We start from the raw sequence: 72,089 nt of genomic DNA, 5'->3' as shown, positions 1-72,089 counted from the left end.
TTAAAGATTATGTTTTAGATAAGTTATATAAGGAGAACTTCTGCAAATTAGTTTATGGGAAACTTATTTCATTTTTTTTTCTTATTTTTCTTTTCTAGAAGTTTTTCTGGAGAAGTTTGAGACCCTAATTCATATCTTATTCATATCATGCCAAGGCTGATATTATCATTAAATATAATGTCCACCAGCTTGCAGAGAAGAAGCAAGTTAGTAGATGGGTGGACAAGTAAGCCAATCTGGAAGCAGGTTAGTTGACATATTTCTTGATTTTCTGGGAATAATTGTTATCAAATCCACTGTTAAGTGATTTGAAATTTACTTCTTCAAATAATATCTCCATAAAGTGAGGCTTTTCTCTTCAATATTCTGATAATTCATAATCGGATAGTTTTTGAAGCACTAAATAGAGTTAGTAATATTAGTAGGGTGCTTTGTTGAATGTGTCTGAGAAAAAGGTTGAGAAGAATGATGTTGATGGGAGGAGGATTTGGGTTTTTCTGGGTCCACTTCTTTTTATCATTTAAAGGAAATGATGAGGAAGAAGGATTAGAAAGAGAGTGGTTACCTGCATACCTCTTTTTTTATTCCAAGGTTGGGAAGTGCTTGGATGAAAGGACCTTGTATTCCCCCCTTCTTTGAGGTTGAAGCTCCACCTTTGTGGCTTGGTGGACTAGCTTTAGAATATCCATATCCAAGTCACGGATAGCGACCTTTATTTATTTGTAGTACTCTTCCACACTTCTTGACCCTTGGGAGAATCAACATGTTATCATGATTTTTGTTGGACCATTTCTCTGATGCATTTAATTGTAGAATAGGAAAGATCAAATAAAGGCTTCTTGGTCGCATTGGCACTGTTTAATGCAATTATTAGTAGAAACTTGATGAAAGTTTTAGGTTACAATTTTCTATTTGTATTTCAGGCTGACCCTCGATTTGTCTGGAACAAACATCTTTTGGAAGAGCTTATTGAGTATAAGGTTAGATCATTTGGCAGTTCTTCCTATTTATGAAGTAGAAATGTTTTTAGTATTAGTAAAGGGAACTATTTTGTTTATGAAGAAATAGGGTTTAAAGTTTCAATGAGCTTCCTTTTTTTCATTCTTAGCATGATCATTAGGTAGTCTCCCTAACAACTATCTTTATGATGGCAGCTTGACAGTTTCATCGTGCCCATAATGCAAGGGAATATCCTGAAGTTTAAATTGCCTCTGCTCCAATTCCCCTCCCTGCCCCATTTCTCTTTATGTGTTTGTGTGCATATGTTCTTCACATTCTGTCTTTACCAAAAATATGATAAAAATGAAGCATTTGTTTAGTTTAAGAAGCCAGCTATGTTCCCCCTTAACTGGGCTTAAGCTTCCAAAGAGCACAGCTAAAGCTGAAAAATTCAAATGCTATGGTAACATTATTTTCAAGGAGATGTACACGGCGTCTAGGTACAATGTCCAAAAAAGCTTCTTATAATGAAGTTATTATGTTTGTAAAAAAAGCTCATTATAATATGGCAATATGATGACGTAGGAACAAGAATGTGGAGAAGAGGAGCTAACTTTGAAGGTGACACTGCTAATTTTATTGAAACCGAACAGTTGCTTGAAACTGAAGAATTCAACTTCTCATTTTTGCAGGTATTACTATACATTAATCAGTATTTCCAGCAAATCCTTTCAATAATTTCTTTGCACTGCTGATTATGTTTTTTATTATCATGTTGTCCGTGTTTCTGAGAATTTGTACTATTGCCAAACATGCTGAAGGACTTTGAGTGCTGTATTTTCATGAATTTTCAAATTTTTGAATATAGATAATAAGTAATATAATGTGCAAAATATAGAGATTCACTATTATATTTGCGTTACAAACATAGCTTTGTGTATTTGGTGATTTTAAAATTTTCTATTACTTTCGGTAGGGATAATGGTTCCGTAGTACTTCTTCATCTAGGTATCGTTAGCCAATGTAATTTAACAGTGCTTTTGTATTCATACAAATAGAAGTATGTGTATGTATATATAGCAACTAGTTCTGAAGCTGATATAGTGGAAAGCAGAATGAATGCAATAATTGTCAAAATATCAAGGTAAAATAGAACATACTATATGGCACAATTTCTTTGTTTGGAAAAGCTTGTTTGTATTCTACAACCTCTCTTTGTTAAATTGGTGTCATAGCATATATTTACATTAATGTGAGAGATTATAAGAGATATGCAATAAAGAGAGGGATTATAGGAGATTTTCAATTTACAAAGAGTAATTGCCGGGGATTCCTTATAGCTATCTATAAAAGGTATAAAATAATCTATTAAAGACATAATCAATTACATTTATACACATTAACAATAATAAATATTAAAATACAAACTAAATAATTTATACTACACATATAAATAAATACTCAGAAAAAATGATGATACATAATAAGTCACAGTTTACACACAATCGCCATTAATCTTGGAGCAACAAAAACATAATTAAAATATGAATGGTGATGAAATTGGTAGAAAAAGAACATACCAAAATTGATAAAAATTAGCATAAAGGGAACTAGGAAATCTAACGGATGAAGAAAGACAGGAACACAGGAAAAAAATATGGTCTTGGAACTGAGGTTAAAACATAGGGAACATAGAAAATGTGAAATTAACAATTTTTCCCAAATATTTTGTTAAGAAGTGGACTTTGATAGCATGTTAAGTAGTGGATTTTATGTCTAACTCAACCTTACAAAACGAACTTGTAAGGTAAGGTTTGCACTCACATATATATTCTAAATTAGTTTTATTTTTAGTCGATGTGGGACTTTCAATATATTTCTAAACAATATTGGTTCAGGGGTACATATTAGTTTTTGAAGCCTATCATGGTAGTACTGCAATTGGACGTGAAAATTTTCTATTCTGGCTGCAATGGCTACTGAAAACCACTCCATCCTAGGGATGCTTCACTTTGTTCACACACACATACACACAAATATCAATATCCCCAATTTGTGATTTGTACTTCAACTGATTGTTTCACAGGTTCGAGGTTCAATTCCTATTCTTTGGGAGCAGATCGTTGATCTAAGCTATAAACCGCACCTTAGGGTTATTAGTCACGAGGAAACGGTATACTTTTACCTCTCAATTCTGCCAGCAATTTAACAGTTTTATCACGCGACTGAAATTAATACATGTTTCTTCTTGTTTTTCCCCTTCCACTCCTCTTCTAGCCCAAGATCGTGGAGCGTCATTTCCATGATCTCATGCAAAGATACGGAGAGATTGTAGCACTTGATCTTACTGATAAAGTATAGCTTCATTCTTCTCTCTTTCTATTTAAACCAACAAAATGATTTTTAAGATTTGTTGCAAATTTTCTTTTTCTTTCCATAATCCCTCTTTTGCCCCAAATTTTTAAGTTTGGCTGAGTTTGGTTAGTACGTCCTTATGGATATAATAATCATCAACCATTTTCTACATCCTATATTCCCTTTCTAATTGCTTGTTACTTTTTTGCGTATTATTTTGAGCAATTTTTTTCCCTGTAATAGCATGGTGAAGAAGGTCAACTAAGTGCTGCATATGCTGCTGAAATGCAAACGCAGCAAAACACGAGGTGATAATTTAATCATAATTTGTTTTTTCTGCATACACTTGTTTTATATCCATGAAATTATGAAGTTTTCTTTGGCTGTATTATAGCTTAAAAATGTTTGTTTTCTTGATTGTTCTGTGTCCTAGTTTCATTTTTCTTTTAACTTTCTATTTTTACTATAATGGATTATGGCAGATATGTTCCTTTTGATTTTCATCATTACTGTGGGAGTTCAAACTTTGATAATCTGAAAATCCTATATGATGAAATCTCAGAGGATTTTGAAAAACAAAGGTAACGGAAAAAATTAAGTTTTATAAACTAATTTAATAGCTAGTTGCCACAATCCAGGTATACTAGCAAATTTATAATTCAGGTTTTTAATTATTTCTATTTCAGCTGAGCAGATACTTCTTAATAGATAGACAAGGAAATGTACTAGAAGACCAAAGAGGACTTTTCAGAGCAAACTGCATTGATTCCCTTGATAGAACAAATGTTACTCAGGTTTGTTGATAGGGAATAATTGAATGCTAGGACTTGTTCTTTTCTTAATCCGTTTCTGATATGATTATCTTTGTGTTATTTGTAGTGTTATCTGGCCCAGAAATCATTAAATCTTCAGTTGCAGAGGATTGGAGTTCTGACTTACTCTGAGTGCATTTCAATGTTCGAAGAAGAATATGGAAAATTTAGAATATGTAAGGAATTTCCTGATAGGTTCTTGCCTTCTTTATAAATCATTGCGCTACTTATTTGACATCTATATACTTTATTTAGTGTGGGCAGAGCAAGGTGATGAGATAAGCCTTGAGTATGCTGGGACTCATGCCCTAAAAGGGGACTTAGTTAGGTATGGAACTTTTGGTTCTGAAAGTCCTGTGTTGCTATGTTTCCCCCTTCAGTGATACTGATACATTCTGGAAATAATGTGCAGATATGGGAAACAAACAATATCTGGAATGATTAAAGATGGAGTGAGCGCGCTTTCCCGATATTACTTGAATAACTTCCATGATGGAATTCGGCAGGCAATCTTCATTTGTGTGCATTATACTTTTACTCATTTAAACAGAGGCAATTCACTCTCAAAGGTCTTATATATGTTTCATATCTTTTGCAGGATGCGCTTGATCTCATAAGTGGTCACTATAATGTCAGCAGAAACGTTCCTTCTCCTTTCCAGTCAAATAACTTTGAACCTCTAACGGTATGTCAGGGCCTCATCTTTCTATTTTCTACCTACCCAACATCCTGGAAAGCAAACAAGACAACCTTGAACTGGTTGGAAAAAAATATAGTCGCACGTATTCATCAAATAAACCTATCATATCTAGGTTGGCTTAGGATGAGACCTTATCATCTAGGATGTCAATAATCTCACCTAGCACCAAATGGTAGAATGATGGAACAATGTAGAAGTTGTTTCCGTTTTTGGAGAACATGTTTTGGCTTAAGTGAATTGTTCCATTGATTGATCCTTGGCAGTTATGTGATGATTTGATGACAAAACAGATTGTTTCACCATATGTTCTTGTGTACTAATTCGTTATAGAAAGAATACACACTGCTAATTCGACAAGCCATTTTAGCACATGTAAATTTAAATAGTTTTTACGGACAGAAAATTACATCACACTTCATTAACATGTTTTATGGAAAACTGTATACATGCAGTATCTCCCTGTTGCATCAGCTTTGATAATTGGAGGTTTGACAGCAACAACCTTCACTTTACAGCAAGGTATATAATTGTGTTTCTTGCATCTCACAAAAAGGGATGTTTGTTTCTTTTTCTTCTTTCTTTCTCATTTTTCTAATTTTCATGTTTATTTTATAGCTGGCCGAAATACACACCACTATGTTTCTTCTGTACTCTGTGCTGGAATAACTGCTGGTGTTATGGCAATTGTCAAAGCTAATGGAAGACATCTATGCTCAAGACCACGTTTGTGTGGTCTCCTGTAATATAATTCACGAGCATTTGAACCGAGAGTAAAAATTTGTGTAGTCTCGTTCCAGAGATTGTACATATAATGTTTGTGTTGTTCAATATTTCGTTTTCAGACAGCAAATTGTTTTATGTGAAAACCAAAAAATAAAGTTTAGACATGTCTTAGGTTGGCAAAACCGAAAAAAGAGAGTATTGTTTTTCAAAGTTGAAAGATTTAAGGGGGTGTTATGAACATTAGTATTTACTTTCCACACAAGTAGCCCATATTAGTTATCAAATGGTATGGATGGATGTGAATTGGTTTGCCCACATTTTAAACCATTTGTGTGTATATTATGTTAAGACTAGGACGATTTATAGTTGTATAGAATTATTAAATCATATTTATGTGGATAAATTTTAATGATAACGAATATAAATGTGTCCTATTACATAATATATTATATTGTTTGGGTTTCCTGATGGTATTCTATGAAATTAAAGTTGTGCCACATCTTCTAATTCTTTATGTCTCCAGCAAGAGGGTGTTGTACATCTTGATCATTAATTGTTAAATGTAGTATGCATTAAAGTAGTAATGGCATTAAGTTTGCACATAATATTAATTATATTAAGTTCAAATTTGTCCAAATAAACTTTGTATGTGTAATCAACTTCAGAAGTATTATTTTTATCAATAAGGAACCTTATGATCTCAATAATGTTTAAAAATCTACGTCAGGAATTATTGTACAAAGAAGAAAAATGCAACCTCCGCACTGGACATTAAATCAGAGGCTATATCAACGAAAATTAATATAAAAGATGAATAATTATGTTATTAAGCATAAAGTGATTTTATCAGAGAAGGTTATATCAAGCAATAGTTAAATTCTTGATGATTTTATATGTAGGCCAAAACTTCCAAGTGTTCGTTATCCAAGCTTATAGAGATATATTATGTTCCATAGTTAAATCTCCAACCCTCAGTAAAGCATATAAAACACATCATCGACGAAGCTATAAGTTGTAGATAATTCCCCATACCCTTACACAGATGTTCAATCGGATCCTCTTAAAAAAGCGTGGTGAATTCAGAGAAGGGAGAAGATACAACCCAAAGGAATCCAAGGAGAAAAAGGAAAAAGTCATATGAAGAAGCTAGAATATTTCAAATCATAATCAAGATAAAGAAAAGAAGAGAAAGATCTTCAAGAAAAAGAGCTTTGGGTATATAAAGGAAGAAATCCATGTTGGTTTTATGGCAACCACAATGTCTTATCAACATTTTGAAGACTTTGATGATGAGGTAGAATTTAATGATATTCATTCCATTACTCAAGAATATATTCAAGAATATTATGAAGTTATTTCCAATACTTCTAGAATAACTAATGCTTTGAAATGCCTTGTAAAGATTTAAAAAATGTGTCTAAAGAGTTAGAGCTTTTGAAAACTAAACTTGAAATACTGGATGATTTTATCAAGGAAAACCTTGAGCTCTTAGACAAAAATGAAAAACTAAGAAAAGAACAAGAGTCTGAAACAGAAACTTCATACTCAAAGCACAGAAGGTATGATGTATGAAACATTTACCTTCACTTAAAAAAGTGTTTTTAGTAGAAAACGTAAAGCATAACCTACTTAGAATTAATTAATTGTATGACAATAGGTATGATGTTTTCAATAAAGACCAGTGTGTAGTTAAAAATTGTAATGAGACTAAATTATTTATTGTTAGCAATGTAAGTTTTATAAGATTGGCAAGAATGAGTTGTCAACTCAAAAAGTTGCATGCCTTATGACTATCAAGGAAAATCATTGAATTTTACATAGAAATTATGATCTTGGTAGTTTGAAGTTACTCTCAAAATAACAAAAGGACAACCTTGTAAGGGTTTTACTAGTAATGTCATTCAAAGACAATATTACTTGTAAAGTATGTGTAAAAGAATACTAAAAAGAATGAGTACGAAAGAGATTCCTTAAAAAATCAATCTACCTTGATATTAGAAATCAAGCAAAACAAATGTCAACAAAACATTAAATGATGAAAGCTAAATGTAGAATATATGAGAAGAGTTTGACCATTTCTAGAAAAATAACATATTGCTACTTGTAAGTCCACCAAAAGACAATTCAATAGTTCAAGCCAAATGACTATTCAAACAAGTTAGACGAATAGGTAAGGTATGAGAAACAAAGTTGTGTTAATGCATCCACACAATAAGAATAAAAAGTTTGATGAGTATGATGGGAGAACTAAGACTCTTCTTGGGTTTACAAATAAAACAAGTAGACAGTGCCATCTAGGCGCATTAAATGAATTATGTCAAGGAGCTTCTAAAAAATTTTAAGCAAAGTCTATTGCACCATCTATGGTCAAATGGGTTCACTCCTCTATTTAATAATTTATAGGCCAAACATAATGTTCAATGTTTATTTATGTGTTTGTTTTCAATTTAACTTAAGAGAAGTATATCTTATAGCAATTTAATGCATCTTTCATTATTTAATATATACTACTAATCTTGGTCTATACTTTAAAGAATAAGAAACCTTTAAATTCCAGGGATAATATGACGTAAAATACATTGGAGACAAAATAGGAAGAGAAAACACGAGTGGAGAATGATATTTTTGGTAGAAACTTGGTATATTGGAGGAGAAAAAAATAAGACTTAAATAGATTAATCAAGAAGATTTTTATTCAATTGATTGATTTGAAACAATATATTAGTCTCTATATAGAAAGAACTTAAACCTTAAAGTAATGATTACAAATAGATATCTAAAATCTTCTAACAACTTCTAGTAGCACACTTAACATCCTATTATCAACACTCCCTTCACACTAATGAATGAATATTTATCATTCCTAGCATTCATGAGATCATGAAATCATTTAATGGGAATGCCTTTGATAATAAAATCTTTTAACTAAAGCTCAAACATAAGTAGTAATAAGGTCACCGTCCAATTTCTCTTTAATAAAGTGCTTATCTATCTCCATGTATTTGGTTTTATTTGTCAAAATATCAAAAGAGAGCATATTATATGACACAATTTTTTTACTTGGAAAAACTTGTTTGTATTCTACCGTCCTCCTTTCTTAAATAGGTGGCATAGCATATATTTACATTAATGAGAGAGATTTCAAGAGATATACAGTAAAAGGAGGGGTTATAAGAGATTTCCTATCTAGAAGGAGTAATTCTTGTGTTTCCTAAAGCTATAAAATAATCTATTAAAGACATAATCAATTACAATTATACACATTAACATGCCTACCCCCTAAATTGATGCTGATAAGTCAACCAAAAACAAGGAACTAAGGGTGTTGTCTAGTCATAACTTTGATAAATACATCAGCAACTTGAAGACTAGTGGAGATGTAAGGGAGAGAGATGAAATTATTGTTCAAGGCTTCTTGGATATAATGACGATCCACTTCAATATGCTTGGTACGTTCATGAAACACCGGATTTGTAACAATCTGAATAACACTTGTATTATCAGGATGAAGAGGTGTGGATTTGGGTTGTAAAAAACCAAGATGCTTCAAAAGACTAGGAAACCACACAATTTCAACATAAGCATACGACATTGAACGATATTTAGCCTCAGTAAAAGATTTAGAAACACAATCTTGCTTCTTACATTTATAAGAAATTAAGGCATCACCAAGAAACATACACCAACCTATAGTATACTTATGAGTATCTAGACATCCTGCCTAATCAGCATCACTATATACCATAAGTTGTAATGATAAGTCCATAGAGAAAAAATATCTCACGTGTAGGTGATCTTATAAGATATTAGATAATGTGACGAACAACAACAAATGTTAATAGATAGTGGGATCTAGCAAAAGATCTTCTTCATTTTTCCTATACTTAACATTTACTTCCATACATTATCAACTAAAGTAGTTCAATCTAAACTTGTCAATTTGATCAAATTTAAATGTACATTTTTGGTTTAAAAAAATGCCATTGAATCGATTATGTACCTCCAATCCTAAAAAATATGAGTTTTCCAATATCTTTCACGTGAAATGTTGCGTGTAGCTCAGTTTTTAGCTTAGTAATTAACCAATGATTAGTTCCTGTAATGATGAAATCACCCACATAAACCAAAAGGAGAACTATATGAGTGAGACTTGTGAAAGAAAATAGAATAGTCATATTGACTATGGGTGAAGGAGAACTTAAGTAGTGCAGTATGAAACTTCTCAAACCAAGCTTGAGAAGCCTGTTTAAGCCCAAACAAAGAACGTTGTAGTTTAAAAACATCAATAAAACAAGGTAGCATACCAAAGGAAAGTTTCATGTAGATTTCCTCTTTGACATCACCATGAAGAAAAACATTTTTCACATCCATTTGATGTAGTGGCTAAGATTGATAAATAATAGCAAGAATTTTCTGAATTGTAGTCATCTTGGCAACGAGAGCAAATGTTTCTTCATAATCAATCTCATACTCTTGTTTATTACCAAGAGCTTCTAATCAAGATTTGTAGCAATCTAAAGAGTCATTAGAGCAAAACTTGATAGAGCAAACCCATTTACTTCCAATAGGTTTGACCGTGGAAGGACAACACACAATGTCCCAAGTGTGATTTTCTTGAAATTCTTGTAGTTTTTCTTCTTGCATTACCTTTTTCCAACATTGATTTCCCATAACCCATGTATAACTAGAAGGAATAGAAATGAAAGACAAAGTAGTTGATAAAGAGATAAGTGTAAAACACCATACCAATCAGGGGGTTTTGAACGACGAAGAGGTAGAACAAACGAGACAAGATCTAGTGTAGAAGAAAAAGCATGAATGATACCAGAAAGGTGATGACAAAGTCTTTCTTACACCAAACCAGGATTGCACCATTTCACAGTCTGTGAAGAATCTAAAAATTGTTGGATAAGAGATAAAGATGAAGATAAAGATGACTTGAGATTAAAATAGAGAAATATATTTTTCAAACCAAGCACATGGTGATTTCTTGAGGCCTTCTAAAGAGCGACGTAACTTGCATACCTTACCAGACTCCTCTGAGCAACAATCCTAGGAGGTTGCTTCATATAAACTTCTTTCACAAGATCACCATGGAGGAATACACTTTTGATATCTAATTGATGAAGTGGCCAATGACAAATTGTTGCCATTGCAAAGAAAATACGAATAATAGTCATCTTGGCCACGAGAGAGAAAGTATCACAATAATCAAAACCATAAACTTAAGTGTACCCTTTAACAAGTAATCAGGCTTTGAGCTGATAAACTTCACCATCAAGGTCGACTTTAATTGCATACACCTATCGGCAATCAATTGTTGTTTTTCCTAGTGGAAGGGGAACAAGCTCCCAAGTATTTCTATGATCAAGAGCATGCATTTCTACAATCATTGCTTGTCGCCATCTAGGATGATCAAGTGTTTCATTCACATTTTTGGGTATAATCACAAAGGACACTAAGGATAAACGAGAATAATACGCAGGTGACAATCTATGATAGCTAAGAAAATTATAAATGGGATGTGAATTTCGAGTGGAACAATTACCTTTTTTGAGAGCAATGGACTAGCTTAAATCATCGTCACCAGGAGTCATGGTATGAACATTGGTAGACATGCATAACTTCTTGGTTTCAAGAGAATAACACTAGTATCCTTTTTGAAACCATGAATAGACCGAGAAGACAAATTTGATAGCACAAGGAAAAAGCTTGTCCAGCCCGGGAGACATGTCATTAACAAAACAAACACAACTAAAAACCTGAGGAGAGGTGTGAAAGAGAGAATCATTTGGAAAGAGAATGGAAAAAGGGACTTTATGATTAAGATAGGAGGATGAAATCCTATTAATAAGATAACATTCAGTTAAGATGACATCACCCTAGTGATAGACAAGAATATGGACACAAGTACGAGCAGTTTCAACCAAGTGTCTATTGTGTCTTTCGACTATACCATTTTATTATGGTGTATGAGGACAAGTAAACAAATGTAGTATACCATGTGAACTCAAGACTACAGAAAAAGTGGATGAGAAGTACTCATTGGCATTGTTACTTCTTAAGATTTTGATTACTTGACCAAATTGATTCTTAAAGGGAAGGGGATGTTTGGGGGCAGACATGTTGTTTTGTTTGTACCTTAGTGACAGGACCAGAGTATTCCTGTGTGAAGGGAGAGGGCTCCCTTGGAAGTGTTTGACTTGTATTCTTTGTATTCATTATCTTCAAGAATAATAATACAAGGTTGTTTCAGTGTTTTCTTGTGTTTTTGGTGTTTCCTAGTGTGTGTTCTAGATTTCTAAAAATCTATCAGAAAACCCTAGCGCTTTCCTTTAAGGGTAGCTTTGGACTTCATTGAAATGAAGTTTTGAGGATCAAAACAAAGAGAGAAGGGACTAGCGGCAGTTGTGCAGGTGGTGTGGTTACGTCCCAATGAGCAGAAGGCGACATGTGAATAGTATGTGCCTTTAAGCAATGGACAAACACAATGTATGTGGCAGCATGTGACAGAGAACTAACCCTCGGCACAGGCAAGGTTGGTCGTTGCTTGGAGAGGTGATCTAATTTCGGTGGTCGCCAAACAAAACTACAATAGTGGATGGCGGCGAACAGCGACGGACAATAGTGGACTGGCGAAGAGCAGTGGATAATAGTGTTAGACATCTTCAACTGACAGTGGACAACTGTGGCAGATCCTAAGCACCCAAAATAGGTGTTTACTCCATCCTGAAGACACCTATAGAATACAAGATTAAATCCAAGAGAAGACCACGATTCAAAGACCAAGCTCTAACACCGAGTATAAATATCAAGGAAAAAGAGAGCATACTATATGACACAATTTCTTTGTTTGGAAAAACTTGCTTGTATTCTACAACTCTCCTTTCTTAAATAGGTGGCTTAACATATATTTACATTAATGTGAGAGATTCCAAGAGATATGCAATAAAGGGTGCGATTATATGATATTTCATATTTACAAGGAGTAACTATAGGGAATTCCTAATGGCTATCTAAAAGGTATAAAATAATCTATTAGAGAAATAATCAATTTCATTTATACACATTAACACTATCATGTTGAACTAGATTATGAGCAATACTAATAATTGACTTATTATCACAATGGTAATTAGTTAGTTTAATACAACAAGTATCAACATAATAATTCATTTTTAGTACAATAAGACAAACATAGTTGCACTCGTAATACAAAAACTTTAATTATGTTAATTTTGTTTAAACTCTCCACTAAAAGTTAATATAAAGAGTTTATGTGAGACTGATTAACACTATTCAATAGGTCTCTTGATGTATATGGATCTTGAATAATTGTGTATTCATGGACATAAGCATTAGGTGTCAAACCACCTTAAATTTATGTTTTTATATATGCTCTAATTTGCTTTTACTTGGATATATTATTTTTCTATTGCGTGATGTAACATCCCAAAAATATAGCTTGAAAAATATTTAAAGGAGTCAACATATAACAATATGATAGGGCAGTTAAAAGATTTACAAATCGAGTTCTAGATAACCTAAAATACTGAAATATTTAAAACTTTACATTAAAACATAAAGTCAAATGTCAAATACGATAATAAACCGAACGGTTCCAAAATTATAAGCCTAAATCGAACAGTTATACAAAATAATACTAATCCTCCTGATCGAACAGTCCTACGCTTCAACTTCAAGATTTTCTCCTTCCAGAGCTTCTTCTAACGAACCCGCGTCCCCTTCTGCTCACATCCACAGGATGATCATTGCAACAGGAAGTATGACCGAACGGACAACAAAGACAAGACAGGAGAGTAGGGTAAGCTTGAGTAATTTAATTAATCATATTAATATAAACTAATTCATACACAACTATAGCATACAATCATCATACATATACATCCAAGTAAAGACCGAACATATAGAGACAATAATCGACCACTTTTACTCTGACTATCTGGACTGTATGAATTATGTAGCTACGACGTTTTTGCACCCGGATGGTGTAGTAGTTGGGATGCCCTTAACAGCTACCACCCGAGGTTAGTCCGTTATACCTCGCCCAAGTTCACCTTATGGACTAGGACCTCCTGTCATTCTCACACATGAGTTACTCTTCTCTACTTGAGAATGAGTAATCACAGAATATCAGGATAAACGCCAACTAAGCATAACCACATTCATACTTTACCATTCAATGACCAACCACAAGATATTCCTCCTTGGAATACTCCTTCATATTCATATTACTCAATTCATGTTACACTTTAAATACCATCATACTTAGCCTTCAATATAGTCAAACCGCACAATAAAATAAGATCCCAATCTTTGACAAAACCGAAAGAGATATCATCATTCCTATGAATCACATCGAACGGAATAATACTTTTTAGTGACCAACATGACCGATCGTTATAACCAGGTTGAACACTATAAATCAAACCGAATACTTATTGAAAGACTGAACGTTTTCTCACTAATCAAAAGCTATGACTGAACGATCTTTACTAGATAGAACTCAAAGAATTTGTTGAATATTATAGAACACCTGTAATTAAACATGACCAAATACTAAAGGCTTTTAACCGAAACCTAAGAGCTAGGATCGAACACTACGAGCTTAGGCTGAACACTCTTAGTTTCAAATACAAGTACATAATTGAGTATTATGACGAGACCGAGCGTTTGGTTCAAGACCAAACCTTACTGAGACCGAACGCTTGATTCAAGACCAAGCACTACTAAACTTATACAAAATGAATAAATAGATTCTCCCGTACAACCACAAATACTTATTTACAACTGAGGATAAGTATAGTATCTAAGACTTAAGTCATATCGAGTATCTTAACTAAGCTTATTACTAAGAAGAAATAGGAAACTATACTTAAACCGAACGCACATTTTCTAGTATACTAATAGGAAACCAATCGGTCATTAACTGAAATTCTCTATAGAAGAAAATCCAGTCCAGACCGAATGCCCAATGAAAAACCGAACGGTCACGAATGACTCTCGGCAACAATTACAGAATTACGCAGAATGCTGCAGACTTAAGATCAAACCTTATTCCTACCCAGTTCACACCATTTATAAATCATCAACACATACATATTAACATGCAACAAACTCAATATTCAATATCAACTAAATAACCAAACCGAACATCATTCAAGCATGCAACCATTCAAAATCAGATAATCGTAATTAAATTACAAGTTTCCCTTACCTTTTTAAGGGCACAGCTACTTAATCAACAGCAGAATACGTCCACCAAACACCAACCTTTCTAAAATGCCTATAACCCACCAAATAATAAGGAAAGATCAATTAAAAGACCATAATATGATCATGACTTGTGAAAATGAAGCTGATGAACACATGCAACCATAACTTTGGCTTGGATGTGCCCGAAACGAGTTTTCTTAAAAAGAGAAGGAACTTACCAGCTCAAAATCACAAATTGATCGGTGCAAAGTGAAGTCCTTGACACCAGGTGTACTTAGGCGTTGCCTGATTTATGATCGGAAGAAGAAAAGATAAGAGTTTGTAGAGAGAAGAAGAAGAAATTTAGAGAGAAGCTAGAGAGAAGGAGGAGAAAATGAGATTTTCAGAAAGTTGGAGAAAAGATGGTACATACAGAAAGTGGAGCGTGATTTGAAATTTTTCTTTAAATACTACCGTCAAAACCGAACGGTCTACTCTGCTGCTCACACATGTCTTTCACTTTCTGAAATTTTGAATTCCCTATACCAACACCTGGCTTCCAATATCACTGCTGAATTTAAGGATTCTGACACGTGATTCATAACCTCTGATCTTGTTCTCATCTGTATATTCATGTTTGTAATAAAAAAATATATTAGTGAAATCTTATGATAAGTTTCTCAAAGAAGAATTCGTCACTTCGTAACAGTTGTAGGTTAATTAAATATTATTCTTGCCTACACGTTAGACAATCTATAACTTGCACAAAAAAACTTAGTTTGAGCCCTTCCTTTCAAAACCAACCTATTATTTCACACTAGTGTAAAATAATTATTTTAAATTTAATCTCAAATAACTATAATCATTTTCCTATAAATAACTTGAAGGGAAAAAGAGGAAAAGAACTGTTCATCCATCCTTGTATCCTTGTGTCGTGATCTGATCATTGCAAAGTGATAAAATAAAAAGTCATTTGGTTTATTCTCCGGCTAATATTCAACATGAATAGCCCACAGTCTGGAAGCAGATTATGCCCACAGAGAAGAGAAAAACACCAAAATAGAGAAATAAACCTAAAACCATCTTTTTGTAACTGTGGGTCTTGCCGAAGATTGTCAAATTAAACTACAAGAGATTAAGAAAAGTTTAAGAACAAATATAAATGTTATATGCGTAACATTATACTTTTAATATAATAACAATCTCTTAGAAAATATACAACAATAGTCTAACATTTGAATTTCATAATAAGTAACAAATCACAGTGCATTAGTGCTAAATAAAATTCAAATATAAAATGGTCAAATCATATATAATTTCATAAAAATATAGAGTCAATGAACAGCCAAGATTTCAAATTTGTTAACTCGTTTTCTTAACTTTCTTTAATTCCTTTCTAAATAAACCGTAAACTTGGAAGTGTTTACAAGTTAAGTTGAGAGTTTGATAAGTTTGGTCCTTCTTACATGTGTCTTTGCATTGCATGTAATGATCTGGTCTTTCTTTTATTTAACTGTTTTTAACAATCTCTCAAAATGCAGTTATTCTCAAATGTCCATACGAAGTTCGATCTTTACAGAAAATGGTTAGTCTTTTACTCTCACAATGTCAAGAATTAAGGTTTAAATTGCAATAGAAAATATATCTACATTTAGTGTTTAATTGCATCTGCAACATAATCGGGTTTGCTTTCATAGATAACTGGGGGAAATTGTTCCATTCGTGTGTCTTCCCCATATTGGAGCTTGAATTCAGCATATCTATGCACATTGGAAATAGGAAGGACAAGTTTATATAACATCAAATTCGACCAGGCATATTTTACCTAGGCCCAATGGTTAGAATTCTCGATGTTTGAAAGCAGTGGAATCAAATTATTAGAAATACAGGATAAGACTGTCTGCAACAGTTTCAGAATGGATTCAATCTGCACCCAATGAGGGGAAGGGGTGAGCAGCCTTAACTGGAACTAAACTACAAAAAAGATTATCTCTGAAAAAAAAAATTACCCATGTAAGAGTAAAAATGTCCAAGTGTTTTTTTTTTACTTGTTATGATGGAAACATGGCAATTATTTTTTAACCACCCTTGATCTTTTCATTATTTTCTCTAAAACTATGCAAGATCCGAAACTTGGTAAAAATTGGTTTCCAAATTAAACTTTCCAGAGTCTATTTGCAGTTTTGCAATCAAACATTCTGAAATTAAACTTTCATAGGTCTCTCATTGGCTTGAACTCAGTGTATATCTTATGCACTATCTAAAATATGTAACAAATATCTTTTCAGAAGTTTAATCTCAATATACAAAACAAATTTCAGAAAGACTAATACCGAAATACACAAATAGACTTTAAAATTTTAAATTTCGAAACAATGAAACCACTCACCTGAAACTCCAGAGCACCAAGTTGCCATGATTTACGCAATCTGTTGGATGAGATAGTGTTAATTTTTTACTGCTCCAGCAAAACAATGTATCCATGAGGAAATTGGACTTTTGTAATGGCTAAAACTAGTAATATCTGCACAGAGTAAGAGATAAGGAGGGAAACAACCGCCTATACCAATGCCTAGCCCTAAAGACAAATATAGACCAGACTTTCTGCAGAGAATCTCCTTTGATTAGACGGTCCTTGTAATAAAGGAGCGTAGTGTTAGTGTGGGCAATATGCAGAGTTTTTACCATTATTAAACTTAGTTTTAAGTAACAAACAACAGAGTCCATTTACTATTTTCGTGTGTTACCGCTACAGAAATAAAGTAGCTAGTCATGTGAAGTTATCTGAATGAAAGTTTGAATAAAAGTCATGTGATATTAATATGAAATTGTGATAAAAAACCGTATTTAACAAAAACAGTACAAGTGGTTCTACTGATGTGCATTAACATACATGTCAAAAGACACTGATTTGAATTAACAAAATGCAGAAGCAGAACTAATGTGCATGACAACTGTAGGAGTCATGATGCTGTGCAATTATACTTTAGGGCAGGTTAAATGATGTGCATTAACATATATGTAAGTGGATCAACAAAATGCAGAACTAACAATCATGACAACTTTTGGGGTCATAAAAATTCTCAATATGTAAAGTGGAGATGATTTCATAAAAATTCTTATTATTTCTCGAAGGTGTGAAAAGTACTATAATTAAATTACTGTATAACTTAATAAATAACAAATTAGTCTCTAAATTTTACTACTTTAAATTGGTCCTTAAACTTTACAAGTTAATGACAAAATGGACCGAAAAAACTTCATGACAGGAAATAATCTTTGCTTTTCTCATATAAATATGGATTATGGATTGAATTAGAATTTCCGTTCTGGATCTCAACTCAATTATCCAATTTACACATTCAAGGGAGAAAATGACCATTTACTCTTTACGATATTAGCCATTCCAACATGTACAAGAAAACAGTCAACTAGGTCCCTAAATGTGAGTTAATATAGAATTTGAATGAAAGAAAAAATTGATTTTGTAATTGAATGCATAAGAGGCAACTTTTTTTACCTGAATATTATAGCTTAATGTGAGAGAAATCACATCCACAATATATATCACCAAATTATAATATATATATATATATATACACACACACATAAAAATATAAGTTGATGTATATAGACTCGATCCTAATAAAATTGAATGGACCTATGTATCTGAATTGTATTCTATTTAGGATCAAACTGAGATTAAATTGTAAATTTGAGGGACCAATTCCAAGATTTACATATTTAAAGGTCAAATTGACCATTCATCTTGTTACCATCTAATGGTAAAATGGTTTGTCTGGTTACTAAAAGTGAATGACAGTTTCAAGTTACCCCTAAATGTTAAGAAATTTAAAAAAAAAAGTACGTAAAAGTAGCTTCTATTTTCACATTATTTTTGGTCCAAAACATGTATGATTAAATACAATTTAGTCCGTTATGATTAAATTGTATTTTAATAATAACATGCAGAAAAAAGGGTGAATTTGAAAGAAAACAACTATACTGGTAAACCTTTTGCTAATTTATTAAGAATTAGGTTTATATTGGAACCGTGGTTCACTTGCCTATTTTCATAAAGTGAAAATTCTGACTTAGGTAGTGTAAAATAATTTGTATTCACCTCACAGCATGCCAGATCAAAAATCTGTGACACTTCACTATCTTACTTGGCTTCATTGCTGCAATTCTCTGTCTTACTTGTCATGAAATCAATAGTGTAAACTATGACGGAACCTTAAGGTAGCATGGCCTTTGCTGTGTCACCATGTCAATTGATTAATCCCACACCAAGTATGAATCCAAAACTCAAATCCCAAATCCCAAATACCAACACACTCACCATAATTGAGCACCTTCACAGGAACAACCAACCCCACAACTCACCAAAATCCCCCACCATGTTTCACCACACCTCTTTAGCATTAACACCTGCCTCCAAAACCAAGCATGTGGCGACAAATATCACCGAAACCAGTCCCAATACTATTCTTTCTACTATCTGTTTCCTTAACTTAATATCCCTCACTCTGTTTAGCTTCAAATGACTCTGTTTTTGCCCTTAGTCTTCCCTTCTAAGTACCATCACAGCAATGCTTCCGCCCTAAGCAAGCCAATAACTTCCCATAACCAATTGCATAAACCCCCCCCCCCCCCCCCCCCCCCCCTATATATTCTCCATTATCATCCCTCTCTCTGTATCACTCACCCTTGAATAGATAGATGGCTGATGTAAATGCCGCTTCATTTGAGGCCTTTGTCCAAGGCTGGATGGTGCGCCAAAAAGCCTTCCTTGGTGAGCTTCACTCAGCTCATCAACAGTATCAGGAGGGGAGGAGAGCAGATGTAAGGCCCTTGATCGACAGGGTCATTTCGCACTATGGTCAATACTTCGAAGAGAAATCAAAGATCGCACACCACGATGTTTTTCTTATTTTCTCACCACCATGGTTCAGTTCATTAGAACAATCCTTTCTTTGGGTTGGGGGGTTCAAGCCTGGAGTGGCTTTTCAGGTTGTGAACACAGCTTTGGGGGACTTGACACAAGACCAAAAGGAGAAGTTGACTGAACTGAAACAAGAGACCAAAGTGAAGGAGAGAACTCTCAATGATGACTTGGCCAAGCTTCAAGAGAGCGTAGCAGATCCTCCGCTGGTGGGCCTGGCCAGAAGCCAGGGCAGATTGTGTTTCAGCGGTTCCTTCGTGACAGACCAAGGTTCGGTCCCAAACACTTTCAAAGAGAAATTGGAGAATCTGGTGGCAAATGCAGATGCTTTGAGGACAGACACAGCTCTGAATATTTTGAAGATACTGAGACCTGCTCAGATTGTCAAATTCATGGCTTCTGCGGCTGAGCTTCAGATCAAGGTTAGGTCTTGGGGTTTGGACAAGGATTCCCAGAATGGAGGCGAAGACTGAAATAAGAAATGAAAATTTGAAGGCTTTTATGTAAGGGGTTTCTTTTTCTATCTGTTTCTGGCAACTGGTGGGTTAAGGGATAGATGCACAGGCATTAGCATTGTAGCATGTATCATGATAGATGTGTGCCTGTAATTCTGTTCCTCTCTACCTGGAGTTTCTTTTATTAGCGTCGAATAATGATGAACAAAATAAGGCCATGCAATGCATGCTTTATGTAGATGCTAAAGCATCAGCTTATGAGCATCAGTTTATGTTCATCAATACCTCTGGCAGAGGTAAGCACTGTAGATTGGTTGCTGCTATATTTACCATATAGTAGAAACCTAAGGGTTGTTTGTTTTCCTTTTTGTTTTTCTCTGTGTATTAAGTCCTGTTTTTCAGAGATGAACTTGATTGAATAAAATGTGAAACCCCGAAAATTACTTTTTAACTATCCCACGCACTTTGACATTGCACCAAAGTAGGTTTCTCCCTAAGGAGCCCTTTTTGGTTCTTTCCCCAGCAAACGGGGTCTGTTCACACAGCAAGAGCGCGACAATGTCTAACGCTTAAGCCGCAGTTTCAAACATTAAGAAAATGGAGATGCTAAAGCGAAAGTTTCAAACATTCAGAATCTACTAGCTATCTAAAGTGAAGAACAGGTAATCCTGCAGCCCATTATTCATAGCGATCCCCCAAACAAAAGAAAAAGAGTGGATGAGGACTGGAATATTATTCTAAAATAACTATTTTTCATTACACTGTTTTGTTATCTACACAAACATTTTTGATAATCATTGAATGCTTGTGCATTATTAGTTGATTATAAATACATAAACCGATTAAATATAATAATCCATAAAGGAAAAGATTTTATACTTTCACAAAACCAATAACTTCCCTGCCTGTGACCAAGGTGTTTCTGTCATATGTGCCTTCGAACGTGTACATAAGTTCTAAGTCAGAGAATGCCTACAAAATTTGAGAAGAAAAGCAAAAAACATGTCTGATCGAGAACAGAATGACCCGAACTAGGCTTAATTAGTGTCTCAGTCCCAATAAAAAAATACCAATAGCATGTCTAGTAGTAATTGCATTTTGCAAGCTCGTGTTTATGTTTAATAATGGACTACCAGCTAGTAAAGCTTTCACTAACAAATCAACTAAAACAACGACTATAAGAGAGTTGTTTATGGTGTGATGAGGAACTTGAATACTGTGTAAAAATGTCATGATATGGAGATGCAGTTTTACATGAATGAAGTCTGACATCGTCGACAACGGCGGCCATAGCATGAGTATGATTTAGACCTTGGTATTTGTGTAGAACAAAATATAAATCAAGGAAACAGATCATCCTCATGTCTAATTGGCCTTCCATTTCCGTCTCCATCCAAAACTTATTGTACATTCATTGTTCAAGGTTATGTTAGGATAATTCTTTTCTCTTAAGTATTTAAAGAAGATAAAATGAATTGATTTTTTATAAATTAAATTAACTTATAAAGCTTAGCTTTCGAGTTAGTTAGATGTTAGAATTTTTACAAAAAATTAGTGTACAAGATAATTTTAGTTTATAAGAGAAGCTGATTCTTTAGCCTCAATAATTTTTTGGTGAGGAAATTAGAAATATATGTGCCAAAAACCCATTTTGAAACTACCGCATTTTAATCTAAATCCAGTAGGAGGTTCAAAAAATAATTTCAAACAAGAAATTAAGCATGAGAACCTTTGCCACTTGAAAATCAGCCAAAATTCCTTTGCCACCACAAGCAATTCTCTCCCCGAGGCAGCTATTTCTCTTTTCCTCAGGGTAATCCAAGACTGAAAGATGATTGACAATTTGTTATCAATTATCTGTAACCCAACTAAGAACGATAACAAAGTAGCTTAGAGAAATTTTTTGTTTACTTGGTGATATTTTCTTCTATTTTGTGAGCTGAGATGGTTCGGAATTACCTTCCCAAGCTAGCATGAACTGGAGTCATTTTACCACTATCATACTACTTGCACAGACGCCAACCAACAAGAATCATTGCTTGAATGCTTCCTAGCATGTGAACAGGTGTCTGCTGACTGATTCGGAAAGCTGTTAATGATACTCCAAACTGTTTCTTATCCAAGAGGCACCTAGCAAATATTTTGTTGCACACACAATGCACTTTAGAATTATTTATGGCACTTTTGTGGTGAAAGCTTTTCTTGAAGTATACTTGCATGCTATCTAAGAATACTTGTGACATATCATAGATTCCAATTGATAAACCATAAGGTTGCAAAGCAACCATGACTCGTGAAACAGCAAGTACCTGTTTTTGAGACAACTAAACAAATAAGCAATACGTAAATTAATAGACAAAATATAAGATTACAACCACGGAGTTACAAAAGGACACAGGACCCAAGATTGACTAATGCTCTACTACTTCTCAGATAATTGAAGTTTTGTAAACAACGAAAACATATACCATCATTTAGTTATGTATTAAATGATGAAATCATGTTCTTGAAACAACAGCAGAGACAATTATATCATGATAATTTTACCTTGTGTCCCGAAAAGAATTTACTCTTTATATTCTGTCATCATCAGGGACAAAGACTTTGCTCAAAACTAAGTCTCTATTTTGTACCATCCGAAGTCCAATTTTATTCTCCATTTTTGTCACTGTTAAACCTGCCGCATCCCTTTTGACAATATATCTGAAATAACCGGTACCAGAAAAAAGGTAACAAAACGAGTATGTGTAAAACTGGTGGACGCGAATAGCAAGAAAATATAAAGCATGAGGGAATATGTATTTGAAAAATAATCTAAAGCCCTAAATGTCTCATTGCAAAGCTTTCTTATATTCTTCTCTTTGGTATGGTGCTAGTGATGTTAATATTTGCATTGGTTCTTTTTATGTTTCTTTACGGGGTGCGAGGCTAAGACTTTAAGACAATCCATGAAATTTCATTGATGTTTGGATCTCCATAGCCTTTAGATGATGAGATACAATGATAATAGTTTATTTATAGGTGTTATAAATACCTTACTATAGGCCTTACCCTTGTCTACGTAATTCAATGTATCTAGAGCCTAGTTGAATCCTTGCTTCCCGAAGAACACACGATTACCGGTATAAAAAAAATTAGAAATTATTTCTTTTAGATTTACAGCATTATCTCGTTTAACTCTAACAAATCAACAAATCTCGCTAGGATAGGATTAGGATGATTTTGATGTCATCTTAAGAAACAAATTTTAAATTTAACTCAATCTTACAACACCAGTATGTAAGGTGAGATTTACATTAATTTATATAATACAAATATATCTTAATTGATGTAAAATTTTCAACATCATGCCTCCTTTTCCAATTATTCCACACTATTATCTGAAATTTAGCTTCTATAAACCAAAATCTAAAAAAAAAATAACACATTGTCAAAAATAGTCTTTTATTTTTCCTTTATACAAATAATAATTTGTTTCATTAAGTCATTTTTGTATGTGTTTTCATCATTCAAGCAAACAAAAAAAAAATTCTAAATCAAAGAGTTATGATGTCAATAATAGAACAATAACCAACGAAATAAAATTATCTTAACTTGAGGCAAATATTTGTAATATGGAAAACTTAAAACCACAAGTCATAAACAATACATATATCAACCAAAGCAAACCAAACACCAATGCTCACAAATAAAAAGGAAGATAAAATCCAAAAATAGACTTGTTAATGCAAACTACCTTTCTTCCTCTCCATACTTCCAATCAGCAATCCAACCCTTGAAAACGAACACAGTGACCCTTTTACAAATTTACTGCCCAAAAAATCAAGTCGATCAAATAATGAACGAATTAGTTGTATTTTCAAAATTTTCATTCTAGTGGGTATGCAAAAATCACAATAGCTTTTATTCTTCCCTCTTTCCCTAATTGTTGCAAGGATTTTAATAATGAGTCTCTCCCACACACAACCTTAGTTTGATCCCTATCCATTTAACACTTAAATAAGTAAGACAAATTAACTTAACACATTTGTGCTTATTCTTCAAACTGGAAAGGAGTCCAAAATGATATGAAATAAGCAGGATGAATAATGTGATTCAACAACAGATGTTGCTAGCAATTGAAAGTTGTTTTACTGAATTAGTTAGATTCCATTTAAATACAGTGAAAATTTATGTACGAGGTTAATTTCCCTTGTGTCTAAAATACATAGGATAATATATTTATAATGAAGAATTATACAAGTATATATAGAAACTAAACATAAATATGGTAAATAGAAGATATTGTTAAAAAAATATCAACAATATTTATCGATATCAAACAATATCAAAAGTCTACACGTAATTAGAGGAAAATCTTCCTAATTAAAAAAAATATGTATAGAATCTTCCTAATTAAAGAAAATATTTGTAGGATCTTGTAGTTTATTTTTCAATATATTGTTTTCTAATTTCCCTTTTTTTTAGACAATTAGGCTGTTACAAATAGAGGTAAAGAGAATGTAATAGACATGAATGAAAATAATAAAATTCATTCTCTTTTCAATCTGGTATCAGAACTCCCGATCTTGGGAGCTCTGTTTCCACTGCAATAGTAGCCACTATCGCCGTTATCCGGCCACTACGGCTCTCTCCATAGTCATTGGGATCGTTGGTAGGGCAAAAAGGTGCACCCAACTTTGGCAAACACAACAACGAAAATCGCTCCAGGAAAGACGCTGCCACGCGTCACCACCGTCGTCGACACGTGTAACCTATGCGCCTAGTTCCAACGGGACCCACCCACCATCGTCACAGAAAGAGTCATCGGGGCCTCCTGAGTCCGTTCCATGGGTGGATGACGTCCCATTTGGCCCATATTTGAATAAATATGAGTTTGAGTTTTTCTCCTTTTTCCTATTGTAGCCCACACGTTGTCATCGTCTCGAATAGGGTCACTGGAGACACCTGATTGTGTCCAAGAGATATCTGAGGTAAAAATTATTCCTTTGGATTCTAATGATCTTCCAAATGTGGTGGGTGTCTATCGGGTTGGATGGTCGGAATTTCGTACAATTGAGCCAATACATTTGAATGATTCTCAAAGGATGTTCAAGACTAGATCACATAAATCGAGGAGGGTCAGGACCAAACGACATTAATTTTCCAATTTAGGGCAATGAAGATTCAATAATTATGACGTGGATGTGGCATTCCATGATTCTTGAGATAAGTTGAAATTATATGTTTCATTCCTCTGCCAAAGAGATATAGGATGATTTATAGAGTACTTTATCATTAAAAAAGGATTTTTGCTACATGCTGTGAAATTGAAACTAGTATATTTAATAAGAAGCAGGACTCCCTTTCCGTGTCAAGATATCATGGAATCCTGAATGGACTTTGGATTGAATTAGGTCAATACCAAACAATAAAGATGAGTAAAACAAATTTTGTCGCACATGCTAAAGTTGTGGAAAGAGGGAGAATCTTTAAATTTTTCCATGACCTTAATCATGAGTACGACCCAATCTGGGTACAAATCTTCGGAAGAGAAAAATTATTATCCCTATCAGGAGTATTTTTTATGGTAAGAGGGAAAGAAACTTGAAGAGCCGTCATGCTTGATGGGGGATCTCCAATACAGGCTCTGCCATGACAACTGGAAAGGGACTCCACAAGGGAACAAATGTCGGGGAAAGTCGTTTGAAAAAAATATTCATGGAGACTATTGTTCATACTGTAGAAGATTTGGACATACCAAGGAAACATGCTTCAAACTCCATGGAAGAAATAATGTTCTTGAGTACATAGGAAACAACAAAGGATCTGCTAAAGATAAGTAAAACATACTACCTTAGAACAGGAAGCCACCAATCAATCTAGTACTTCACCACCACCAAATCTTGATATGAAAGCTTATAAGTATGAACTCGAGTGCTTGAAAGCAACGGATGAATCAATGAGTAAGCCCTCTGAATCATGCACTTTGTCCATGAAAGGTAAGATTTGTCTCAATATTGTTGGTGTTGTGTCTCAAGGTATTTGGAATCTTTTCGTTTATCTTTTGACTCATGGTGTAAGAAACAGAGAACTTATTACAGTTGCAAATGGTCAGGGTATATATGTGGCTCTGGGAATATAATTTTGGACTCATTTATTGTATTAAAGTTTGTTTTACATGTTCCACAATTAGCCAATCTTCTTATCTCTATGCAAAAACTCAGGATTTAAATTGTTTAATAACATTTTTCTCAACTTATTGTGTTTTTCAAGACCTTGTCACGCGGAAGACAATTTTAACTACCAAGGAGCAGGGTAAGTTGTATCTATCGGAGTCTAATGACCAAAGCAAAACAAAAATCATGAGTCAACAAGTTACATCTGAGACGTGGATAAATTATCAATATGGTTACATCATAAAACGCTTGGGCATCCTTCATCCAATCTTCTTATTTCCTTAATTGTTTACCAAAGAGTCTGTTGAGTTTTTTAATTGTGATATTTGCAGTTGTCAAAACACCATTGTGCATCTTATTGTATTAGTAATAAAAAGTGTACTTCTCCATTTGATTTTTGATTTAATTCACTCTGACATTTTGAGACCTGTCGTAGAATTTATTTCTGGAGCCAAATGATTTGTTACCTTTATTATCGATTATACCCGTGTCACGTAGACATACCTTATAAAAATTAAATCAGAAGTTTTCCAAATCTTCGTTACTTTTTCAGTCTTGTCCAAAATCAAGTTGAAAAAGTATCAAAAGAATCAGATCTAATAATGGTACTGAATATGTGATTCATGAATTTCTCAATTTTTTGTCTCATAATGGTATTGTTCATGAACTAACATGTGTAATCACCCCTCAACAAAATGGGAATGCAGAAAGAAAGAATCATCTTCTTGAAGTAATTAGAGCTCTTCTTTTTCAAATGTTTGTTCCAAAAAATTATTGGGGAGATGTTAGGGGTTGGAAAGTTTGAGAGAAGGAAGAAAAGAGAGTAGAAGAATTCCTAACTGCTAAAGGCGGGAAGTATAGGTATAAAAGGAATAACGCATTATACTGTGATTAGTTAGAGAATTATATAGATTCCTAACAGACTGGTCCGATCTGTCGAATCCTTGTGGAGAGAGATCGGAGAAAATGCGGATGTTGGGGAATCGCAATTGTGACCACGAAGGTGGATCGGATGGGAGTCAAGCATCCGTGAACGGCAACCGGAGGACGAGGCGAGAGGGTGAGAATGGAGGACGCGAGACGGATCTGTAGGGAGGTTTGACACACACACATACACATAGATCTCCACACTGGTAAGATATTGTCTGCTTTGGGCCAAGCCCTCACGGATTTGCTTTTGGTACCACTCCAAAAGGCCTCTTACCAATGGAGGTATCTTATGTGTATATAAACTCATGTCCATTTCTTATTTTATCCGATGTGGGATTTTTTTGTACCCAACATCCTCCCCTCAAACAAAGGACTATGGTTCTCCTACCTCCACCTCCCCTATAGTGGAAGTCTTTTCTTATCTCGAGTACACCATGGTCAACACTTCTCTTTCACAATCCATGGTCAAACACTAAGCATCTCTTGCTCTCCATCTCTCATTATCTATCTGGCTATCTACCACCGGCCACCTGCCAAGGCTTCACCTTATCATGGAGGGTCGTACTCGTCTGAGCCCAGTTACCAGACCTGAACCATGGGCTCCGATACCATTTGTTGGGTCTATCGAGGAGGAGGTTCCCTGTGGGTTACACAAACACCAATAACATTTGTGCCAACTATATAAGGGATGGACACCACTCTTTACCCACAACCTTAAGGCAATGGGTTAATGGGTCTTTCATCTTTATATATTGCTCTACTTTTTCATTTCTATCTAATGTGAGACTTAGACTCACACTTGGATACCCAACATCTCCCCCTCAAGGGTGAGTCCCTTCCACATAGGTACACTCCCCCTCTAGCGGAAGCATTCCCAACCAACCACAATTACGAGTAGCCCTTTCCAACCGCCGCATCTTAACGGAACTGGCTTACCTGGATACCCTTTGCTAGGAAGACTTTTGGTATAGGGATCATTATACTCGTCTGAGCCGGTCACCAAGACAAACCATCGGCTTTGATACCATTTGTAGGGAGGTTTGACACACACACATACACATAGATCTCCACACTCGTAAGATATTGTCCGATTTGGGCCAATCCCTCACGGATTTGCTTTTGATACCAGTCCAAAAGGCCTCTTACCAATGGAAGTATCTTATGTGTATATAAGCTCATGTCCATCTCTTATTTTATCCAATGTGGGACTTTGTTTGTACCCAACAGGATCGAACGAAGGGACAATTCAATTGGATCAATCGGGTGGAACTTCCCGTATTTGAAGGAGTGGATCTGCTAAACTGGATCAATCGGGTGGAACGTTTCTTCAAATTACAGGGAGTGACGGAGGAAGAGAAGGTCAGAATCGCATATGTCAACATGGAAGGGAGTGCTGGCTATTGGTATCAATTATGGCGGGAAAAGGCGACAAACCGCACTTAGGAAGAGCTAAAATGTGCGATGATCAGAAGAGTTGGGGAAAGGAACTGGGGCTCGATATTTGAAAGCGTAGTGACAATCCATCAGACTGGAACGGTTGAGGAGTACATCCGAAACTTCGAAATTTTGGTAGGGCAAACGAGCGGAGTGACGGACGAACAGTTTCTAGGCGATTTCCTCAAGGGTTTACAGGATGATGTGAGGAGCCGAGTGCGACCGCATGATCCGCAAGAATTATTGATGGCGATGCGAATCGCGAGAGATGTGGAGGTCCTACCGGGAGGGACGAAGACTTGCAGGAGGCGCGAATCAACCACAGGTATGGGGGGACGAATGTCGGGGAGGATAACCCGAGTGGAACCGATGCGCAATCAGGAGGGGCGGACAGCCAGCACGGAGAGCTTAGGTTCTAGGGGAAGAGAAGGCAACTCAGGGAATGTTGCGGAGAGGGGTACGAGTGCTACGAGGAACAACACCATGGGAAGAGGGGTGCGAAACCTTCCCTATCACGAGTATCTCAAGAGACGGGAAGAAGGACGCTATTTCAGGTGTGGGGGGCAGTTTGGCCCTGGTCACCGTTGTCCGGAACGCAGCTTGAGGGTAATGATTTTGGGTGAGAATGAGGAGGAAGACCCTAGAGAAACCGAGGTAGAGGTGGAGCACGAGCGGCTAGAGTTATCTTTCTTGTCTGTAGGAGGTTTGACCCAACCGAGAACCATGAAACTTCAAGGGAGTGTGGGAGACAGGGTGGTGTTGATCATGGTTGACAGTGACGCTAGCCACAACTTTATATCCAAAGCGTTGGTTGAAGAGCTTCAACTGGAGGTGGGTAAAGGCCAAACTCGTCAGGTCTGTTTGGGGGATGAACAGAGGAAACAGACCCAAAGCTGTTGTAGAGGGGTAGTATTACAGATGGGAGCAATTGAAGTTACAGAGCAATATTATGTCTTCGATTTAAGAGGTGTAGACTTGATCCTAGGGGTGGAATGGTTGGCTAAGTTGGGGGAAGTAGTGACTAACTAGGGCAACTTAACCATGACATTCCAACAAGGAGGACAGGAATTGATGATCAAAGGGGACCCGATTTTGGCTCGAGAAATAATAGCACTAGAAGCGTTGCTCAAATGGAAGTACCTGGGGAAGGGAAGACACTGATGGAGGAACAGGGGAGTGAGCTGGAGAAGGTGCTGGAAAAATATTAGCAGGTGTTTCAGGAGCCCCAAGGTTTACCTCTAGGGCGTGAGAGGGAGTCGGAGCACATGATAGTTCTGAAAGAAGGGGCAGGCCCAAATAACAAGCGCCCCTATAGATATCCCCATTTGTTGAAGGGAGAAATAGAAAAGCAAGTGGGGAAGGTGGCCTTCAGATTACTGCTTCCGGATACCGCTAGAATTCATCCTATATTCCACGTGTCACAGCTGAAGCTGGTAATTGGAGCGAAGATTGTAGAGAGGGAGCTACCAATTGATCTGCATATGGAGGGACCAACTTGTTGGCCAATACGTATTTTGAATAGAAGACAACAACGGCTAGAAGAGGAGATAAGAGAGCAAGTGCTGATAGAATGGAATGAAGGAGGGGTGGATGAAGCGACATGGGAAGACAAAATTACTATCCAAGAGCAGTTTCCAGAATTCAACCTTGGGGACAAGGTTGATCTTCAGGATGGGGGTAATATTAGGGGTTGGAAAGTTTATGAGAGAAGGAAGAAAAGAGAGTAGAAGAACTCCTAACTGCTAAAGGCGGGAAGTATAGGTATAAAAGGAATAACGCATTATACTGTGATTAGTTAGAGAATTATATACTTTGTATAGACCAGTTTGTGAACCTGGTGAGGGGGGTTAGGCCCTCGACTTACATGTTATTTTCATTGCTCGCTACTGTGAATAATATACCCATTGTTTGATTCAATTGTTCTTGGGTGAGTGCGTATCAGTGAGTGAGGGAGACCGTTAGGATTCTATTCTCAGATTCCTAACCGGAGAAGTTCTATTAACTGCTACATGTCTCATAAATAGGTTACCCACTTGTATCTTAAAAGGCATTAGTCCTATAAAGTCTCTATTTTCTTTTGTTCCTTCTTCCTCCTAATATCAAGTCTTCCTAGTTGAGTCTTTGGATGTATTGTTTTCGTTCACTCTCATTATCCTAACCATAGTAAATTAGATCCCAGAGCTCTTAAACTTTTATTGGGTATCCTTCTAATAAAAAAGGGTACAAATGTTATCATCCTTAGAGTCATCGCGTCTTTATCATCATGGATGTCACCTTTAATGAAACACAATCCTTTTATGTCTTTATTGGGTATCCTTTTAATAAAAAATGATAAAAATGTTATCATCCTTAGATTCATCGCGTCTCTATCATCATAGATGTCACCTTTCATGAAACACAATCCTTTTATGTCAGTCCACCACTTTAGGGGGAGAAAGCACTTGAAGTGGATGAAATCTCCTTCTTGTCATTACCATGTTTGTCTTTGCAGGATGTCCAAGATCTGAGCAATGAAGCTGCCATAGTCCACAATGAGGAAGAAGACAATTTTTTTGGCAAAAATTATGAATGAAGAAAACAACCCACTTCGACTCTCCAGCAAGAAAACTTGTCTAATTTGGAGGTGAGCATCCCTGAAAATAACAACGAGGAGGTAACTATTACTGAGGATTTACCCATTGCACTGAGAAAGGAAAGAAGATCATGTGCTAAATAGCATGTTTCTCAATATGTTTGCACTAGCAATAGCATAGAAGCTTTATTGTTGCCATTGATGACACAAAAATTCCTTCCTCAATCCAGGAGGCCATGAAACTTGAACATTGGAATCAAGCCATGAAAGAACAGAAGAATGCATTAGAAAGAAATTCAACTTGGGAGATTGTTGAAAAACCAAGAGAAGAGAAGGCAGTAAGGTGTAGATGGATATCCATAGTGAAATATTAAGCATATGGGACAACAGAAAGATATAAAGCTAGATTGGTGGAAAAGGCTATACCCAAACTTATGGGATTGACTATGAGAAGATGTTTGCCCCAATGGCAAAGATGAATAAGTTTAAGTTGTTCTCGCTTTGTGTTAGGATATAGGGTAAAGGATATAATGGGTAAAGGGTTTAGGATAGAAGGTGGAGAAATTGTATAAATAAGACCCAGTTATATTGCCATGGGCATCATTGAGTATTATTTTGTAAATCTGGACTTTCGCCAGAAGAGGGGGATTAGGCCTCCGTTAGGGCTAAGAGGGGGATTAGGCCTCCATTAGCGCTATCAGTGTACATCGTTCTCAATTTCAATACAGAAACTCATTCTTTCATTGTTCTTTCTATCTTCTGAGTGTGTTCTTGTTAAGTTCCAAACCTAGGTACCTAACAAATTGGTCCGACCTGCCGGATCTGTTTCAGAGGGAAAAGGAGCGAGCGAGGGGGAACGATAGCGAAGAAGAATGGAAGGATGAATGGCAGCGATGGAGTCTTCAATGGAGGAATGGAAGGCGGAGGTGCGAGCGATGACTCTCGCGTTCCAACGAGCTTCAGGACGTCGCACCAGGAACCAGCCTAGGAGCTCCGAAGGAAGTCGTGATTCCGTCAATGCTGGACACGAACGACGACCATCGAAAAACTCAGAGGAGGAATCAGAAGAGGACGGAGGAGAAGTTCGACGCAGTTGGAGGAAGCGCATTGAACTACCTACATTTGAAGGTGTGAATCCCACTGGCTGGATCGCACAAGCAGAGGAATTCTTCGATCTCCAAAGCATGACGGAGAAGGAGAAGATGAAGCTCGTCTCTAGATGCATGGAGGGAGGTTTGGCGAGATATTGGTTTCGTTTCTGGTGGAAGAAAAACATGCATCCGACTTGGAAGAGATTCACCGGTGCTCTGACGAGGAGGTTTGGCGGTCTAAATCGGGGCACCGTTTGTGAGGAGCTGGCAGTGGAGCGACAGGAGAGATCTGTCAACGCCGGCAGAAGGCAGGAAGACGAAGAAGGAGGAAGGGAAGGCGAACCTACCGAGGGGCAAAACAGCTGGTGGAAACGGGTGGAGCTACCCGTCTTCGAGGGTATCGATCCGCTGAACTGGATCAATTTCGCAGAGAAATTTTTAGAGTTACAAGGGGTATCGGAGGAGGAAAAGGTGTGCCTAGCCGACATTAGGATGGAGTGGAGCGCTGGCTACTGGTTCAGAGCCTGGAAGAGAAAGCCAAGAATCGTTCATGGGATGGTTTGAAGGAAGCTCTAGTGATAAGGTTTGGAACCATTGTTGAGCGTTTGGCGGTATTAAAACAGACGGGGACGGTGGAAGAGTATGTACAATACTTCAAGACATTTGCGCATCGAACGAAGAGGGTGCCGGACGAGCAACTGTTGGGATATTTTCTGGCGGGATTGCAAGAGGACAAGCGGAACCGAACGGTCTTATAGTTATAGTCAAAGACCGAACTGTCTCACAGTCAAAACGGTCTCCCAGTCATTGGCTGAGCAGTCCGAGGCCATGAGCGATAGCCCAGGCCGATCGAGAGTTGCCATAGAAGACCAGTCGTCTGGGGGATGAACGAGCAGTGAGGTGACACGGTCTGAGGCTAATTGCTATAACCCAGGCCGGTCGAGTGTTGCCGAGGGGTCCGAGGCCAATCACTTAGGCCGATCGGGAACCGCCAAGAGTGTGGTGTCAGTATGGAACAACCGGAATTGCCTTACTCAGAATGCTTGAAACGGAGAGAGGAAAGAAGAAAGGAACTTCTGCAGGACATCAAGAAAGCAAAGCAACCCTCAAATAAAGGAGAAAATTCAATACAAACCCAACCTTCAAAGAACCTGGAAAACAAGACAAAATAGGGGTTCAAGTCCTGGCAGCAAAAATCCAAGAATTTTTCTTGGGAAGATTTTGCAGCAACTTTGCCAAGGGTTGTTAATGCGAGCCAAATGGTTGAAGGGAACAAGAGCCGAACGGTTGAAGGTAGGGGGAAGGAGCCAAACGGTATAAAGGCAGGGAGGAGCGAGCTGAACGATAGAGGAAGTTATTTTACAGGGAAGAATAAGAAGCTCCTCACCTTCAAGGAAATAATGAAGACACGAAAATGGTCACATAAATTCTATCTCTCATTTCGACCACCACCCAAACCTCCAGACCTAAATTGGAGGGCAGTAGCCAATGGGTGCCTTTCATATGGTAACATGATGAGGAAGAGGAGCCCGAAGATCAAGCTTCACAGTTCCAACCTTGAGGGTAAGGTTGTTTTGCAGCGGGGTGTAAATGTTAGGATATAGGGTAAGAGGATATAATGGGTAATGGGTTTAGGATAGAAGGTGGAGAAATTGTATAAATAAGACCCAGTTATGTTGTCAGGGGCATCATTGAGTATTATTTTGTAAATCTGGACTTTGGCCAGAAGAGGGGGATTAGGCCTCCGTTAGGGCTAAGAGGGGAATTAGACCTCCATTAGCGCTATCAGTGTACATCGTTCTCAATTTCAATACAGAAACTCATTCTTTCATTGTTCTTTCTATCTTCTGAGTGTGTTCTTGTTAGGTTCCAAACCTAGGTACCTAACACTTTGGCTGCTCATTTTGGTTGGGACTTACACCAGTTGGATATGCAGAATGCATTTCTTCATGGAAATCTAGAAGAGGAAGTGTGCATGGAGATTCTCCAAGTTTTGAAGTGAAAAATGAAAGAAACAAGGTATGCCTCCTAAAGAAAGCATTTTATGGTCTTATGCAATCCCCTAGATCATGGTTTGAAAGATTTACAAAAGCAATGATTTCCTTAGGATACAGACAAAGCCAAGGAGATCATACTTTATTCATAAAGCACTCTTAAACTCACTCTATTACTTGTCTATATGGATAATATGATTATGGCAGGAGATGACAAAACAGAAAAATTAGCGTTAAAAGAAAAATTGGCAGCCTAATTTGTACTCAAATATTTTATTGGAATAGAGGTTGCGTATTCCAAGAATGGAATTTTCATCTCCCAAAGAAAATATGTACTTGATCTCCTCAAAGAAACTAGAAAGGTAGGATGTAGAACCTCAACAGTTCCTATAGAATAGAATCACATAATTAGAAATGAAGAAAGTGTTCTTGTAGAGAAGGTCCAATATCAGAGATTGGTAGGAAAATTGATTTATCTATCACACACAAGACCAAACATTGTTTATGTTGTTAGTGTAGTGAGTGAATTTATGCATGAACCATGATAGATGGTTCCACTAATTCATAAACTTCCTTAGTTTGAGGCGTTGGGACTTCAACAAGGTGTCAAGCAATCCACGGGAGGGACCTCGTGACTTATCTCTGACATGATTAAAGACGCATGGGCATTGGACCTTTGATGCTGTGGTCCTCAAAGAACTGGTATCAGTTCCATTGTCAGGTTCAGTCAAAGTCTAATAATAAGAAAAACAATGTCCTCGAAGAGTACTTGAGCAAAATGAAACAAATCATTCAAATCCAAGGAAGGTAACTTACCCAACATGCTATTGTTTTCATTTGAGCTAAAAAAAGGTAGATACTTTCACTTCTGAGCTTCAGAGCCACACAATGCTATACTTATTGGTTAATCAAATATTTCAAATTTCAGGAACTATGAGTAAACTATCAGCAAAATGGTTACCAGACATAGATTTATATTTACCAATAGTGAGCATTGCCAAGGAAGAATGAACCAAAGAGAAAGTTGAACAGCTTGCATCAACTCTAGCAACTTCTGCTACAGCAGCAGCATTTTCAGTTATGGAAAGACCAGGACAACCATAACCCTGAGAATCAGAGCGAGCTAGCCAAGAACACCTTTTTGCAGTGTTTTACATTTAACTAAGAGTCTAAGAAGAAATATACGAGAAACTTAGTAAATATAGATCTTTAATTGTCCACCAGCAATATGCAGGTCTGCAAACAGTGGAATAACATGAAATGGGAATTCAGCCTCTTCCCAGAACTAATAAAAAATTATGACATTGAGAGTCATGAGAATTAAAAGAAAAGAATAACATCATTGCAGAATCTTTTCATACTATACAATGTATAATACCCTCCACTCCTCACCCTATAAAACCAGAGCAAACATCAAACTAGGTCGTATAAAAATACAGCAGTCATCAGTTTGGTCCTATGATAATACACAAGAAAAGCTCTTTAGTTTCACTTTTTGAAAGTTAAATGAATTTTTTTTTATCTTAACTATCTAGCACTGTTACTTTGGTCCTGGAAATTTTCCACACACATAAGTTTAATATTTGTAAGGTAAAGAAATTAGAACAAACTGGTTACACTTCAACCAAACAATTTGTATGCATGAAACTTTCATGTATCAAAGTAACACTACTTTTAGAGCAGAAACCAAATAAATTGTATATTTACTTATATAGTTATGGTCGGATCACCTTTATAGACATTTTTTAAGAAAAAACTTGATTGCAGTTTTAAAATATCTTTTGTTATTTTCTCATAAAATTAATTTTGTTTCCAAGTAATCTATGTTCACCTATGCAAACTTTTATTATATGTATTATAAAAAGAATAATACTAATTACATGTTTGGATAATCTATACACCCATCCAAAAGTTAATCTATTGAAAAACAAAAGCAATACCATTCATTCAAAATTATGTTCAATACCTGAAATTACATTCTAAAAGATTATCCAAAAATGCCCTAGAAATATTTAAAGAATGACACTTGAGTTTGTCAATTGTTCTCTTTGTGTACTTAAAGAATAATAAGAAGCATGCCTTGATCATTATGGTAGCAATTTCCTTTTCCCCCTGTTCTCTCACTTTGTTCCTAAGGGTCTGTTCCTCCTGTTTCAACAAGTCATCATAATCAAAATATTCCTAAGCTGAAGCTGAACTCCAAAACAATATTCATATCACACAAATCATATTTGATTAAAGTTATTTTAAAAATAATAAATAGTAATAATCACAAACATGAATTAAGTTGAATGATTCATGATTATAATATATAAATATCAATTAATGCTAATGTTAATTAATGCTAATTACCACAATGAGGAAAATTAGAGACTGAAGTGGCATGTGAAAATGCCACAGAAACAAATTGCTGGTAAATTAAAATACAAAGGCACCCGGAACCAAAGAGAAGCATATTGATGATTAGAGACAAAGTGCGACAACATTTTCAAATCTTATGTGAATGTATTATGCATTATTATGTGGGGAAACAAATTAAACCAAAAGGAAAATAGGGATATTGGAATAGAAAATACCTAGGAACGAGTTCTGATGGAAGCGAAACTGCCCAAACTGAAATCGAGATGTTTGGGCGAAAGAAATTTCTCTGTAGAAACAAAAATAAAAAGTAAATTGATAAGGGAAATTGAGAAGCAGTTCACAACTTCGTCGCGCATTCGCAAGTTTTTGGATAAGATCAATAACTGAATTAATTATTTTATCTTCCTGTATATAGAATTTAATTTTGAACATATTAATAATTGAAATAAATATAATAAACATTATTAATTTTATGAATAAATTATTTTAGAAGTTACAGAGATGATAAGTTAATAATACTAATGAAACACATGGGATCAGTGTGGTGGATATTAATATACTATTTTATTACTTTTCTTTTACACTATTTTATTTTTTATTAAGTTAAAATTTAGTTGTTATGCAAATTTTACTATTTTATATATTAGTGTGCATTTTAATTTTTAATCTTATATCTTTAAGTATATTTGTATTTATATAATTTATTCACTGTTATACTCTTTTGTGTAAATTTATATATTACTTGAAATTTAAATTTAAAATCAAATGAATTTAAGGTTAGTTGGAGAGAAGAAATAAAATGCTAGATACTTTGAAAGTTATATAAAATAAATTAAAATTAGTGACAGAGGGTCAATTTAGACCTTTACTTAGAAGAAAATAAAAAGTAAAAATAAATAAAATGATTTTTATATTAATTAAACAATATATTGAAAAGTTAATGCTTATAGAAAAGAATGAAATTATTTTTATGTGGTTAGCTACATAGAAATTAAACTTACATGTATATTATTCAAATAAATTAAATTGGTCATAGACATTATATATCATGTGGAGATAATAAAATTGAATTGGTGAGTAACTTTCACTTATCAATGTTCATATAATTATGAGAGAAATAACTTGTACCAATGAGGATATAGAAAAAATAGGGTTTTATAAATTAATACGAGAGATTGAGGTGCATTTGAATATATGACTTTTTTTTTTTGTGAGTTGTTAGGGTCACCCAAAAAAATCTTATTGTGTTATATGTATATTTCTGGTTTTAAAAATGTTTTGGTGTTTGAGTGTAATATTTATTTATATATGTGTGCAACTTCTTACTCATTAGTTAAAGTCAGCCATAATCTCATTGTACTATGTATGATATGTGTTTGTCTATAGAATAATGAGATTGAGGATCTCATTTAATTCATCAATCATTGATTCATATGTTTGTTTCTTATCTAAATGTGATGGTTAATATTTATTTTATTTTAAAGAGAGAAAAAATAAAAGTCATATATATATATATATATATATATATATATATATATATATATATATATATATATATATATATATATATATATATGTGCACATATTTGCATATAAGAAAACATATTTACAAAGGTATTTCCTAAAACTTCTTTTACTATTTGATGTAAAACATTGATTTTTAAAAAGAGTTATTAAAACTTTAAAATTAGGTGTTTGTTATATTTGAATATATGTTTGCATGTTATAAACAATTTACTAAAACATGTAAACCTACAAAAATAATTTTATATATTTTTTATATATTTTTTATATATTTAAGGATTGTTTATGGTTAATAATTTTATGTAGAAATACTGATGAAATTCTTTAAAAATATACTTAATTTTGATTATCTTGAAGTGTAACTGAGTTTAAATCAATTATTTTAATTAAGACTTGTTTAATTGGAATAAAATGATTTTTAAATTAAATTACATACTAAAATAATTTTGGAGCTATTATAGTTATTCTATGATGATGTAATGTTGAATCATTTAATGCTTTATAAATGATGCATGCATGGCTAAATATTAGATGTTTTAATGGTTAAGAGAAGTTAACACCATAAGCTTAAAAAAAATGTTCTTAGGGATGAAGAAAAAAAGATGATAAAAGACAAATAATTTAAGTAGTTTGTTGTTGAAATTGTCTAGCATGTAAATGACTAACTCATCTACTTGGTGTTTCGTCTGATAAACTAGTCCAATACAAAGTATTTGATGAAATCATATTATGGATTCCTTTACCAGGACTCTTGTAAGTGATTCGTCTATTCAGACTCAATTAATAATTTGTCTAACATGTATCATTTGGAGTACTTAGTATACACATCTCATCTAACACCTTAAAAGGCCTTTAGGACTATGAGTTAGATTTTCTACACACGAAAAATATTGTTTTTGTTTATATTTTGTGTAAGATTCAAGGGACTTTTTGACACAAGATAACATTGGAGATAATGTTTTATTCTTCAAACTTAAAAGTAATCTTTAATCCCTTAAGTATATATGTAAAATCTTTGCACAAATTGAAGAAAAATTTGTCAACTAAAAGCCAATTTTATCACTCTTTGAATTGATTAAGCAAAGTCCAAGCTTTACATTTTTAAACAACGATCATCCAAAACTACTATAAAATACGAGTCTCACTACAATTTTCCTCATTATTTGATCACTTTATCCATCCATCACAACTCCCCTTCAAGTTTCAAGTTGTCTTCCACGTGGAAGACTAATCATTTTTCATTCATTCTCTTATACTTTCATAATTAGTTTTAGGTGTTGTTTTATTTTATTCAAAAAGAGATTATTTGTCCTCTTTTATTTTTAGTTTCAATTATACTTTTAACATTGACCTATAACATTTTTTGGTAATTCAATATTAATCTTTATAATTAAATTTTTTGTCAATTTGGTTAATTATAATAATCTTTTGTCTGAGTGAAAAATAAATTTTCACATGTAGTATAAAAGAGCACTTAATATATATATATATATATATATATATATATATATGCTTGAAACAATTTAAGTGTTTATTCAATCTTAATTGTTAATAAATTTTTTGTCAGTTTGCTTTATTATAATAATATTTTGTGAGTGAAAACTAAATTTTCACATGTAATATAAAAGAACACTTAACTTGTATATGTTTGAAACAATTTAAGTGTTAATAATATCTTACTTCAAAAGATACTTGAAACATGAGAGGAACTATATAAATTAATTTATGATTGTTTAGTTAATTCAAACTTGTATACTCAAGTTTGTTTACTAAAAAAATAGAAAAATATATTATTACTTTAGTCATAAATGTTTATAATGAGTAAAATATAATGAGAATATCACTTAGTCTTTGTTTACTTGAATGAATTTTGGGAAGAGCGGAAGATAAATTTTTTTTGTTGTTTATTTGAGTTGATTTGGAGGTAGGATTTGGAAGTAATTTTTTTAATTTGTCACATCAATCAAATCATACATTAATTTTCAAAAACGTTACTTCCAAATCCACTCTCACCTCCCTTTAAATTCACTCAAATAAAGATGCTTAGAATGAATGAGAGTCTTAACAAGTTAATTGAGATTTATTTAATTAATTAAAGGTCTTTATTTATAAATTAAGAGAATAATAATCATGTAATAACCAATGAAAAATCTATTTATAGGAATCAACCTAATTTTACTTATTTTTTTTTATTTCATTATATCATTTAGTGTTTTTAAAACTTTCATTCTTTAAGTGTTTTTATATTTCTAACACTTCTGCATATTTTTATAAGTGTTGCACTAAGTAAATTTCTTAATAGAAATTGTTAGGAGCTGACTTGGAATAAAACCCTATCTATACTCTATTGGTTAATTTTCTATACAGTCGAATATCCAATTATGTCATGAGTGGAGTTTTGTAATGCATTAAAAGATTGACATTTATTTGTTTCTACTAATGACAATGATCATGAACTTAAGTAATTCTTCTTCGTATTGATTAATTTGGTTAACTATTTTTTTTATTATGTAATGCTTATTTTGAGTTTCACCAACTCCCTACTTGATTTTGTAATTTTAATTGAGGATAGGATATAGTTTTTTACTATGATTTGGGTAAAATAAACATGGATATCATGTACTCTTAGGAATATGGATACTATTTATAAAACAATTTTTTAACTCTAGCTTTAATGTTAATTTTTAACAAATTTCACCAAGAAGTTTAAATCTTCTTTCAATAATTTATACTTTATCCACTAAGAAATTTCTGGTAAATTAAATAAGATGGTAAATTGAGTAATCGAAATCACTAAATAAAGATTAAAATGAATTGTCCATGAAATATTGGTGAAATTAATTCCTAAGTCTTTTACATACTTTAAATACCTTTTTCTTTTATTATTATTGTCTTTTCAATTATGTGTCCTCTATCTTCATCTACATTTCATTATTTAAATCAAGTTTTTTTTTATATTTTATTTTATGAAATTGCTATTCATGTCAAATTATAAATATCTTTATTTTTTAATTATATAATTATATAGTAACTTTATGTGGATTTAATACTTTGACTTTTGTCTATAATAAACTATAGTACACTTCTCAATTAGTCATAAGAAATCTTCTAATACTTATGATTTTTTTTTGAAAAAATCACAATTTAATCATGTTCTTACATTTTGCTGGTTTTACAATTTGTTATCATAGTTGAATTTAGAGTTATCTATCAATGTATTTTTAGAGTTTTTTTCAATATTATTACAAACTTTGTTTTCTTGGTTAGGTTTAGGTCACTGTGTCTTATAAAAGAATTAAGCATAATAAATCCATGAAAATCAATCAAAGTTAAAGTTCATATAAACTATATATACTCTTTATTACACATATCACTACTCTTGAAAAAGGAAAGAGAAAAATGAAAAGAAATAGAAATAGAATCTCGAATGAGTTCAAGAGGCATTAACAATCTTAAATAATTAAATACCATTTTTCAAAATCAATGGAAGATAAAACTTTTTTAATAAGAAGAAATTCATGCAAAGACTACCGACACATTTTTTAGGTTATGCCCAAGGTTTCATCACTTCACTTACCATAGAAGTGGTATAAAGATCCCACAAGTTGGAGAAGATATGAGTACAAAGGTCATGAAATCAAATCAAAGATACTCCTATGAAGTTTTATGGTTAAGACTCTATAAGAGAGTATTATTAAACCTACAAAAGAAATTGTTAGAACTATTGAAAATAATTTAAGGGTAAATTTAAGTTTCATAGATAAAAATAACAAAGTTAAATATTATATAATAAAATAATTCATAAATTTATCATTTTAAGATAATGGATAAAAACATTAATACAACATAAACTTAATGTTTTAAAGTTTTGAATTAAAAAATATAACCTTTTTAGTTGTAAGTCAGCTTTATTATGAATGTGTAAACCATATTTTATAGACTTGGATGACTTTTACTCCTAATTTTGAATGTTTCCTTCTTTCTTATGAGATTATGATGATCTCTTCCTTAGAATATAAGTTAATGAAAATGTATGGTATACAAGACATTTTAATATTTAAATCAATTAAATTATACATAAAATAATAAATGAATAGTACTAATATTTTAAAATATCCTTATATATATACCATTTAATAAATTTTTACCTATATAAACCTCTCCTTGGTATCCAATATTTGTCATAATAAATATACTCAAATTATTTATATAATGTTGTCCTTTTTGTTGAAGTAAGTTTGACTTTGTACCACACGTTTTCTATATTGTTATCCCCATACAACATATTTTAGGAGACTTTATAATTATATTATTTTATATAAAACCTTTTTTTATGGAGATTTGCCCTCTTATTTGACATAAGGTTACAACCTTCCACATTTTAAATTGTATTATCACATTTTGAGTAACAATTTTTCGGGTAAGTAGTTTTACTAAAAGTAAATTGAATTACTAGGCTTTAAATGTTCAATTCCAGAAATAATTGAATGATATATCCAAATAAATCAACAAATTAAATAACTTATTCATACAATTAGTTAGATGAAAAAATTTCAATATACCTGAATAAAATATAATAACATTTTATATCATAAAGACTGATATAAAAAATCATATTCAACAAAAGTTAAATGTTAATGGAGATGCGGGGTATCGATCCCCGTGCCTCTCGCATGCTAAGCGAGCGCTCTACCATCTGAGCTACATCCCCATTTGAAGTTTTATTTATTAAAAGTTTATATATAGACAAGTAAAATTTTTGACTATCATAATTTAGAGAAGGTGTGAAACAACTCTTACATTGACCAATGACCAGCAGATGAGCTAAAGAATTTATTTTTTATAAAAAAAAGAAAAGTTTTGATTTTTGATGGAAAGAGAAAAATACCAAGCATTGGAATGATCATCAGTCCAAGGAAGGAAATCAAGCCGTGGAAGACAACCTACGCTCAGCAACAACAAGAACAACATCATCGGCAACTATGTTTGCCAAGAGGTTGATTGACAAGGCTCTGCTGCACCATTCCAACGTAAATTAAAAACTCGAATATATAGATTCTTTCTTTCTCATCCAACTTTACTTTTCTTTTCTTCTTCTGGGCTTCCTTTACTCTTCCATGTTGTGATTTTTTTTTTTCTGGGGTTGGGATGGTTTTGGTTCAGCATAAGTTGCGGCATGGTGGTTTGCAGGGAGGTGAGTTGGATCCCAGAATTGTGTTTCACTACGGCATTCCATCCACAGCTTCAGTTCTCGCCTTTGACCCCATTCAGCGACTTTTGGCTATTGGGACTTTGTCAGTTCTCTCTCCCTCTCTCTCTCTCTCAGTCTCTGATTTTTCTGTTGATTGCAATCTTTTTTACTAATTGGGTATGGTACTGTACCATTGAGTTACGATAATGTTAAATAAGTTTCCATTATCGTCAAGGAATGGTCCTACCTTACCCAAATAAAAGGATTATCTCTGGTAGATGATACAAGTGGTTGCTATAAGAAAAGAATATATATTTATGGTACTTAGTTGTCTAGTAATGGGGGGAGGGGTTAAAAGGGATAGTGGATTCAATAACATTTTAGAATAGTTTGATCTGGGTTATTCTAATTATCCGTGATAAGTAATATAAAGTTGATCTTTTGTCTTTTTCATTTATTCTATTGTGGTTAAGGAATTGCATTCTGAACTGTGCCCATGCATGACTATTTTTTTTTGTCAAAGTGAATTCTGAAATTTAGGATAAAAAATCTCGGTGGCCTTTTCAAACTATCCTTGAAATGATTATCAGTTCTTTGTTAGGGTCTGCGGGAGGAAGGGTGATGTAATGCCTAAATTCGCTTTTTGTATTGACATTTATTTTGGTTCTTTCAGTTAAAAGTGTGCGTAATGATAGTAAGAAGAAGAAACGGTCATTCTGATAAGAGAAAATCAAACTGACATAATTCTTGTACATGTTTAGCCAGAAAACATGGGAATGAGATGACTTTTTTCATAATGGACAGTGCATGATTCTTCAAATGTTATAATGATTTGACACCACATTTACCATGATTTAATTATAGCTGGCAAATAGATGTCATTATAGGATGTGAGTGTTTGATTGCTTATAGTAAGCAGTTTAATGGCAGGGATGGAAGACTTAAGGTGATAGGTGGTGATAACATAGAAGGACTTTTGGTTTCTCCTAAGCAATTGCCTTACAAATACTTGGAGGTAAGGGTCATTGAACTTCTCAAATTGACATGCAGTTAGATCTTGTTGGATTTCTTTGGTGCAAAATTGTCAATTTTTTTGCTAGCTAAGCTCATGTAAGTAGCATTTTGATCCTTTATTTCTTTTGGCACTCACAGTTCCTGCAAAACCAGGGGCATTTAGTTGGGGTCTTAAATGACAATGATATCCAGGTAATGTTTTTGAACATTTCACTATCTGCTTGTGTTGATACATTTTTTCTAACAACTTTCCCCCTAAATAGGCTAAGTATTGTGGTTTTATCAGTCCTTAACACCTATAATTGATATCTCTAAGTTTATGTGGTTGCTTTCCTTTTCTAGTTTCTTTTCTTACCACTCATCATTAATTGTAGAATGGAAAGTAATGTGTGTGATTTTTCATCAAGCATTTTAGGATGTCAAGTTATGGTCTAAATCAGTGAAGTGATTGACTTAGAGTTCCTTTCTTATTATAGTTAAGGCTTAGAATGTCATTTTGTATTTTTCTTATGATTTTGGCAGGTTTGGAATCTTGAGAGCCGGAGCCTTGTTTGTTCTTTACAATGGGAGTCCGAGATTACTGCTTTTTCTGTAGTCAGCGGTTCACATTTCATGTATGTTTATGAAAAAATTATATGCAGTAAATCTCTATACTTTTGCCCTTGCTCTTAGTAGTCACTAGCTGCAAATAGTTGTGATTACATTTACATGGCACTTGATTAGTAATGTTACTTGTTATAATGTTCAGTTATGTTGGGGACCAGCATGGTTTATTTTCTGTGATAAAGTTTGAAGCTGAGGAAGGACAACTTTTGAAGTCATCATATAATTTGTCTGCAAAGTTTCTAAGGGGTATTTTGTTTTCATTTTTAGTTTTTTGCTCTTTTGTTTTGAATTTGATGATTGATAGGTAATACTGATGGACTTATTTGGTAAAAAATGGAAATAAAAAAAATTGAAGGACAATGATCATTGACCCATTTGATGAGGGGAATATGGTCACCACTAAGATAAACAATGTTGTGTCAAATTGCAATATTTATCTTACATAACCACTATGTTCAAATATCTTGAGTTGATTCATGCCTCTGTCTTCCAGTATTTAAATTTGTTGAAAGTTCTATACAATTAGAGATAAGACCAGTTTAGAGTATATAAGTGGATGCAACCCTTTTTATAAATTGTTTTTGTGGGGTTGAGTTAGGTTTAAAGTCTACTTCTTAACAAAACTTATTTGATTCTCTTTGATTCATTCTCTTTGACAGAAGCTGCAGGCTTTCCAGATCCCAGTGTACAACCAATCATTGGAATTCTCTTACAACCTTCTTCATTTGGGAACAGGCAAGATAATAAATAGTTCATATAACATTTTAGCCTTGCATCTCTTTTTGGCAAATTTATCAATTGGAATTTTCACTTGACTGCTACTTATTGATTTACTCTAACAAGCCAAATTGAAAACTAGGATGCTGTAAAATTAGAGTTTAACTTTGTAGTTTAACATTGTTGGGTTTTAAAGTATAAGAGACAAAAGAATGAAAGGGAAATTGATGTCTTTTATTGAGCATAAACAATAAATATTTATACTACATAATTTGTAACTGATTTTGAAAAATATCTCCTAAACTAATTAATTAAAGGTTTAAAAACTCGCATGGTCCTTGTATTTGTTAATCTCAAGTGGGTCCTCATTTTTTAAACTGTTAAAATTGGGTCCATATACTTGTAAAATTGAGCTAATTTTGTCCTCTCCGTTAAGTTTTGACAGACGTGTTTATGCTGATATACATTGTTTGATTATGTGGAATTTTTATTTAAATTAAAGGATTATGACATGACAAAATTGAAAAGGGAATTAGGGATTTAGAAACGACTGCCCGTTCTTCATCATTTGGAGATGGCTCTGTAATCGTTCATCTTTCATTTGGTTTTTCTTCCCATAGGGGCTTTTCCTTTGTAGAACACCATGGATTTCTTCACCCTAATAGCTTTGTTATCAAAAGAATAAACATAGTCAGGTGAACCAGTAGCTTTCTAGTACCCAGAAGCTGTGGTTTTGCTAGGTCTTCCTCCTCTGGCTTCTCTCTCTTGCCCAGGCGAAAAGAAAAACCATTGCTCTGTATCTCCACGACAAAGCTCCTCCGCAAGTGCTGCAAACAACCATTTTACCAAAAATGAAAGAATCATATGCACAAAAATTTGCTTATTTATTTATTTGTTTATGAATCACATATTTGGGAGGTTCCATGGTTTCAGGGCATTGATATCAACAACTGGAATAACTCTATCTATGGCAGCAGTAACAACATCAGCATTATTTCTTGAAGCTTCTAGCTTGTTGCGAAGGTAGAAGCCAACAAGCTCTTCTTCTATTGGGAAGAAGGGAAAACCAACTTTAGAATTCAAAAGCCAACAAGATTGGTGAAGATTACCCCTAGGGCATCAGGAATCAATTCTGCCCAACTTTGGAATTCAAAAGCTTCTTCCATCAAATCTATAAAAGAACAAAATTTCAAAATTATGTGGTTTATTGTTCAGGTTGAAGCATCAAATACAAAGATATATATATCAATGAAAAACAAAAAAATACAACTCTCCACAGAAAAGGCCAAAATAAAAAAAAAATATTGAATAACCAGATTCACTGACTCACGCATACACCAAATATCTGTCCCAAGCATGTGAATGAATAGTTTAATTTCAAATATTCTCTGAATAATTAGTAAAAGAAAGCATCTTTCGAAAAGGGTTAGAGAGATCGAAAACTAGAAGACAAAGGGAATTTCGATAGCAAAAAATCAAACTTCCTTGATTGAAGATAATTAAAAAGGTCTCAACTTTACATGTTCATCTCATAGACTCTCCAATAAGAAGAACTTGGAGCACATAACATGTCAGAAATTTTCCAAGCTAGAAAAAAAAAATGCGAGAACATTTCCCTTGACAAAACAAAAATTGAAGTACATCTTTTTGCTTTTCCGCAAGAAAGCCTCCACAGGCTTGGGTGAATGCCAGAAATCACACAGTCCAAGTGATGGACACAAAGTCGGTTACCCCTCCAAGCTTTTGCAAAGAACGTCCAGAAGAACGCGCGATGGTTTCCAAATCTCTAATTTCCTTTTCAATTTTGTCATGTCATGATCCTTTAATTTAAATAAAAATTTCACATAATCAAACAATAATATCAGCATAAACACGTCATCACAATTTAATGCCGTCTGTCAAAACTTAACGGATACGGCAAAATTGGCTCAATTTTACAAGTATGTGAACTCAATTTTGTCAGTTTAAAAAACGAGGACTTACTTGAGATTTCCCAACAAATACGATGACCATCCGAGGGTTTAAATCTTAATTAAATAATGCATAAAATCCTCCTAAAAATTAGGATAGGAATATATTTTTATTTAACTGATTTGACTCTTTCAACCACATGCTCTTTGAGTCACAAAATTCCAACAAACTCCTTGACTCAAAGTCAGCATACACTAAGTTTTTTCGTCCTTGACCGTATCATCTAAAGTTCCTTCACTTTTGGAAGTTCCGATCACAATTTCTTGCTTAGTCTTCACGTCCTTACAATCTTCCGCAACTTGCTCATCTACTTGTAGTTGTTCTTTTGGCTTTTTCGCATTTTCAGCTTCTGCTTCGGGAAGAGTTGACTTAGGCTGCTCTTCTTCCTCTAATTTTTCTGGTTCATTTTGACTTTCACCAACTTTAACACCTACTAGCTCTACTTTCTCGTCAATCAGAGATGGGTTTTTTTTGGTCCTCTAACATCCTGTAGTTTGTTTGTTGCTCTCCAAGATTTGTCTTTTGGAAAAGGCAACCTTGTTTGTTTTCCATATTGCAAAGTTGCGCATACGGGTGATTTCTCTTCCAATTCAGCCAGCCCTTGTACCTGCATGTTGTCTTCAACCTTGTGCACAACAAATTGCTCTTTATCAATCAAATTTAAGGCAAAGCTCTTGCCTTTCATTTGAACTCTGAATAATTCTTTATTATTTGAATCTTTAATCATGCAGTTTTTATCTTCAAATAGAACTTTATAGTCTTTCTCTAGAAGTTGGCCAACACTCAACAAGTTTTGGTCAATTTCTGGAACATATAGAACATCAATAATTAATTTCAAACCTGTGTAACCTTTGATCACGATGGTTCCTTTGCCCTTCACTGCTATTTTTTCTCTGTTTCCAATTCTGACATTTGTGTTGTAGGTTGCATCAAGATCTTTGAATAATTCTTGATCATAAGTCATGTGGTTCGTGCAACCACTATCAATTAGCCAACTTTCTGTTGATCTTGCAGTAGCAAAGCAAGAAACAACAAAAAGTTCTTCTTCTTCACCTTCTTCAACAGCAGCTTGTACATTTTCTTGTGTTTTTGATGACTTGCAGATTTTCTCCACATGCCCTAATTGTCCACATTTATGGCATTTCACATCTGGCCTCCACCAACACTTCATTTGTGGATGATTGTTTTTCTTACAAAAAGGACATGATGGAAAAACATGAGAGGATTTGCTATCATTTTTGTAGTTGAAAGTTCCTGACTTGCCCTTTTTTTCCAATAATTTAGCTGCCAAAGCCCCTTCAATATAACCTTCTCTCGTGGGTTTTCTTTGTTCTGGAGCCTGAAGTGCGGTCAAAAGTGCTACCAAGGTAATATTAAAAAGATCTTTTGAGTTCTCCAAGGAAGTCAATGTGGCTTCATATCTTTTTGGAATTGTTACAAGTATTTTTTGAACAATTCGAGAATCAGGAATCTCAGTGCCAAGAAGACGTATTTTGTTTGCAATGCCGAGAAGCTTGTCCTCATAATCTTTTATTGTCTCCGAATCTTTCATCTTCTGCATCTCAAGTTCTCGAACCAAATTCAAAGCTTGCATTCCTTTGATTCTCTCACTGCCTTCATACTCTTCCTTAAAAAACTTCCAGATTTCATGTGTCGTTTTCAACGTCATTATTCTGTTGAAAATGACTGGAGATGTCGCTGTGAACAAAATTTATTTGGCTTTGGACTTTCGAAGCCTCTTTTCTTTGTGATTTTTCATTTGAGCAACTGTAGGATTATCTGGCAAGGGAGGAACTTCATAGTCCTCTTCTACCGCTTCCCACACATCGTTAGCATCTAGATATGCTTCCATTTTGACAGCCCACACTTGATAGTTTAGTTCATCAAATACAGGCACATAAACAGTAGTAAAGGATGTTTGAGATTCCATCGTATGTGTGGTGACTATTTTGTGGTTGTAAGTGTTTGTGGGTTATATCACAGATCCCGTAAAATCCTTTATGCTCTTGATACCAATTGTTGGGTTTTAAAATATAAGAGACAAAAGAATGAGAGGGAAACTAATGTCTTTTATTGAGCATAAACAATAAATATTTATACTATAGAATTTGTAACTGATTTTGAGAAAAATCTCCTAAACTAATTAATTAAATAATGCATAAAATCCTCCTAAAAAATAGGATAGGAATATATTTTTATTTAACTGATTCGACTCTTTCAACCACATGCTGTTTGAGTGACAAAATTCCAACAAACATTCATATTTTTTTAATTCTCACTGTCTTTATCATTTCAAATAATTTCTCAGATTTTCAAAATTATTTCAAACATTTGATGAAAAATGCAGAGCCATCCTCCTAAGCTGTTTGTGTAATTTGTCATACTAGTATATATTCTTAGAGACAACACTGCATGATTTCATGAGTATGTATTCTATATCATATATGTAGCTAAATCTTAGAGCTCTGACTGAAATGATGGGTGAACATATTTCAAGACAGCAAATACTTCCATCAGTATTTGATACAGTTGTGTGACTCTTGTCCTGATCTGCATGAATTGGGGTTGTTTGCTTGTGAAGAATTATTGATTGTTTCATAGGGACTTGAATATTGTGGGATGTCAAGTCCACATTGAATAGTATGAGATGCTCAGTGGAGTCTTTAAGGTTTTGGTTCTCCCTCCTTAATAGTTTAAGTGCGGGTCCTCCAAATGTTTGGATGCTTATCAGTTAATATCAAACCCGGTTGTTGATGTCTTGGAAAGGAACTGCCTACAGAGAGATTTTAAGTGGGAGGAGTTTGACTAGTGGAGAAGTTGAGTGAAGTGATAAACTCTTAGGGCAATGCTATGATTGGGTATTATGGAGTGCCTAAGTCCCAAAATAACTAGTATAAGATGTTTGGTGAAGTATTTAAGCATTTGATTTTCCATTTTAATAGCTAACGTTTAAGGGTGATTGTCTAAAATCTAATATTCCATGTTGAGTAAAAGAAGTTACATTTCAATCTGATGAAGAATGAATTCTTTTATATTTTGTAGACTCTTGATTGCATTTGAGGATGGGTTGCTTATTCTTTGGGATGTTTCTAAAGCTCGAATTGTGTTCCTTGGTGGTGGAAAAGATCTCCAATTGAAGGATGAGGATAGTAGCCCTTCTACTGAAACAGGGGCTAATCTTCCGGCTAATATTATGGAACAAAATCTGGGAGACAAAGAGATAACTGCTCTTTGCTGGGCATCTTCCACTGGGTCTATTCTTGCTGTGGGATACTTAGATGGAGATATACTTCTTTGGGACTTGTCATCATCAGCACCTTCTAAAGATCAACAAACTTCTTCTAAAAATGTTATTAAGCTGCAACTTTCGACTGCAGAAAGGAGACTCCCGGTCATTGTGTTACAATGGTCTGACAGCTATAAATCTCAAAGTGATAGTGCTGGGCAGTTGTTTGTCTATGGTGGTGACGAAATTGGATCGGAAGAAGTTCTGACAGTAAGTTACTTGTTTATCTGTTAATCATTTTATTTTAAATTGATTTCTATTGGTTTTATTGGCAATTGCTTCTGAATTATGATAAACTATACCAGTTATAAAACATGTGATACATTCAAAATTGGTCCAAGGTTGTGATTGAAACATTCTTGAATGTTGAATGTTTCATCATTCCTAAAATCTGAAATGTATTGAAGAAGTATTTTACTTGGACTTGCAGGATATAAAAAATAATTGAAAATTCCTTATGATGCTGTAAACCTGGTAGAGCACCATTGTGCTTTACAAACTTTAAGAAAACCTTGGTATTTAATGTAGGCTTATCGTCTGGTTACTAAATTGAGGATTTGGCCTGATATTTTTTCATTGTTTTCTTCCCATATCTTCTGTTAGTTTAAATGGTAAGGTTTAAACCCTGGTTATTTTGAACAAATATGACGATACATTCTTGTCAGATTTCTAGTCACTTGTTACCATTGCCTGATGGCTAGCATTTCTTTTTGTTAAAATGTTTTCTTAGCATGTGTGTAATGTTCCCCCTAAACTTTAGAATGCCTCTATTGCAGGTTTTAACTCTTGAATGGTCATCTGGGATGGAGTCTGTAAGATGCACTAATCGGGCAGACCTTACACTTAGTGGTTCTTTTGCAGACTTGACTTTACTGCCCAGTCCTGGAGCAAAGGGGCTGAACAGCAAAGATGAAGTTTTTGTACTAACAAACCCTGGACAACTGCATTTGTATAATAGTGATAGCCTGTCCACATTGACATCTCAGCAGAAAAGGATGCCATCTGTTCCTGCTGTGGAATTTCCAGTGCTAGTACCTATGGCTGATCCATCTTTGACTGTTGCAAAACTTGTCAGGTTACCCAGTAAGTCAAATTCATCAAAAATTCTCACTGAGGTAACTTTTTTTTCTTCCTGTAATTTGTCACTCCTTTCAGCTAATCTTTGTTTCTTATCTTTTTTTCATCTACTTATTTCATTTATCTTAGGTTGCTTCAGCTTTGAGAACTGGCTTGAGGTCTGGATCTGCACCTTCAGATTGGCCCTTGACTGGGGGTGTTCCCAGTCAGTTGTCCACAACAAAAGGTGCTGAGGTTGAGTGTGTTTATTTTGTGGGTTATTCTAATGGATCAGTTCTTGTGTGTGATGCTACATATGCAGTATTATCTTATATTTGCAACATAGAGGGAGAGGTAAGCATTCCACAACTACTTTTTCCCAAAATAAATTCAAAGAAAAAATGTCCTTAGATTTCCTCATATAATTTGTTTTTTGTCACCACTATCTCGTTGTTTGGTAGGTGAAAGGTACAAAAGTGGCCGGTTCAGATGCTCCAGTGACAAAATTGGACTTCTGCTCTGTTTCCTTACTGTTGGCCGTGGGCAATGAATGTGGTCTTGTCAGATATCTTTCTTAATATGTCAATCTATTTTAAATAATACAATATTTTTTCTGTGCTCAATTCTTTTGCTGTGATGACTTTAATAGGTTTGCATTTATGACCTCAAAGTCCACTCCAGTAGACAAAATTTCCAATTTGTCACACAATCAAAAAGTGAAGGTGATCCCTAGATATCTGTCACCATATTGGAAGTCCATCTTCTTTGTTTGAGTTTTAACCCTGCCCCCCTCACATGTTTCTTGTGTTCCAAAGATATCTATGCAGAATAAAGAAATTGTTAGGCCTTGACTCATTGTATCATGATTTGTGAAATATATTTTGCAGTTCATGATGTTCCTCAAGGAAAAGAAACTCGTTGTAGTGCTGTTTTTTCTCTTCTGGATTCTTCAGTACAAGCTTTATCATTTGCAAATTCTGGAACCAAACTTGCTATTGGGTTTTCAAGTGGTCGGGTGGGTATTATCTGATTGCTTGTTAATTCTCTCATTGCGTTTATTATTTAATCGTAAGGGATAGTGGGAGGTCTGTCAATTGATACATCTTGGTAAATTGCTTCTTTCCAGGTTGCAGTTTGTAATATGAATTCATTGTCAGTTTTGTTTTTGATTGATGGTGCACCTGGCTCTACCTCTCCCATTACTTCATTGGTTTGGAAACAAGAAGCATGTTTTCCAAGTTATGTGAACTTAAAGCAATCAGATGCAGCTTCAGGCAACTCTCTTGAAGAAATACTGTTTGTGTTATCCCAAGATTCAATAATGAACATAGTTGATGGTAATAATGGCAAAATGATCTCTAGCCGACCATTACATGTGAAGGAATCAACTGCAATTTCAATGTATGTTATAGGCAAGTACAAATTTCATGAAGAGCACAAAGCAAATTTTCAGTTTTAATGCACTTGAAATATCATTGAAAATTCTGACAGATTTTTGTACCTCAGAAAGTAGCATCTCAACCTCTGAGGCATCAAATGACAAGCCGCAGAATGGACTCTCGAAGAATACTGCTGATAATAGCCCTGATGAGCAGGAACAACCCTTATCAGCTAGGGTAAATTCATCAGAGGCTGATCTTTCCTCTTCAGAAGCCTCACATTCTGGAGATTTAATGTTGGATCCACTTGTTCTGCTTTGCTGCGAGAATTCATTGCGCTTGTTCTCAGCAAAATCTTTGATAGAGGTTCTTTAGTTCATTATCACTTCACATTTGCATTCACTTCAAGTCTGTATGCGAATGAATTTGACGTATATGATAATTCTTTACAGGGACATAAGAAACCAATTCATAAAGTGAAACATTCTAAATCTTCTTATTGGACTTCTATCTTAAAGAAAGATGATAAAGTTTGTGGGCTTCTATCATTGCTTCAGACCGGAGCATTTGAAATCAGGTTAAAGTGCTAGTATTTTTTGTTCTTTCTTCTGTTTCTGAAGAGTTGGGGAGTATTTTAAATAAGACAATGTGGATTCTAGCTAAACAAAATTTCTTTGAAATGATAAATTATTGGATTATTTTTCTCATCTTTGGACAGGTCTTTGCCAGATTTGCATTTGGTTGAAGAAAGCTCTTTATTGTCGATTTTAAGGTGGAATTATAAAGTGAATATGGATAAAACCATGTGTTCTGATGATTATGGACACATAGTGCTGGTACAATTCTCTCTAGAACTTTGAAATCGTCAAGAACTTCATCTATGTTTTTGCGCTGTATTTTTTTAGTGGATACTGTAAAACATATTTGAGTACTGAGGTGAAAGCATTTGAGTCAAATTTAATCTGCAAATTTTGGTCTTCAAATCACCCTTCTGATATTCATAACTTACAGGCTAACGGTTCTGAATTGGCATTAATCTCATTACTGGCTGGCGAAAGTGAATTCAGGTATCTTTGTTATCTTGTAATGAAGCAATAACATTGTGGACTTTTGGTTAAACTGTAGTTATAAGGAGGACAAAGATCACTAACATTTCTATTCTGTTTTAGTAATTTGGAGCATCTGCCTTGTCTTCATGACAAAGTTCTGGCAGCCGCAGCTGATGCTGCCTTTAGATTCTCTACAACTCAGAAGAAGAAACAGGTTTGAGGTTCTTTGATTTGCCTTATTTTGGATCCTAATGTTCACACCATTAACAAGTTTTTTAATTAGCTTAACCATTTTGGTGCAGACCATGGTGCCAGGGATTCTAGGTGGCATTGTCAAAGGACTTAAAGGAGGAAAACCCTCTCAAACAGATATGACTAAAAGTGCGGCCTCCAATTTTGGGAATTTGGAAGACATTTTCTTTAAGCCCCTGTTGCGTGATCCCCTTCCAACAGTGGATATAGCAGATAATAAAGTGGAACTTGATATAGGTTTACATTTTTCTTTAACTTGGTGTTTTTTGGGTTTCATAAGTTTGAATTGTCAAAAGCAAAACCTCAAAATATTCTGTATTTTCGCACAGATGATATTGAAATAGATGAGCCCAACCCGCCAATAACTAAGAGTTCTACTTCATCTCCTGATGTTAAAAACAAGCAAAAAGGTAAATCACTTTCAAAACATGCATCATATTTTGACTACAAAGGTTAGTAATAGTTTCTTCCTTCTGCATGCAGATAAGTTACGAGATAGGGAGAAATTATTTGAAGGTGGCACCAATAAGGATGATGTTAAGCCAAGACTTAGAACACCTGAAGAAATTATGGCTGCTTATAGAAAAACTGGGGTAATGCTAAGCTATTCATCCTCTCTGTCTTTTAACACTATTGGTATCAACGAGTTAAATATATTAATCAATATCTGATTTCAGGATGCTTCCTCAGCTGCTGCCCAAGCAAGAAACAAGTTAATGGAGAGGCAGGAAAAACTAGAGGTAGAAAATTATCTCATCTCATCATGCTAACTTACAATCACATTCTGTTGCTGTCAGTTCTTCAACATAAACATGGAAGCACCCTCTTTGGTTTTTGTCCTCATATAAAATTTGTTCATTTTTAGCCACTATATTTAACAAAAAACGATTTTTTTGTAAGAAAAAAACTATGTTGTTTTAATCCCTTAGTAGGATTAAAAACATGAATTTTGTAATTTTTAGGGGCTAAAAAATGTAGACACCAATACAAAAAAATTGTCATATTTCTAAAGACTAAACATTTTTTAGCCAACCATTTTTTTCATCTTTTACATTGAAGTTTCTGTTTGTCTACTTTTCAAGTATAATTGTTAAATATAAACATATTTCTTCATTCTCTAGTCTTTAGTGCAAAGGGGTCATCAATTTCTTATGCTTGAAGCATCGTTATCATGATTCATAAACTCTGCTAAAATGAAGTTTTACTGTTCAATTTGACTCAGAGAATCAGCCAACGCACTGCTGAACTGCAAAGTGGAGCTGAAGACTTTGCATCATTAGCAAATGAGCTTGTGAAGACCATGGAAAGGAGGAAATGGTGGCAAATATAGAAAAAGAAATTGTATATATTTATTTTCTTGTATATATTTGTGGCTGTTGGCTTTGTTTTTGTTTCATTTGTGGCATAGAATTAGCAAAAGGAGAACACATAACATCTGCAGAGTTTGTTGAGTATAAAAGGCAAGCCAAATAGTGGTCAGTGATTGTTTTTTGTTACTACAAATATGTCACTATTTGTTTTCACAATTTGAGATATTTGAATAATATCAGTTTCATATTGTGTAATAGTCATAGATATAAAGAATTTATCGAGAAAAAAAAAATTCACTTTTGAAAGTTTTATAAAAATATGTATCATGTTGAGCTTAGGTTCTTTTAGTAAGTCATCTTTGTTGGAAAATGTAAATGACGGAAGTATGGATTTCTGAGAACAGTTAACAAAGATATTCGGATCATATGGTGGAGCATGATGTAACATGTTGCAAATTTTGTGAAAAAGAAAATTGTTTTAGTCAAAATTGGTATTTTAAGATTAATTAATATTAAAAGAATAATGTTCCTTTTTGTTCTAAAACAAATTTGTCATGATTATCTCTTTCCCAATGGCATGTCTATTCAGAATGCACTTGTGATATTGCTGCCTAATGAAAGTTAGGGCTGCATAAAACAAGGTTTCTTTCTTTTCAAATAATTGAACTGCATAAAACAATGATTTTTATTGAATCTATTATTTTAAAATATAATTATTTCGAATTTCATTTTAAATTATAAAATAAACTTTATATTGAATTTATTTTATTTTAAATTCTATAAACTTCTTTATCATTAATATTATCATCAGAATTAAATTATTATTTTTCAGTGGACTTTAATGTAGTGAATGAGATTTATAAGTGACAAGCAATGAATTGTAAATGACAACACAACATGAATAATTTTGCTTCTTGTCCTTTCTTGATTTTTTCTTTTAGTGTGGAAAAAGATAAAATTGTGCCTTCATTTGAATATAATGTTGACCTTATATTTATTTCTATATGAGTACACTTAAATATACTCCAAGCAAAAACCAAGGTCACAGAAGCATTAGTGCCACAGTAATAGCCATTACTGTGATTGTCATGTTATCACTATTGTGAGTGTTTTTATGATATTTTCATTATCATTCTTCATTATTGAGATGAATTTGTTTTCTTTTAATTTGTTACTCTTTTATTTCGGATTTAGTATCTCTTAGGTCATCTAGTTTGTAAAATTTTTAGATGGTTCAATTTGAAATAATATCATGGATTTATTAATTTAGAAGCATTAAGAACTTATTGCTATGTTTAGATATCATAATATGTAATATATTTATCAATCTTTAAAGTGAAATTAGTTGTGCAATTCAAAATATATGTTTATAGTATATTATAATGTGTTATTTTACTTCAGTGACAAAGACAATTTCTTTTTAAGGAAAATTCTGATAAACTTTCTAACTCATGCTGTCAATAATGTACACAAAGACGATGTAGGGAGTGTAGGAACCTAGAAAATAGAGTATAAGAGTAGATATGTGTATTAAAATAATGAGACAAACATTTTTATTTTAAAATAATCTTATGATATAAATAGAATTTTTTAAAGTTCGGTTCATTATCTAAAACACCTTTATCTCTCTAAAATACTATTTTCTTCCTTTTCTCTCACTTCTCTCTACCCTTTCTCACTCTCAGTGTATCTGTTCGACGATTAGGGAGTGCCTAGACGATCCTGGCGTCGAGGGCTACAATCTCTACCGGTCAATTTCCTGTTTTGAGCCGGTAAGTTGTTTTCCTCTTTCTCCGTATGTTCTTGGATCGTGATCATGCAACGATTTCTGTTTGCATGTATCTAGTTATTTTTATCTTCAATTTCTAGCTCAACCTAGGTTCTAAGGTTGGTTTTCCATCACCAATCGGTGATTTGTGGGGTTTTCTAGAGTTGCCTTGCGGTGCAAACAGACTGTCGGGGTTTATTTGAGTTGTGCTGTTGATAAGAGGTAAGGGAAGCTGGATTTTCTCTATAATTATTGAATGATTTCTGGCATGTGTAAGGTTATGTTAGTATTAGAATTATTGGACTGAAACTTGTATGGCTATGTTAGAATTCATGTATGCAATGTGGTTGTTTTGAGTGTGCATGTTTGAATTGTGAAAATGTACTAAATTGGATGATGTTTGGACTGTTTTAGATGCATGAGAAGTGTTAAATCTGTGTTAGTATTGGATGTTTATAAATAAAAAAAAGTGGTCTTAGTTTAAAGCTAATTTAAAGTGGGATAGTGAAAAGTTGATCTAAGAGTTAGAAACTAATTTGGTCAGTTGGGATAGGCTAAGGAAGGTATTTGAGACTTGTTAGGGTCAATAAGGTTCTTAAAACTGTGCCAAAAGTGGTAGATTGGTTTTTGGTTACATAAGTTGGTGATTAAGAGGTTTTGAAGTATGAATTGGTCCATAATCACTACAAAATGATGGTAGGAAGGTTTAGAAACATTTAGTCAAGTCTAATTAGGTATATAATACAATTTAGGAGTGTTAGAAGTTGGGAAAAATAGTTAGAATTGGTAAAAGGGGTTTGAGTTGCATAATTCTGCAGAATTCGTGCTGCAGAATTATGCAAACTCGCTGAGCGAACAAATTCGCACAGCGAGTGGTCAGGGTGAGTTGCTATCTGTTTGAGCAATTCGCACAGCGAGAAGATGCGTTGTGCGAATGCTTGTGAGGTTTGCTCTCTGTTTGAACAATTCGCACGACGAGATAGTACGCTATGCGAATGGTTGTGGCGAGTTGCTCTCTGTCTGACAATTTGCACAATGAATCATTTCGCTGAGCGACTGGTTGTGGCTTGGGGTCACAGTCAAATTAATTCAAATAGCAAAAGGGGGCACATAGCGAGTGTATGGGGGGTCTAGGCCACTGTTTAGACTTTCACATAGCGAGTTGGGCCGCTATGCAAGGGGTTGAGGTCTGGAGCCACTGGAAGTTTATTCGCACAACAAGTTTGGGTCGCTGTGCGAGAAACCTTTAGATTCGCTATGTGAGAGGGTGTGCTGAGCGAATGGTTCAGGTCTAGTTTACTCTTTCCTTTCTTCGTTCTTAAGTGGTTTGAATGATGATCTAATTCATTGAATGCTATGTATGAATGTGTATTGAATTATATGAGTATCAAAGGTATGAATTGGAATTCAAAGTGAAGGAAAGTATGATTTCAATGTGGTATAAGTGAGTTTCAAAGTGGAATCTCTTGGTGAGATACATGTATGTGTAGAATGAATACATGGAGCTTAGTATTGGGAGTTATCCTAACACTCTAATGATCTTTCATTCTCACAGAGAGGATTGATTCATGTGGTGAGAGCAGTAGGAGGTCCAGTGTTGGCGCTACTTGGAGGCCTATTGCGCGGTAACTGACTAACTGGTAGGGTGAAACCCATGGAAATGACTTTGCAAAGCAATAAAGGCCACCACAAGTGCACAACTCGCCATAGCTCGGTATTCATTCTAAGTCTGGACAGTCAAGTCTAGGTTATAACACGTTAATATGTTTGAGATGGTTTATCTTGTTTGATTAAATCTTGAGTATGTTGTATTTTAGGTAATTGTATGAATTCTTTTATATCTAGTTTACCCTTTTGCTTGTGATTGTGTTTTGTATGTTTGGTGTTCTTTCTTTGCAATGATCATTCTTTGGGTGTGAGCAGAGAGATATGAGATGCTTCTGGAGCAAGCTTTGGAGGACGAGGATGCAGCTGCTTAGTGTAGTTAGAGAGTTTATTTTGGTGATAAATTTTGAAATACTCTCTTGTATATAAATTTTAAATTTTATGATTATTTTGGATGACAATAAAGTTAATACTTTATTTAGTAGTCTATAATTGTTCTATTATATTATTTCTGTGACTACTATAATATGGTTTAACATTATATTTTGGGATGTTATAGGGAGAACATGAAGAATGACTTCTTTTAGTACTATATAAATATATATATATATATATATATATATATATATATATATATATATATATATATATATATATATATATATATATATATATATTAAGTTCTGATTTTTACTCTGAGGACTTCAGATAACGTAGTAAAAAAGTGAAATTTATTTAATTAACATGTTAATAGTGTGGTAAATAAATGAGTTTGTTTGTATTAAGTGTTGGGTACAAACAAAGTCTCACATCACATAAAATATGAAATACACATGGGTTTATATGCACATAAGATACATCACTTAATAAGAGACCTTTTGAAGTGGTACCAAAAGCAAATCCGTGAGGGCTTAGCCTAAAGCGGACAATATCTTACTAATGGGAAGATCTATGAATATGCATGTATATCGACCCTACACAACATCTGGTATCAGAGCATAAAATATGAAATACACATGGGATTGTTGTGGTTTTAAAGTATAAGAATAAAAGGGAAACTGATGATTTTATTGAGCATAAGCAGTAAATATTTATACTACATAATTTGTAACCAACTTTGAAAAATATCTCCTAAACTAATGAATTAAATAATGCATAAAATCTTCCTAAGAAATAGGATAAAGATATACTTTTATTTAATTGCTTTGACTCCTTCAACCAAATGTTGTTTGAGTCACAAAATCCCAACAATCTCCTCCTTGACTCAAAGTCAACATATACTATGTTTTTTCGTCCTTGACTGTATCATCTAAAGTTCTTTCACTTATAGAAGTCTTGATCACAATTTTTTTCTTAGTCTTCACATCTTTACAATCTTTCGCAACTTCCTCATCTACTTATGGTTGTTCTTTTGGCTTTTTCGCATTTTCAGCTTCTGCTTTAGGAAGAGTTGTCTTAGGATGCTTTTCTTCCTCTTATTTTTCTGGTTTAATTTGACTTTCACCAACTTTAACACCTACTAGCTCTACTTCCTTGTCATTCAGAGATGGGGTTTTTTTAGGTTCTTTGACATCCTGCAGTTTGTTTGTTGCTCTCCAAGATTTGTCTTTTGGAAAAGGCAACCTTGTTTGTTTTTCATATTGCAAAGTTGCGCATAAGGGTGATTTCTCTTCTAGTTTGGGAAGCCCTTGCACCTGCATATTATCTTCAACCTTGTGCGCAACAAATTTCTCTTCATCAATCAAATTCAAAGCAAAGCTCTTGCCTTTCATTCGAACTCTGAATAATTCTTTATTATCAGAATCTTTAATCATGCAGGTTTTATCTTCAAATAGAACTTTATAGTCTTTCTCTAGAAGTTGGCCAACACTCAACAAGTTTTGATCAATTTCAAGAACGTATAGAACATTAGTAATTAATTTCAAACCTGTGCAACCTTTGATCGCGATGGTTCCTTTGCCCTTCACTGTTATTTTTGCTCTGTTTCCAATTCTGACATTTGTGTTGTAGGTTGCATCAAGATCTTTGAATAATTCTTGATCGTTAATCATGTGGTTCGTGCAACCACTATCTATTAGCTAACTTTCTGTTGATCTTGCAGTGGCAAAGCAAGAAACAACAAAAAGATCTTCTTCTTCATCCTCTTCAATAAGAGCTTGTACATTTTCTTGTGTTTTTGATGACTTGCAAATTTTCTCCACATGCCCTAATTGTCCACATTTATGGCATTTCACATCTGGCCTCCACCAACACTTCGTCTCTGGATGATTGTTTTTCTTACAAAAAGGACATGATGGAAAAACATGAGAGGATTTGCTATCATTTTTGTGGTTGAAAGACTTACCCTTGTTTTTCAGAAATTTAGCTACTAAAACCCCTTCAATATGACCTTCTTCTCTCATGAGTCTTCTTTGTTTTGGAGCCTGAAGTGTGGTCAAAAGTTTTGCCAAGGTAATAGTAGAAAGATCTTTTGAGTTCTCCAAGGAAGTCAATGTGGCTTCAAATCTTTCTGGAATTGTTACAAGTATTTGTTGAACAATTCGAGAATTAGAAATATCAGTGCCAAGAAGACGTATTTTGTTTGCAATGCCAAGAAGCTTGTCCGCATAATCTTTGATTGTCTCCGAATCTTTCATCCTTTGCATCTCAAGTTCTCGAATAAGATTCAAAGCTTGCATTCCTTTGATTCTCTCACTGCCTTCATACTCCTCCTTCAAAAACTTCTAGATTTCATATGTCGTTTTCAACGTCATTATTCTATTGAAAATGACTGGAGATACGGCTGTGAACAAAATTGATTTGGCTTTGGATTTTCGAAGCCTCCTTTCTTTGTGATTTTTCATTTGAGTAACCATAGGATTATCTGACAAGGGAGACACTTCGTAGTCCTCTTCTACTGCTTCCTACACATCGTTAGCATCTAAATATGCTTCCATTTTGACATCCCACATTTGATAGTTTTGTCCATCAAATACAGGTATAGAAACGGTAGTAAAGGATGTTTGAGATTTCATCTTATGTGTGGTGGCTATTTTGTGGTTATAGGTGTTTGTGGGTTATATCACAGATCCCTAAGATCCTTTTTGCTCTGATACCAATTGTTGTGGTTTTAAAGTATAAGAGTCAAAAGAATAAAATGGAAACTGATGATTTTGTTGAGCATAAGCAGTAAATACTTATACTACATAATTTGTAACCAACTTTGAAAAATATCTCCTAAGCTAATTAATTAAATAATGCATAAAATCTTCCTAAGAAATAGGATAAAGATATATTTTTATTTAACTGCTTTGACTCCTTCAACCAAATGTTGTTTGAGTCACAAAATCTCAACATTAAGATGTTGAATATTATGTTTTAGGATTTTGGTAAGTTAAAGTTAGTGTCCCACTAATGAAAATTAAATAAATTTGATATCTGATATGAGCAAAATGAATTTGTGATATTATTCCTTTTGCAACACTAGTCATGAGTCAATAGGCAAATGAGTTATGGTTTGTGTTTGTTGAGAAATGTCATTTTTGGATTTGTGAAATGAGTATCATATTAGATGACGATTCTCTATTGTGAATATCTCTATTAAGATATTGACTCACATGATGACACATTAGAGAAGTTAAGTTTCAAATAATGTGTGCTACATCCACTAATATAATACGAGATTAATATTTACTTCATAAAAGCATTAAGTGAAATAAAATCATATTCTTCAACTCTATGACTCAATGTATATTTTGAGATAAACCTTTGTTTTTGTTATATAAGGTGAAGTTAACACCTCATAACATGAAAATTCTTCAAAATGTTGTTTTAATTCATTATTTTATAAGATTATCATATTATTCATTGTGTCACTACAATTGCACATCTCCAATACTAGTTTCAAGCACCCTCTTCAAGTTTCAAATGAAAATCATTCGCTCTACAAATTAATCAAAAACAATTTTGGCATATTTATTAAATAGTAAAACATATGAAAGAAAATTACTTTCTAAATGCACCATTGTGGCTTACAAATTATTTTTCTTATGTATCATGTGTCATTCAAAAATTCAATAAATAATGATTACGGTGAACAAACAATTGCAAACGGTTGAACATGTCTCTATAATACATCACAACTTTGACAATTAATAACACATATCCATGCATTCGTGATCACCTTCTAAGTCTCTACATTTTGCTTTAAAATTCTAGTTTATGTGAAACCGATGTGATGTGGAAGGTTGAGAGTTTAAAAAACAAGAGCTCTCCCCGTGCACCTCTTAATTCTCATCCTACAACTCCATAATTACCTTAATACCTTTCGGTCAACATCGTTCTAAGAGAATTAATGAAAGTTAATAATAACATTAATGATGACTTCTTTTTCACTAGCCAATTCAATCAATTCAGCTATGTATACTTTCACCCCACATTTTGGAAACACACTTTGAACGTACTTGTTTTGCTATGCTTTTTTTTTTCTATTTTTTTTGTCTTTTCTTGTGTTTATTCTGCTTCTGGTCCCTATGGTTGTTGGTGGTTCCGATAGTGGTGGTCTTAGTGTGTTATTGGTGGTGGTCTCGGTGTGCTATTGGTGGTGGTGTTGTGTCAGTGTTATGTGTAGCTCAAAAGAATTCATTCGAGGTAAGTTTTTAGTTAGAAACCTTCGATTGAGGCATCGCCGACATTCAAACTCTAGTTGAGGTCTGCCGTAATTCGAACTACGGCGGGCCTTAACCAGCGCTCGTACGCTGACAAAATCTTAACCAAACTTCGTAATACAATTAAGGTCTTACCAAATTTCAAACTAGTTAAAACTTTGTCGTGTTTCGAATTTCAGTGAGACTTTAACATTTAGAAGTAGTTTGTAAACTTTTTTTTCTAATGTATATATCACAACCTAACCGCGTACGTATCTTCATTCTTTATTAATAATTTGTTGATTATGATACAACAATTCAAAACTTGAATACTATTCCTATGATTAAATTAATTCATTGTACGTCACAACAAATACATTACAATATTAAGATGTCATAAATTCATTAGAAATAATGATATATTTCATTTACATTATTTATTATTATGAATTCAATACAATCTCCTTTAAATAATTATTTTGAATTGCGTTTCATCGTATAAAAATTCATCCATATCAATTTTTGTTCATTATTTTACTCAAAATTTGATGATTTAATTTTTATTAAATATAATTATGGTTACAACTTTTCAGAACATAATCATTAGCTATTTTATATAACACATAATTCAAAAGTTAAAAAAAAAATCTGAATTAGATAATCCAAAAATCACGTACATACTTTCAAATTGGTCAAATACATGCTTTCATTTCTACTATTGTTTGAATATTTTGAAACAAAAAACAATTTTTTTTCAGCATTTGAAAAAAAAAATGGTTACTTAACTAGTATCTAATTCAACCTCTACAAAATCTTAATCTCTAATAATGCTTTTTTTTATCTCCAATGTCTAATGCATAAACTCAGGGAAACAATGAAGAGCATCGCTATAATTTAGCTTTTGAAGCTGAAAGAGTTATAAATCTGAGATGTGGAGTTTTTAAAAAATAGGTACGAGGAGAAAATATAAGAGTTCTACAAACATAGCACAACAATACACGTTCACTAGGGTTAGTACAAGTCATAGGCCCAACTCAAATTAGAAAATACCAATATTAACTAATTTTTGGTGGATTTAGATGTGATTTCGAAATTCAAGGGATGTAAGAAATAAGATAAAAGTTCTTTATGTTCTAAATCATATTCGTTTATATAATTTTTTTTCTTTAACATTTATATTTTAAAATATTAATTTTTGTATTCATAATTATACTTTGAACTACTTGTTATGATAAAGACCGAATGATCAACTTATAAAAGAATTAAGCTTAACATAGATTAAGAAAAAAACACAATTATAATTAATTGAAAAATAACTAAATCGTGTTAATTTAAAATTTATTTCAAATTCTATAAATATAAATTTAAGATAAAAAAATATGTAATAACATATTTAATATGTATTTACTGTTTTTAATATGTATAAAAAAATATATAATAAATCTTTGATTAATAAACCTTTAAGGATAAAGACGAACATTTAAATTTTAAAAATAAACACGTAATAAACTGATGATCTCGATCGTATAACCAAAATAATTTTTAATTTTCATAAATTTTCATTTAATTTTCATCATCCAATAGCCAAATCTTATATAGAATCTCACTAACTTATAAATAAACATCATCCTATTGAGAGTCGCGTTACTAAAACATAAATTACTTTATTTATAGGTATAATAAATAATTTTATATTTCCTTTCTAAAAATACTAAATAGAATTTTGCAAATGTCATAAATATAGTATTTTGGATAAGAAATTTGCAATGATACCTTCCCTAATAAAGTGGAACATAAACACGATTTCAGGCATATGTTTTGATTCCGACCAATATTTATGAAATGCAAATAAGAACGGTATAAACAAATGACAAATATGTTCTATTTCCGTCCAATGTGTATAAAATGAAGATAATAAAACTGTAAACAATCACAATAACGTCACGTGTGGCACGTGGATGTTTGTGTGAGGAAATTAGGTTTCACACTGCTACATGAATATGATAACACACCACCACCGACCCATGAACCAAAGAATACTGATTCTCATTCCAAATCCAGTCACCTTTTTGCTTTGTGCCATCAAATCAAGCACAAACGAACACAGCATATCACTCTTTAAGACTAAATAAAATATGAGTTATATTTCACTTTATTTATGTATAAGAAATGAGATAAGAGATGATTTATATGATTTTATGTATGATTCTATTTTAGAAAAACTGAAAAGACGATTAAATTAAAAATATTAATGTATTTAGTGTTACATTTATAAACTTAGAAATAATTATTATTTCCTCTATTACTACAAATAATGGATAGAAGATGCTTAAAGTAATTATAACATCTCATCTTTAATATTAAAATACTACTAAAATCAATATTAGATATATGATAAACTAAGTAATATAAGAAACAAATCTACGAAAGATAATATCTACACCTGTAAATTCGTCCGACTTCTTTACTGAATCTCATTGATCACCTATCGTTGAAGTAATTGAAACTGATGTTTCCTAAGCTCACACCAATCAGGTGATCATCGCAAAAGAGAAAACATACAAGGATAGACAACAGAAAAGCAAGGGTAAGCTAGTTTAAACAAAGATTAATCATAGATCAATCTATTTAACTTCATACAATCATACTATTCATTCACATCACATAAACTCTTCACACATAACACCACACTGACTTTGACTGTCCGGACTTAGAATGATTCTCGAGCTATGGCGGGTCGTGCACTCGTGGTGGCTTCTACTGCTTTGCAAAGCCATTGCCAATGGATTTCACCCTACCACACTCACGAGGTTAGTCCGTTATCACTCACCTTGGTTCATACGGGAAGCACCCAAGACTAGGACCTCCTGCTACTCCTTAACGACATGGATCAATCCTCTCTACTTGAGAATGAAAGACCATTGGAGTTCCAGAATAACCCCCAAGACTGAGCTCCTGCATTTATTCTAAACATACTTGAATCTCAACAAGATAATTCACTTTGGATCACAACATGAGGCACCACCATGTAATCTCCCTGTGAGATCCATGGAATTACGTCCATAACATAGGGCACCGCCATGTAATCTCCCTTTGAGATCCATGGAATTACATCCACCAACCATACTTTGAACTTTACACTTTGAAATCACCAACTTACACTTTGAAATACAACATACATCAATAACCCATGATATTACATAACACAACTTCAACTTACTTCATACAACACTTAATGTTTCATTTAGAACAACTTAAGATCACAAGAAAAGTGAACTAGAACAAAACCCCTCGCACAGTGCACACATTCGCATAGCGAAACTAGAGGCTTCTCGCACAGCGACTTAACTCGTTGTGCGAATCCTCAGACAGAGACCCAACCCTCTAAACCATTCGCATAGCGATTAGACTCGCTATGCAAATAAACCGTGACTTGAATCAAACCCAGACCTCTCGCATAGCGTCCTAGCTCGCTATTGCGAGAACCTCAGATAGTGGCTCATGCTCCTCAAGCACTCGTAGAGCGAAACCCATTCGCTGTTCAAATAAAAAGAATAATAACCCTAGACCCCAACCAGTAGCATAGCGACTTGATTCGCTATGCGAATCATCAAACAGAGAGCAACCTTCTCAATCCATTCGCACATCGCACCCATTCGCTGTGTGAATGCCTTGGCAGAGAGCATCTCGCCAAGGTGACTCGCTATGCGAATCCATTTGCACAGCGAGTCTGCATAATCTGCAGAACGAAATTCTGCAGAATTAGGCAACCCAACCACAACTTACCAATTCTAATCAATTTTCCCAACTTCTAACTCTCCTAGATTGTTGTACAAACTTAATTAGACTAGACTAAGTGATTCTAAACATTCCTAACATCAATCTAAAGTGTTTATGCACCAAATCCTACTCTAAAACCTCAATTTCATCAACTTAGAGACTCAAATCCAATTTTACCACTTTGAACCTGTTTTTGACCATTTTGATGACTCAAACAAGTCACATACGACTTATCTAGACTGCCCCAACAGACCCTAACAACACTTGACCTCAAATACTCAAATTCACTACCTCACTTCCTCCAAATTGACTTTAAACAAGCACCATTCACTTCACTTCCTATCTCATTACTATCACAACAAATTACTCACAACCAGTACCTCCAACATGCACAATTATAACAATTAGATTAATCCAAACCAGTTCATAATCATCATTTTACAGTTTACAAAATTTGGCGTTCAATTAACACACAATTAAATCTACTCAACAACTAATGTTCAACTCAAACAGCACCATAACACAATTTTTATCATACACATGCCAAACTACTAATTAAATTAATAATCTAGCTTCCCTTACCTCAGCTCAAGTTCTACACCGATTACAGAACCCCGACTGAAGCTTGCACCACAAGGAAACTCAACAGGAACCTACAACTCACCAATTGGTGATAGGAAAACAACCTTAGAACCTACTTTGAGTTAAAAATTGAAGAAGACAACAACTCAACACATGCAACCAGAACTCTTTGCATGATTACGGTTAAAGGCATACGAGAAAAGAGGAGAAACATCTTACCGACTCAGAACAAGAAATTGATTGGTCAAGATTGTTGCCCTTGACGCCAAGATCGTCTAGGCACTTCCTGATCGTCGAATAGATAACCCAGTAGAGAGAAAATCTAGAGAGAAGACAAAAAACTCTAGGAAAGTAGTTTCTAGAGAGATGGTACGTTTTAAAATAATGAAACTCGTTTATAACAAAACTATTTATAATAAGACCGTTTAATATTAAAATAATCGAGTCTCATTATTTTTAGACTATCACTACTTCTAAAACACCATTTTCGGGGTTTTACAATATATAAAACAAATTTTAGGATTTACTCTCTTAAATGAGTCTCGAATCCAATTCTAAAATTCAAATAGATTAACCAAATTAATTATGTACAATAGATTACATGGAAACATATAATTCATTATTTGCAACTTCAATAATAAAGAAACAACATAAATAAGAAATAAATGGAGAATAACATATCACAAATCACCTTATTAAAACTCACTACTTTCTACACTAATTAATCTTCTCTTCTACTAGCCTTCAATTACACTTAAACAAACATATATTTACTCTTCTCTAATATATAATTTATTTTCATTTGTATTTTTTTTACAATAAAAAAATTAAATATTTGGTTAGATTTTTTCAATTCATAAATAATTGAATCTAAATGTCTCATATATTAGATTTTTTTTTCCACAAATGATTCCTTGAATATATATATATATATATATAGTTTGGTAAATAAAAAATAAATAACAGTAAAACAGAATATAATATAAACTTAAAAGAATAACATATTGTGGATATGAGATAATAAAATCAAATAATAATAATACTAGAGTGTAATTAAAAAAATAGCATAATATAACTTAATTTTAAAATTCTTTTACAAACTTCAAAATTATAATTTAACTAAACAATAGAAAATTATATTTTATTTATTTAGTTGATGTTCTAAATTCGCGATACACAAGAAACTATATAATAGTTATTAAAATACTTTCTTTTAAAAATAATTTAATAATAGTTATTTAATTTTATATTTCAATCAATAGTATAGTTTAAATTTACTTGTCGAAATTATTTTATATAAAGATATAATACAATCTGCAGAATAAAAAATATATTACATATTCATTTTTGCATAATATTTTATATATATGTATATACATATAAATTCTGTTTTTGTTATTATTTCTCAATCGTTTGTACGCCGATAAAGAATAAGACAACGGTGCAACAAACTATGAAATATAATATAATACAAACTTTTATTTCTTGCTTATCCTATCCAATTGCAATAAAAGTTTATATTATTATTATTATATTTTATTGTTTTCTAAAATAATATATAATTGTATACTGTATATATTTATTTATTAAAAATATATATGATTGGACATCCCACTAAGATATATTTCCCTGTTAAACAATAATAAAAAAGAAACGAGGGACATTAAATATGATCTCAATATAATAGGTCAAATACACGGCAAGAATGAAACGCATTACTTTTTGAGAATCGTTATGGTAAAAGTAAACACGGACTTGGTTGGTCTCTGCACACAAAACATATAAAAAAATATTGAATGACTAAATTACCCCTGCAAAATCCACGAACCCCTGTTTCTGCTTCACCCTGTTATATTTAAGTTCCACCTCCATGTTCTCACATTCATCACCAAGCAACTAAGATACGGTCTTTTCGCCTCCTTTCAACACCCTTTTGGCCTTTTATTCTTCAAAGCCTCAGAGCAAAGCTTGAGGACGTGAGAGAATCAAAGGGTTGAAATTCTGTGTGGTTGTTGTTGTTGTTGGAGGTTGAAATACAAGTTAGTACCCCAAGTGTTTGTTAATAATATTGAATTTAGCTAGCAAGTTGCTCTTTTGAAGTATTGTATGACCAAATATTTTAGTATTTTAGGAGTAGAAATTTTGCTTCTGTTGGCAATTTTTCTGTTCTCCTTCTGGTTCTCATCTTTTGTGTTCTTCTTTGTCTCTCGTTTGTCTGGAGATTTTTCTATTTTAGTTCCTTCAGACACCAGGAACCTGACCCTATAAACCCTTTTTTGAAGCTTCAATCTTGAGTCCTATGGCGACTTGGGTATTATCAGAATGTGGCATGAAGCCTCTTGCTCCAGTGTTTCCTAGACCTAGAATTGGGGCTGCTTTGTCCAGCTCTTCCAAGGTTGGATTTTCGGACACAAACAAGAGTGTTGCTGATCTTAAGTTTCAACCTTTGAGATGTAACCTTAGGGATAGAAATTGGGGGTTGAAAGTGAGTACCCCTTTGAGGGCTGCTTCCACTGAAGAGGAGGAGCAAACTAATGTTGTTGATGTAATGAATGGGACTAATGTGGTTGATCATGAGAAGCGTCTAGAATTTGATCCTGGTGCTGCACCACCATTCAACTTGGCTGAGATTAGGGCTGCTATTCCAAAGCATTGCTGGGTGAAGGACCCTTGGAAGTCCATGAGCTATGTGGTGAGGGATGTCATTGTTGTCTTAGGATTGGCTGCTGGTGCTGCATATCTCAATAATTGGTTGGTCTGGCCTCTCTATTGGGCTGCTCAAGGCACAATGTTTTGGGCTCTGTTTGTTCTTGGTCATGACTGGTAATAACTATTTTTCTTTACTTCATTTTTTCCTAATTTGGATGAAGCTGTATTTTGGGGGTGCTAAGTTGGGTTCATAATTTTGACTTGATGAATTTTCTTCCTGTTTTTTTGGTTTTTCAGTGGTCATGGAAGCTTTTCAAACAACCCCAAATTGAACAGTGTTGCTGGGCATCTGCTACATTCGTCAATTCTAGTACCATATCACGGATGGTATGCAGATGCTTTTTGATGGGATAGCCTTTTTAAATTTTAGAGTTAAATATGTTTATATCTTTCAAAACATCTGTACATTTGGTTTTATTTCCTATAAAAACTTAGTACGTTTTTAGTCTCATCACGGGTGAAAAACATGTTTTTAGTCCACCAGGGGCTATAAGCACGTTGCCTTTGATAAATATACATGGAGATTAAAAACATTAAATTTTTGTAGAGAAAAAAAAACTGAATTATGAGAGATAAAAGCATATTTATAATATTTTTTTATCTACTTGTAGCTATAAATTTATGTTTGAAACTAATATTTTATGCAGGAGAATAAGTCATAGGACTCATCACCAAAATCATGGCCATGTTGAAAATGATGAATCTTGGCACCCGGTGAGACGATACTCACTGTTCTTGTTTTTAAGAGATGCCATCTGGCTTCAAGTTATTTTCCCTTGATCAAAATTTCTGATGTGTTGATAATCTTGCAGTTGTCTGAAAGAGTGTTCAGGAGCTTGGACACTGCAACACGTATGTTAAGATTCACTGTCCCTTTTCCACTGCTTGCATATCCTGTTTACCTTGTAAGTTGTTGTACCTACATGGTTTGACCATAATTTGAACATTAATTATTCTTTATGTCTTGATAGAAGAATTGA

General features: G+C 33.8%; 5 protein-coding genes and 1 non-coding gene across 8 annotated transcripts in view; 4 read left to right on the top strand and 2 right to left on the bottom strand.

Annotated features, from left to right (window-relative positions):
* SAC8 (SAC domain-containing protein 8) overlaps nt 1-5,853 on the top strand; it is a 7,768-nt gene extending 1,915 nt beyond the window's left edge. For 2 of the 3 annotated variants that reach the window (XM_088110554.1, XM_047322476.2), the window contains exons 5-20: nt 189-246; nt 924-980; nt 1,155-1,188; nt 1,359-1,439; nt 1,525-1,631; nt 3,026-3,112; nt 3,217-3,294; nt 3,538-3,602; nt 3,777-3,875; nt 3,989-4,088; nt 4,174-4,282; nt 4,362-4,434; nt 4,519-4,612; nt 4,705-4,791; nt 5,259-5,325; nt 5,422-5,853. In XM_088110554.1, coding sequence (XP_087966680.1) covers nt 189-246; nt 924-980; nt 1,155-1,188; nt 1,359-1,439; nt 1,525-1,631; nt 3,026-3,112; nt 3,217-3,294; nt 3,538-3,602; nt 3,777-3,875; nt 3,989-4,088; nt 4,174-4,282; nt 4,362-4,434; nt 4,519-4,612; nt 4,705-4,791; nt 5,259-5,325; nt 5,422-5,549 — 1,324 coding nt within the window. In that variant the 3' untranslated portion in view covers nt 5,550-5,853. Of the gene's footprint in view, nt 1-155; nt 247-923; nt 981-1,154; nt 1,189-1,358; nt 1,440-1,524; nt 1,632-3,025; nt 3,113-3,216; nt 3,295-3,537; nt 3,603-3,776; nt 3,876-3,988; nt 4,089-4,173; nt 4,283-4,361; nt 4,435-4,518; nt 4,613-4,704; nt 4,792-5,258; nt 5,326-5,421 lie in introns of all 3 variants that reach the window. The other variant, XM_047322475.2, reaches the window with a different exon arrangement.
* Nucleotides 5,854-13,004: 7,151 nt separating this feature from the next.
* LOC148202159 (uncharacterized) lies at nt 13,005-37,069 on the bottom strand. The gene is made up of 13 exons (XM_088109399.1): nt 36,901-37,069; nt 36,404-36,472; nt 35,307-35,493; nt 23,882-23,955; nt 22,693-22,848; nt 22,105-22,275; nt 21,875-21,969; nt 21,025-21,117; nt 17,312-17,379; nt 17,135-17,203; nt 14,985-15,051; nt 14,768-14,836; nt 13,005-13,277 (listed from the first exon to the last, which is right to left on the bottom strand). Exons 6-12 carry the CDS (start codon nt 22,118-22,120, stop codon nt 14,828-14,830), a joined length of 417 nt encoding a protein of 138 aa, XP_087965525.1. The 5' UTR covers nt 22,121-22,275; nt 22,693-22,848; nt 23,882-23,955; nt 35,307-35,493; nt 36,404-36,472; nt 36,901-37,069; the 3' UTR covers nt 13,005-13,277; nt 14,768-14,827.
* Nucleotides 19,434-20,596, top strand: LOC124848823 (protein RESPONSE TO ABA AND SALT 1-like). Its single transcript, XM_047326632.2, has one exon. It carries the CDS (start codon nt 19,468-19,470, stop codon nt 20,161-20,163), a length of 696 nt encoding a protein of 231 aa, XP_047182588.1. The 5' UTR covers nt 19,434-19,467; the 3' UTR covers nt 20,164-20,596.
* Nucleotides 37,070-42,847: 5,778 nt separating the features above from the next.
* TRNAA-AGC (transfer RNA alanine (anticodon AGC)) lies at nt 42,848-42,920 on the bottom strand. Its single transcript has one exon. It is a non-coding gene; the product is annotated as a tRNA-Ala (tRNA).
* A 110-nt stretch (nt 42,921-43,030) lies between these two features.
* Nucleotides 43,031-56,297, top strand: LOC124824377 (uncharacterized). The gene is made up of 24 exons (XM_088109398.1): nt 43,031-43,239; nt 43,373-43,503; nt 44,331-44,415; nt 44,553-44,606; nt 44,937-45,028; nt 45,163-45,266; nt 45,680-45,755; nt 50,751-51,204; nt 51,771-52,109; nt 52,201-52,404; nt 52,512-52,610; nt 52,700-52,772; nt 52,938-53,065; nt 53,177-53,462; nt 53,557-53,795; nt 53,882-54,006; nt 54,148-54,265; nt 54,441-54,496; nt 54,599-54,692; nt 54,781-54,967; nt 55,060-55,140; nt 55,214-55,323; nt 55,408-55,470; nt 55,953-56,297. The coding sequence occupies exons 1-24, from the start codon at nt 43,192-43,194 to the stop codon at nt 56,058-56,060; spliced, it is 3,354 nt and encodes a 1,117-aa protein (XP_087965524.1). The 5' UTR covers nt 43,031-43,191; the 3' UTR covers nt 56,061-56,297.
* Nucleotides 56,298-70,279: 13,982 nt separating this feature from the next.
* The window catches only part of LOC124824366 (omega-3 fatty acid desaturase, chloroplastic), a 3,175-nt gene continuing 1,365 nt past the window's right edge, over nt 70,280-72,089 (top strand). The window contains exons 1-5 of the mRNA XM_088109397.1: nt 70,280-70,439; nt 70,683-71,223; nt 71,347-71,436; nt 71,757-71,823; nt 71,922-72,014. Of these exons, the coding sequence (XP_087965523.1) occupies nt 70,700-71,223; nt 71,347-71,436; nt 71,757-71,823; nt 71,922-72,014 (774 nt within the window). The 5' untranslated portion in view covers nt 70,280-70,439; nt 70,683-70,699. The remainder of the gene's footprint in view (nt 70,440-70,682; nt 71,224-71,346; nt 71,437-71,756; nt 71,824-71,921; nt 72,015-72,089) is intronic.

This window comes from Vigna umbellata, chromosome 3 (genome assembly GCF_029865625.1).
Source record: "Vigna umbellata cultivar VRB3 chromosome 3, Vumbellata_1.0, whole genome shotgun sequence".
Taxonomy (NCBI): Eukaryota; Viridiplantae; Streptophyta; class Magnoliopsida; order Fabales; family Fabaceae; genus Vigna; species Vigna umbellata.
This window is presented reverse-complemented; position numbering and strand designations above follow the sequence as displayed.

Bases quoted from the DNA above. Each gene is read 5' to 3' on its own strand.
- LOC148202159 (XM_088109399.1), bottom strand. The intron at 17,380-21,024 runs GTATAAAATCTT...CTTTATTACAAG, and splicing joins AAGTTATTGGTTTTGTGAAA to GACCGTCTAATCAAAGGAGA. The intron at 17,204-17,311 runs GTATAGGCGGTT...TTGCTGGAGCAG, and splicing joins GTCTTTAGGGCTAGGCATTG to TAAAAAATTAACACTATCTC.
- LOC124824377 (XM_088109398.1), top strand. From the start codon at position 43,192: ATGTTTGCCAAGAGGTTGATTGACAAGGCTCTGCTGCACCATTCCAAC. The intron at 52,773-52,937 runs GTGATCCCTAGA...TATATTTTGCAG, and splicing joins CACACAATCAAAAAGTGAAG to TTCATGATGTTCCTCAAGGA. The intron at 54,693-54,780 runs GTTTGAGGTTCT...ATTTTGGTGCAG, and splicing joins CAACTCAGAAGAAGAAACAG to ACCATGGTGCCAGGGATTCT.
- LOC124848823 (XM_047326632.2), top strand. From the start codon at position 19,468: ATGGCTGATGTAAATGCCGCTTCATTTGAGGCCTTTGTCCAAGGCTGG.